Raw genomic sequence first — 72,089 nt, 5'->3', positions numbered from 1 at the left:
GAAAAGCCTTCGCCAAGCATCTTTGAAATTTGCTCTCGCAATAACCCGTTGTAGGCTCACACACACAATTTGTAACTTACGCTTTTATTACGCTAAAATACTTCATTTTATATTACATTTCGTAAAAATTGGTCACAGTATAAAAACACCTACATTTTGTCACAAGGAGGAAAGGCTTTTTATATCTTTATAGTGGAAAGTAACAATAGAATAAAACGGTTAGTACTTTATGAAGGTCCTGTATGTGTCATTTCGAAGATCCTGTACAAAAATCAAGCGGTCCTAAAGGAATAGACAAAGAAACAGGATTTTAGATTGCTGATCATCTGCCTGAATCGGATAGCTACAATATTTTAAACGGTACTCCTCTCGAGGGATCCATTTGCCAGCGAAGTTCAATCAAGTTCAGTGGAAGTTAAGCTGCTGCGATCGAGGCTACTCGTGGATCCCAACTAAGCTGTAGCAGTTTTAAACTATTTAATTACTGGCGTGAAATATTTTCAGCATGGATGGCACTATGAAACGTGTAGTTATTTTATTAAGTACTGCAATAAACTTGAAGTAAATTCCGTTGGTCCCTCATAAATTTTTATGTTTTTAGGGTTTACGAGTGTGTGTCACCAGCTTTTTGCCTACACTCATAATTAAATTTTCCATTTACTTAACTAACCAATTTCTTTACTTATTTTGTAAATGTAATCGCTTTGAAAGTGACGACCTTTAAATTAATGGAAGAACGAGCTGGAAACTGGAAAATTGAGTTACCGTCACAGCTACATTACTCATGAAAGCCTCGCCGGGACGGAGCACAGTTTACAGACTGGATTTAATTGCGACTGTAGGCCTAGTAGTTTCTGTCAGCAACAGCATTGTTGTCAGGATATTCGAACATCCAGCTGAAATACAAACGTGCCACATAATAATTACACCCTTGTTAAAGGGTTTCAATTCATTGTTTTGGTAACATCGTGGAGTCATAGTGGAGCGAATGAAGGGTTTCACTTCTAACTTGCCAGAGACAGGTCCCATTTTGATGATATTTTCTTTAGTAGATGTTGTTTTTTATATCATTTAAAATCAGAAACATCTTGAGTGGTGCAAATAAATATTCGAAACAGGCGCTTGCTTGTAGCTGACAACATCATTAACTGGTTATGAATAGTGAACACGCAATGAAAGAGTTAATCGAGAAACCGATAGGTAAGTCTACTTGCGTCAAGAAGCAATTAATAGAATATCTATCTTGCGACAAAAATAATACGAGATAATAGGTGTTTATAAGTATTTATTGATATTCGGACGAAACGGACGGGCCGTGACCAACGTTTTAATTCGGGCCGAAATGGCGCTCGTGATAAAAATAATTAATGGATATTTCATCGGAAAAAGCTTAAAAGGGAAACACATCGTCTGGAAATGGCACTGAAAAATGTTAAGTGGTCCCCGCGTGAAACCGTAGAAGACTATAAATTATAATAACTATAAATAAGTATATGAACCGGTTTAAAAAAGGTTTTTTTTGTGTTTCGTTGGTATAAAGCCGTGAGATTAGTAACATATATTACGTATATTACCTCTATACAATAATGGTAAAAAGACAATTTGGGTCTTTGCACTGCTAAGATGGCAGATTCGAATCCCATTGTGGGCTCTACACCTATGAATTTGTTTCTGGGCTCATGTACTATTTTATTGGGCTGGCAATCCATCCCTTTTGGTTGGAAGGTCAGATAAAAAACAGACCTGTAAATAACATCGGGTTAGGTAAGCAGATTCCGGAATAAAACGGAAGAAACTCTTTCCCTAGATTTTTTTTTGACGTGACTTATTGTAGATTTGCCGCAGATGGCATTAACTACTTGGCCGGACAAATGGGGAGCGCTGAAGGCTCTCACCCGGTACAACGTTTAAGATAACAGGCCTGAGGGTGCCCAGTTGGGCGCGAACCTCGGCTCAGGGCGTCGTCTGAGAGGAAAAATATTTGAAAGAATTAATCGACCCTAGCGGGTCGATAGCGATAAGTGCTGAATGAGGGAAATCGTCGACCACGCCGGCGGGGTCGGTATCGGGGACCTGACGTGTTTGGTGTCGCGAGCTGATTGGCTGTCTCTATGGCTAGAGTAATCGCGTCGTCGGGATCGTATATTACGTCCTTCGAACGCCGATACTTTTCAGTACCGTCCCTAAGCGGAATGTACTCGGAAGCCGCAACTACCAGGGGATTTGGGTGGTGCGGAGCAGAATCGAAAAAACGTTTGGAAGCTAATTTGAGCCATTGGGCAATGGTTGGCAGACCTAGGTCAATGTGCAGATTTTCATTGCGAAGGAACCACGGAGCTTCCGTGGCTTTCCGCATGAAACGATTTTGTATTACCTGTAGACGGTGAATTTGAGAGGGACTCGCATGAGCGAAAACTACCCCTGCATAGGTCATGATCGGACGGATGCAAGTCGTGTAGATTTTCACCTTATTCCTAAGGGACAATTTACTTCGCTTGTTAAGGAGACAATGAAGACGGCCCATAACAAACGCGGCGCGATCGCGCACTCGTTTGAGTCTTTCCCTAGAGAAATGATAGAAATATATAAATTCAAATGCTTTAACGACGACGAAAAATATCGAGATAAATCCTCAGGAAGATTTTGAATAGGATCTTCAACGGTAAGTGTACATTTTTCCACTAAACCGCCGCCGTGGAGCAGCGTGGTGGATTATGGCCCTGCGCGCGTTTGATTGAGGGGAAAGTTTGAGTGAGGTTTGACGGAGTTTCTACACATAAATTGTTAACATGTTCATTTGTTTATTGTTCTCATAGTGTGTTTTAAAGTAATGTAACACTTTTTATCTTATGTATTTTTCCTACACGCCTATGTACTTGTATGTTTCAAAAGGACATTATTCCTACTTTATATCTACTTATATCAATAAGTTTTCATTCGAATTCTCCAATCAGACCACACAAAACACAAATGAGTTGCAAATTTATTTACTGTCGGCCATATTAAATAAAAAACACACACTAATCAAATTTTCGTGTAACATATATGAAAAACAAAGTTACCGGAGTGGAGAAGCTGGCCGACGGGCGTGTGTAATTGAGTATTATCAATTTGCGGTGTGTAGCGGTGTAGGCTGGCGACGTTCGTCGGTACATTTGTCACCGTGATTAAACGACGTCACGACAATACACCGACACGGAAGTCCGGCCTCAACTTGCTGGCGGAATCATTTCACTGAGTTGCTCTCGTGCGCTACTTCGGAACTGTTCGTTTATACGTATGTGTAAATATATTTTGCTTATGTATTTTAAGGATCTAGTTGATACTAGAAAACTATATTACTTTTATACATAGTTTTAAGTTTACGCGGTTATCATCATAATTAAAACACATGGCACTTGCAACAGTGTCGAATTATCGGGAGTCTCATATCCCTGCTTTAAACGCGGTAAGAATCCGTTATTATGTGTTTTACTTTTATTTTTGAATAGAGAAATAAAAGATTTAACCATAAATTTTATTTTTCTAGCATTTGAAGATACAGTTTCAAACATATTTTTAATATGTTTTTTATAGGAATGCCTCGTATCTATTTGAGATCCTTGTTCACATTTGGTTAAGCTTATCGCGTATATATTATATACGGTCACGAGCATTAATATGTATACACTTTGGTACCATGTCACATTTGACACAACTTTTTTGACAAATTGAACTGTAAGTCTCACTAAATGTCAAATATGATAGTGCGACAGAGTCCTAAAGTGGGTACATTATATTGCGCATGACTGTACATAGAGATTTACATTATGTCTATTTAAGATATATATGAAGTTAAACATATATATATATAATGATTAAGCGACGTCAGTGACAATACACCGAGACGGAAGTCCGCGTCGAGTTGCTTCCAGCGGAATCATTTCACCGCGACTCACTGAGTCTCTGTTATTGTGCGCAACTTCGGAACTGGAAGAGTTTCGCTTATCTATATTAATGTAAGTTAGTGAAGATAATTTAAATCACTACATACATTAGGCATGCACCCATATGTGAAAAGAAAACAGCTTGAGGTTCGTGATGGAATGGAATTTTATAACGAAATTATTTAAATTAAGATCCGACAATGCCGTAAGCGTGGCCAATTATTGGTCAGCAAAAATTTAGTTTCGATCGCCATCGACTCGCAAAGAAGAAGAAATTAAGATTGTTTTAACACAGACTGTTTAAAGTATATTTAGAAGGAGGTAGGTAGTTAAAGGATTTAAGGTAATAAATAACCTTCCCTATATGTAACATCTCACTAATACCCTGTATATGACCTTTTTAAAAATGAATATTAGCTTCATAGCTTAGCACTCTACGTGTACCAATTTGAATCTAAAAATAATTGAGGGTGGTGTGGACAGTGAACGAGTTCGAAAGAGCTACAATAATATTAGGACAACGGATTCGCTCTGAGTAAAATGAGAGAAATGGATTCACACTCTCTTTTATTATTCACTCCCCGATAGGTACCTTCAACTTCGAAACACAATATACCATTTTCCCAATCACTCCATTTCTTACGCCTCCTTTTTCCTTCCTGACTTCAATTCTCTTTGAAATTTAGCTTGTTTTTATTCTGTTGAGGTTCGTCCCTGTAATAAACATTACAGGAAATGTCAATTTCTACTCTTAGTGGTTGTCATAAAATCCTCTGTTTCCAAGGAAAAGAGAATATTATCGCTAATTTTTCTACTTAACTGACCCTGATCCGAGCATATTATAAGACTAATGTGCTATGTGTGTGTGTGTGTAACTTACGCTTTGACACTAGCGTATGTGTGAGTAACATACAAGGGTCTACGCAAAATGTTTAACTAGATATCTAGCCAATTAATTCATATCTAAGACAGCAGAAATATGAAGAAATACGTCTGAAATCTCTATAATTTTCATATTTTGATACCCTAGTAACACCTACATTAATAACACGGTCAAAATTATTAACAACATACTTAACATTATCAAAACTTTTACTTAATTTAACGCATAAACACTGCCTCATAATTTCATAAACACGATAAATACAACTTACTCGAATATCACATAAGGCTAGAGCCCGTAGCAGCGGCACCCACAGCGTGCAGGGACTGTCGTAAGTTGCGGTCGTCGGCAAATAGTCTAATTCGTCTCATTAAAAACGGCGTCGTCAATGAGGGAGTTTCTAGACTACATTTCTAGATAGCGCTGTACAGTTTTTTTTTAATTTAACCTTCTAATTTCATAGATAACAGACATATGCATCTTGTATCATTTTCTGATAACTCTTTTTATTTAATATTTAATTTATTATCACGTTAAAGTTATGCAACGCCATCTATAAATATTGTTTTGGTCAACGTAGCCGGGTAAGTCCTTCATTTCTAAACGCTCGCTGGTTTGCGATTTGCTGAAGGCAAATTGTAGATGTGTTCAGCTTATCAACAAATGCGCCAAAACAGAGTTTGTTAATGTTGAAGGCTGACCATAGCTTGGAATGATATATTTTGTTTTACGTACTTAAAGTATTGAAAATATACTGAAATATCTACTACTTACAAATCCGGTATTTAGTTGGTATTAACATAGAGAATACTATAAGTCTTAATCGGTCTTTATGAATTTTATATTTAATAAAAAACACCTAGGCTCAATTGCAATCAATCTTATGCAGTCGTAGAATAAATGTACTTAATACAAAAAAATTTTGATTCATTTCTTAATTAAATCAGACTACTTAAATTCTTTATTTTAAAAAGAACATCTTAAATCCATTTTTTTCATATATAAAGTAACTAAATAAGAAAATAACAACATATTACTTACATAATTTATAATTTACTGAGTTAGGAGACTTGTGAGTATTAAGTATAGTATCAAGTAATTTAAAGTCAAAAGCAAAAATGAATTTATCAAACTTGCAGTAATTATTAGACAAAAAACGTAATTAATTAAAAAATAACAATATTTATTTGCGGAAGTTAAACTACGAGTATAGTGACACTTTTCTTTTAAAACATGCACATCTGTTGTTCGCCAATATGCAGATAACCGAAGATCACCAGCTTCCATGGACAACTTAGCATTTTTAATGTGCCGAATAACCTCAAAAACTTTCGGTTTCGTCCACGGTCGTTTCACTGTCCCTTGTTGAGCTTCATAAAAAAATGACAATTTGAATAATAATCGTCCTTAAAATCACTTAATTCACGCGTTAACTCCACTGTACTCGAAGAATTGCAATTGTTTGGTTATTTTTTTGCAGACACTTACACCGATAGCCACCATTGTTTTGGTTGTGACCGAACAAGCGGCAAGATTCGATACTAAGGAGACAAATTGCCGCGATATATTACAAACGCCGCTCCATTCGACTAAATAAAAAAATACGAGAAATTTGACAATTTGCCATCGGCATATTGCAAAACAGTGATCGTTTAGAAACTGACGACGCCTTTTGCAATGGACGAATTAGATAAAACCACACACACACAGACACACACACACACACACGAGACGACATGCTATTCGGTACGGGAAGGTGAGTATTCTTTCGGTACGTAGTAGTCCATATATATTCTATGACCATACGGTAAGTCATACATATTCTATCTTAGGTCTTCAATACTTAGGTTGGTTGTAATTTATATCACCGTGTGGCTACATCCACCTTAATAAATTATGGGCGTGAATAGTGTCTGTTTGTCTTTCAGAATCCTCAAATGTCTATCTTTGTAAATACAAAGAAAAAATATCTAAATCGGATTTTCAGACAGACTGAGCACAGGTTATTATATATGTCGCAGGGATATGATAAAAACGGGGATTTGATCAATTCCCTAAGGGATTTGATCAAATCACGGAGGATGTTAAAATAACAACACGATTTTATCTTTTCACTAAACAAATCTAGTGAATTGAACAAATCCCTAAATTGGTTCAGTGAAATGACAAAAATGATTTTGCTTTGGTATTTTAAAGGTTTTTTTGATTCTTCACAAAATTTTAAAAGATTTGCTGATAAAATGAAAGACATTCTTCTAAGAAACTCGAAGATATAGGTATTAGTTGGTTCCACCGTTTTGGTTGATGTACCAAAAGTAGACAGGGGTCCACTAGATGCAAATAATATTACAGGGATTGTATTAGACACGAATTTTTTTTGTAATTCACGATGCCACAAATCAGCTACATGTTTTAATAAGTGATTATTACAAATAGGCATATCATACGCAACTAAAATATGTTTTATTTTTTAAAGAAATTTTTGTTCTGTCTTTCAAAAAATAAAAAATTGTTCTAAGTAATGGTGATTTTTTATATCAATATTTCTTTGTATTACACACACCTGATTATCATAATTATGTAGATATATCTTACCAAATAAACCTATAAAATTCCAAAGCAAAATTATTTTGTCATTTCACTGAACCAATTTAGGGATTTGTTCAATTCACTAGATTTGTTTAGGGAAAAGATAAAATCGTGTTGTTATTTTAACATCTTCCGTGATTTGATCAAATCCCTTAGGGAATTGATCAAATCCCCGTTTTTATCATATCCCTGCGACATATATAATTATATGTATTAGGCAAACTCTGTCATTTGCCTTTGGCAAAGTCACATTGCCTGCGACGGCATAACTTTAGCGAAATTTACATTTTGCTGAGAGGTATGTTTTTTCGAACAACAAATGAACAAACGAAAAAAGCAATCCATTTTAAAGCTGCGAATGAAATTAAAGTCCAATTAAAGCGAGTAAACAAAATTAATAGGGATCTCAGGAAAATCCGTAACTGAATGTTGATGGACACGAAGAACAATTCCGCGTAGAATTTCAATTAAGAAGTTAGTAGACCTATTAAAATTCAAGACACCGCTGTGGGCAGAGTACAGTTAGAATGCGATTGTTCCCAAATAAAACGCTTGCATTGGATTAACGAAGTTACGAAGCCCAAATTTCGTGTCCGATTCCCAAAATATACCCGAGATTCGTAAGGATAACGATATCAAGCTCGATTTTAATTCAGACTCCGGTTTCATCTCTAGAGTCACCCTCGGGTTTCAAAGGCCGTTTTCCTAGACGCCCGCGGCAACGGGGGGTTTGTGTATACCCAGTTAGTTTTTGTTTCTTTCTAAATTCACGAATGTCCCAGATGCTCATGATAAATACATTTTTTTATTTGAAACTAGCTTTTGCCCGCGACTTCGTCCGCGTGGCGTCTTATATAAGAGAGAGATCTTTGTGTGTGTGGGAGTGCATACTTATGCAGTTTAGATTTTTTCATAATTTTTTTTTCCCAATAACTCCCATTTTTCAAAATACAGCCAAAAATAAACTTTATATTTAAGTACTAAGGTATGCATGCATGCTAGATTGAATCAATTGATTGAATTGATTTTTTTTTAATTGATTGTTCATTGAGTTTTAATTTTAATACACACTTTCTCTCTTCCCTTCAACGTTGCTGTGCCCTACAGGGTCCATGTTTTAGTTCCTATGCCCCTATGCCTATGTAACACCCCATTGTACTAATGGAATGCAATAAATAATTTAATTGAATTGAATTGAAAACATCTATCTTACGCGGTTTCGATTTTTTCATACAAATGTTTTTTTCCCGCTAACTCCCGTTTCCGTGGGAATTTTGCAATATCCTGTTGCAACTAAGCTTTAAGTTAACTAAGGTACCTGCATGCCAAATTTCAAGCGTCTAACTTAAGCGGTTTAGATTTTTCACACAAAAGGATTTTCCCGCTAATTTCCGTTCCCGTGGGAATTCCGGGAATTCCTTTCTTAGTGCACCTCTACGGTACCTAAGCTATGTCCCTTCCAAATTTCAAATGCCTACGTTTAGCCGTTCAGGCTATGCGTTGATATGTCAGTCACTGAGTCAGTCAGTTTCTCCTTTTATTTAGATTTGATTTTTTCATACAAATGTTTTTTCCCGCTAACTACCGTTCCCGTGGGAATTTTGTAATATCCTGTTGCAACTAAGCTTTAAGTTTACTAAAGTACCTGCATGCCAAATTTCAAACGTCTAACTTGAGTGGTTTAGATTTTTCATACAAAAGGATTTTCCGGCTAATTCCCGTTCCCGTGGGAATTTCGGGAATTCCTTTCTTAGTGCACCTCTACGGTATCTAAAGTACCTGCGAGCCAAATTTCAAACATCTAACTTGAATGGTTTAGATTTTTCATACAAAAGGATTTTCCCGTTAATTCCCGTTCCCGTGGGAATTTCGGGAATTCCTTTCTTAATGCACCTCTACGGTACCTAAGGTACCTGCATGACAAATTTCAAACGTCTAACTTGAGTGGTTTAGATTTTTCATACAAAAGGATTTTCCCGCTAATTCCCGTTCCCGTAGGAATTTCGGGAATTCCTTTCTTAGTGCACCTCTACGGTATCTAAGGTACCTGCATGCCAAATTTCAAACGTCTAACTTGAGTGGTTTAGATTTTTCATACAAAAGGATTTTCCCGCTAATTCCCGTTCTCGTGGGAATTTCGGGAATTCCTTTCTTAGTGCACCTCTACGGTACTTAAGGTATCTGCATGCCAAATTTCAAACGTCTAACTTGAGTGGTTTAGATTTTTCATACAAAAGGATTTTCCCGCTAATTCCCGTTCCCGTGAGAATTTTGGGAATTCCTTTCTTAGTGCACCTCTGCGGTACCTATGGTACCTGCATGCCAAATTTTAAACGTCTAACTTGAGTGGTTTAGATTTTTCATACAAAAGGATTTTCCCGCTAATTCCCGTTCCCGTGGGAATTTCGGAAATTCCTTTCTTAGTACACCTCTACAGTATTTAAGGTACCTGCATGACAAATTTCAAATATCTAACTTGAATGGTTTAGATTTTTCATACAAAAGGATTTTCCCGCTAATTCCCGTTCCCGTGAGAATTTTGGAAATTCCTTTCTTAGTGCACCTCTACAGTACCTATGGTACCTTCATGACAAATTTCAAACATCTAACTTGAATGGTTTAGATTTTTCATATAAAAGGATTTTCCCGCTAATTCCCGTTCTCGTGGTAATTTCGGGAATTCCTTTCTTAATGCACCTCTACGGTACCTAAGGCACCTGCATGACAAATTTCAAACATCAAACTTGAATGGTTTAGATTTTTCATACAAAAGGATTTTCCTGTTAATTCCCGTTCCCGTGGGAATTTCGGGAATTTCTTTCTTAGTGCACCTCCACGGTACCTAAGGTACCTGTATGACAAATTTCAAACGTCTAACTTGAGTGGTGTAAATTTTTCATACAAAAGGATTTTCCCGCTAATTCCCGTTCTCGTGGGAATTTCGGGAATTCCTTTCTTAATGCACCTCTACGGTACCTAAGGTACCTGCATGACAAATTTCAAACGTCTAACTTGAGTGGTTTAGATTTTTCATACAAAAGGATTTTCCCGCTAATTCCCGTTCTCGTGGGAATTTCGGGAATTCCTTTCTTAGTGCACCTCTACGGTACCTAAGGTACCTGCATGCCAAATTTCAAACGTCTAACTTGAGTGGTTTAGATTTTTCATACAAAAGGATTTTCCCGCTAATTCCCGTTCCCGTAGGAATTTCGGGAATTCCTTTCTTAGTGCACCTCTACGGTATCTAAGGTACCTGCATGCGAAATTTCAAACGTCTAACTTGAGTGGTTTAGATTTTTCATACAAAAGGATTTCCTTTCACTACTCTGCTCCTATTGATTGTAGCGTGATGAAATGTATACTATAACCTGTCCAGGAGTGTGAAGAATAATTGTACCAAGTTTCATTAAAATCCGTCCAGTAGTTTTTGTTTCTATAAGGAACATACAGACAGACAGACAGACAGACAGACAGACAGACAGACAGACAGACAGACAGACAGACAGACAGACAGACAGACAAAAATTTTACTGATTGCATTTTTGGCATCAGTATCGACCACTTATCACCCCCTGATAGTTATTTTGAAAAAATATTTAATGTACAGAATTGACCTCTCTACAGATTTATTATAAGTATAGATGATTTATTCAGTGATCAATGCTTTGATTTTATTCATAAAATATTTTGAAAGCACTTAAAAATAGCGATTTGAAAGTATTTTCTTAAATATCTTGCCTTTGTATCTCTTTGAACGCAACACGAAATGTCTAAAAATGATATGTTTTTGTTTATTTCTCGTAAGTAGGTATCGAAACATATCAGTGAGTATTGTAGAAAGGTTTATACATAAATATAGTATTAAGTAGATATGTTACTATGTAAATACGAAGTAAAGTGATAGAATAAAGCCCTGTTTACTTATATATCAGTACAAAACAAGGTTAAACCTTTACTACGTATGTCGCACCCATTAAGCCTGCGTATTAAGTTTATCTTTGTTCCAATTTTGAAAGTTTCAATCCTCTTATTCATCCCTCAAAGGTCGCAAAGCTTTGCTTACGGGAAAAGCTAAAGCCTTCAAGTTACATAAGCGTAGTAATAGTGCATATAAGCAAGACATCTTCTCTCCATCTTGTATGTCTCACGGCTACATGTACCTATCAAGGTATGTGGTTTGAATTACCTACGGCATCTATGTATTTCGGGTTGACCAGAATCATTAATCAAAGGTAATTTGCAGCGTAATGATATTGCCACAAGCTAAATCAATAGCCACTGATGGTTACTTTATAAGCGTGACAGTATTTCAGCACCGACTGATTTCATGACACTTTATTTACCAATGGTCGTAGTGTTGGAGTATTGAGTGATGTGGTTTAAGGTTATTTTTTATTGAATATAGAGTGGTCATGGTGATGGTAGAAGAAAATTATAGCCGAAATATAAAGTAACAGGAGTGAATGCCATCCGAGGCAAATCAACAGATTTGTCTCGTCAAAGTATAGAGTTATAGTGACATCGTAACGAATACTGAGGGGTTTCAGACTACGATTTTGAGTTAAAATCAATTAAAATTTTCCGGCAAAAAATTCATGTTTTGTTTTTGTTTTTTAAATAATTTTCAATTTTATACTTTTGTGACATAAGATTCCACTTGATATCAACTCAGACTCATGGACTCAGAATCATCCCTCAAAGTTTTCGTTACGATGTTATTAACACCCTGTATACAGATGTCGAATAGATTCTTCATTAGATTTTTTATGTTTTTGTTTTTGCACACTACTCGTATACTGCAGTTTTTTGTTTAGGTATATCCTCTGCGGAAGGTTGTCTGGAAGAGATCGATCTTAGAGATAACGCTGCTTTTGCCCATGTTAGAAAAGTTTTTTCTAAAAATGTGGGTGCAATAAAGTGTTTTATTATTATAGTGTGGCTGAGGTGTAAGTCGGAACCCGTGCAGAACTCGATGAGACTCAGTGAATAACGTGATAAAACGAGAATGTCGTAAGAAAGATTCATTCATTACGAAGACAATTTTCAGAAAGTTATTTAGAGAATTCCCTCACTGTTGGAGAAATTTCCATTTTCTGTTTCATTAGTAAAATTTAATCTTATTACGCGAGAGAAAAGAGAAGCAATAACTTGATGGAATACTTGTAACGAGTGCCGGGGAAATGTTACTTTTTTCGGCGTTGTAGAAGTGAAAATTAATATAGAACTTGGAAACTTTTTTGTACTTACTGCGATTACAACTTTTAAGTCTAAGGTATTAGGCATAATTTTCCTTTTGTTTTGTTTTCAATTATGATTTCTGAGAGGATAACATTTTGAAATAATGCCTAGGAGATGATTCAGTTTGTCAGAACCGGTGAGCACAATAACATACAGTGTCAGCCGGTGATTGTGCCGGGCTAGCTGCGCGTGAAAAATGGCGAGAGCTAGAGACGAGGATTTCGCTTAGCTTCCCTGAGAGATTGCTCGACTTCTTGACCGTCTTAACAGTTTCAAATATAAACTGAAAATTGAGCAGTAAGGGTCGTATTCAACTGAAAACTGTATTATCTCTAAATAAATAATAAACATGCGGTGGCATTGCGGTCTTTCGTTTCTACCATTTTCCTTATCGCGTCTCCTCATGAATAAATATGCTGTGTGTACGTTTATTCGCGTATGATTGATGAATTAGGCAAGCAATAGAGAGAAAAATAATAACGTTGACAAAAATGTTATTCGTTGTGTCTGTTCATAAGCATTCTTATGTTATTTTCCTGTTATACAATTTATTGTCGAGACGATTAGCGCCATTAGCTACTTTTTACAATTTGGCAATATATTGCTCATATTGTTCAGCTTAAGTTCGCTGATAAAACCTCTAATAGGTCCTCAATTATCTTTGATCTCTGAGATGCTTTTTACCTTTTGACCGGGCTCGTTCAAAGGTTCCCTTTCGCTGTCCAGCGACTTCAAAGCGAACTATCTCTAAGCTTTACCTTTGTATTTGGCTGTGAGCATTGCGTCGGCCGTTACTTTACTAGCTATTTTATATTAATTCATTCAAATTTTCAAAGAGAAATACTTAAGTGAAATAAAACGAAAACAGAATACGGTAAATGAGAAGGTGCCGCACTAACTACTTATTAGAAAATTCCTCGTCAGCATGCCCGGAAAATAGCGCTGCACTTTGAGTTGCTACGTTCAAATTAATTGGCTAATGGCATCGCTTTGACCTACTAATATCAATAATACACAGTTTCAGTGTCATTATGGAGTTAGAAGTCGTCTAAAACAAATAAAAAGGAGATAGTAGGTACATTTTATCTATGTTTACAACGAGAGATCACTTTGGTTAAATTGCCCAATCAACATATAAAGTGGCTACTAAGTAAATGGTGCTTGAATCCACTCAGCACAGATTAATGGATGTCATAGATTATACCTACTAAACGTTTTCGTACCTGCCGGCTATCTGAGCCAGTGTTCTGATGGAAGCTACTATGTAATACGTTATAATCCAGAACAAACTGCCCCGGCGCATTGGCTCTGAAATTTTAATTGCGAATGATCTCTGATTATAATAAAGTACGCACTCGTTTTGTTCAAATATTTTTTTGTTCATAATATGGCTTTTATATGTTCAAAGAAGCTGATTGAAAGTTGTAAGACGAAGTATTTTATATACTATCTTCTCCCTTGAGACAGGCTTTCTTTCATCACAGAGAGTTAAGGGAGTATTAGGAGGAAAATGAAACGAAACACACTTACTTATATTATATTTTCTTAAATAAAATAAAGGATACGAGTATTTCCGTAAATCTATCCTTGTCTTGACAAAATGAAATCGGTAAAGTTCTCTTTTATTTTTATATGAACTAGTGTCCCTTTTGTGACCAGTCGTTAGAACTGTGTTCAAATGAATTTTGCCTATTTTATGACCAGTGAACATTCTGACTCAACTTGTGGTATATTTAACAATTCAGTTGGGGATTAGTTCAAAAATATATATTATTATTAGTATAATAAGTATTCTGATCAATCACAAACATTTACGTGTTAATACTTATTTAGAGTTTTTTTTTGTTTCATAACACTAATTTCAGTATTCCCTTTGTATTTCAGAGTAATCGTAGTTTAAATAGACATATTTTATCAAGAGTTAGGGACAGTGAGAAGGATCGCCGGTTTGAAATACCGTCTCTGTCTGAATGTAATCCTTAAAATGTGTGTTAACGTAAAATAGGGTCGCACCCACGCTTTCTGAGCTTTTGACTTTTTACAGCAGCCATTGGGTCGTTCATCAAGCTATTGTAGGGTGGACACCGCCTTATCTTCGGCATACCATCCCTTTCACTGAGTTTTATTTGTTGATTTACAATATGTTTCAACATAATGCTATTGTTGTTTTGCAGCTTATATTACTTATATATATGAGCTAAATTTCTTTATCATGTGAACTAAAGAAGTCGCTTAGCATAACAACATAAGCTCACGAGTATATTCTCGAATGATGTATTCATCGTGATCTAAGTAGCTACATCTTACCTACGTAAAGAAGCTTTTGAGATGTGGTGCTACCGACGTATGCTAGCTACAGGGGCCTGTTTAATAAAACTTGCAATTGTAAATTACAACGAAAATTTGATGTTCATTGCGTAGCTAATATGAAACTCCAAAATATTCGTAATCACATACTCCGCAATGTACATCAAATTGTCATTGTAATTTACAAGTAAGTTTTATTAAACAGGCTCCAGGTTGGACTCAACGGTTTACCAATGAGGAAGTTCTACGGCAAGTTCAAGGAAAACGCGAAAAGTTGTATATTTAGGGCATGTGCTAAAACACGAAAGGTACGAGCTGCTGCAATTCATAATGATGGGCAAAGTCGCAGGAAAAAGAAAAGTGGGTCGGAGGAAGAAGTCCTGGTTGCGTAATATCAGGGAGTGGACTGGGATCACGAGTGCGGTCGAACTGTTCCGCCTCGCGGGTGATAAAGATAAATTTTCGGAGCTGATGGCCAACCTCCACTAGTTGGAGAGGCGCCTGACGAAGAAGACGTAGTTGTCGCTTAGGCACTTAAAGTGTATGTACTAAGAGACAAGCCACAATGTTTTGCATATAATATTAATATTATTATTAATTTGTCTAAATAAAACATGTAGGTATGTCTTCTTCTTATCGTGTGGGTTGTGAGGTGAATTACCAACCTCATCAACCCTGGTGTCAGGGTTACTATTGAGCCGCCAAAGGCCCAATAGTAACCCTGGCTGTAGGTATGTGATCAAGCAATTGCCAGAATGTCTGACGACAGTCTTGTTAAGCTGAAAGCACATCTGGATCCTTACGAATTTTACGCGTGGTCAAATTTTCAGTTTTATAGGAAATGATAATCTATTTAAAAAAAGGTAAGTAAGGTAAGTAGGTAGGTAAGGTAGGTAGGTTTGTTGCAATGGCAACTTTTGTTTTGCTTATTTAAAAAAAGGGAAGTCGCCCACTTTGTGGTATATGACTGACAGCGCGTAGGATTCGGAAGAATCTGTATCTGCTTTAAGCATTATACTTTTATGAGAATATGTGGCGGCAGCTCGTCGTAAGTAAGTAAATTGTTGTTTATTGCGTATCGGTCAACGCACGGCAAACCTTTTAGTATAGCGGCTTTAAGTATTATATTTGTATTATATTCTACTGATGTTTATTTAAATACCTGTGACATTATTTACTCCCAGCTTTTATTAAGTATATTTGTAATTTAAAGGACCTAACAGGCTATAAAGGGCACTAGACCGTAGAATTTCATTTCCGAGAATATTATTTACTTAAATATACGAAAATATTGATTCAAACTCTTTATATTATAGGTAATACAATGTATATTTGTGTATGTAAATACAAAGGTGTACCACTAACATTACGGACCTGCATTAATGTATTTATGTATAGGTTTACCATAACCGTCGTTATGAATGAAATATTCGAATAATTTTCTGGGCATAATTGATAAACATAAAAGCTCTTTGAAAGCACTAAACTGCCAATTCATTGGAATTAAATTATTATATGCGCACAGTGGGTATAAACAGCAGCGGGCGAGCCGACGCGGGCGGCGGCGGCGGCGCGGCGGCTTTCTGTCCTATCGCCGGATAACGCACACTAATTACCCCCGATATTATTTTCCACAGTTATCATCAACAAACTTCGCTAGGGAAACCAACGTACATTTTCCGTTATTATTACGGATTATGTTATAATAACTATCGCATTTTCATTCTTGTGTTAGCAACGGAGTTGCGCTTCAGTCTATTAATTAAATCCTTCAGCTACTAAACAATGGACAAAGTTTCTCCTATTTTGCCATTCTCCAGTGTACAGTATCAACTCATATGTAGGGTACATGACTACAACTATTCAGCACTAATATTTTGCCAAAGTAGTGCATGTTATAACCAAACGGACGTTAGCCGCCAGCACAGAGATCCGTAACTTTGCCGTTTACACTGCGCTGAGCTTGGATTTACACAAGTTTTAGCTCTTACTCGTTTAGCACAAAACATGGATATACATCCATCTTACACATACGTGTAAGACGTTTGGACACACAGGTAGTTATTTAAAACCCCAAAGAGCAGTATAAGGAACATATGTTTAATTTTAAAGAGAATTTATTCCGTCCACTAGTATTAGAATCGTGCGAGTCTGCCTGGTGAAGCGCGCGGCGCGCGGCGTGACTTGCTCGCAAACGGCAACGTTGCTCGCGCCCAACTAACAACTTTGTTTTCTCATTGGAAAGAGATATTAAAGTTGGAACAAACTTAACACTATTTTATGAGCCAAGAATACACAAAAGTTTATGAAGAGAAAACTTGCGGAAAATTTTCGCATGGAAATAAGAGACTTGAGAAGTGTAAGTAATTAGTGTGGTTACGTGGTTGTTACAAGAATAGTACGTCAAGTTAGGATTTCTTTAGATCTATTTTAAACCAGGACCGAACAAGTTTTATCGGTAAAACTATATGGGAAGGATTTGAACTTTTTTGGTGCTCCTCGCATGTTCAGTGAGTAGTGAGCCAGTGAAACGGGAACGTAGAGAAAAAGGCAAACAAAGCTTTCATCGGCTTTGGTCACCGCATCGAGCTTAGCTTTTTACGGCGTCAGCAAACACCGTCTCTGATGAACGAGTCGGGGGAGCCGCTGAAAAAGATTGCTCACATGTGAATGCATACTTTACACCAGCTTTAATTGTAGAAAATAGCAAAAAAAACGAAGTAGCTGTTAAGTCATTAAGTCCGTCTGTTTCAGTGTTTTCATTAACAACAAAATACCGAATCTAGAAGTTGAATACATCTTACCAGTTTTGCAATTAGCAACTTTTGTATAGAACTATTATATGTTATTCAAACAGGAACTTACGTTACTTTTACGAGTAACACTTACTTAACATTAATTATGAAGAAAACGAATTTAATAACGCGTCCGTTGATCGTGAAAACTCTATTCGATTATCCTAAAACCTTTACCCCAAAGATAACTATCCGTTTCATTGTGTTACCTGCCGGTTATTGTAATGGTTTGTTCGTTCATGCGTTAAATCCATGTAATATTCAAAATACGTTTGGGATGGATGTCGTTCGGTCCGGTAATTTTACACATCGGCTGCCTTCCGCAACCCATTCGATTCCCGGAAAACGTGCGGCCCCCCGTTTGCAGCGCGTTGTGGCCCCGGATTTGAGATAAGCTGAAAGTAAGTCGCCGGAATTGTCGCCGTCGGTTCAGGAATCGATCATATCGCTTTACACTTCTAAACTTGTGAATATGTTTAACGGCTTTATCTGAAAAAGATGGTCGAAAACTTTGTTGTAAAAGGAAAAGGAGCAGGCTCATTCTGTTTCTTATTTCAGTCAGTAGATATTAACTGAATGTTTGTTTACTTGACAGTGTTATGTTAGGAAATGTGGAGTGCGGGAGTACCCGGGTATTTAGTGCTCGGTGCTGTGGAGCCCGGTACGCAGAGGTAATGTTAACATTTAGCAAATTGCCAGCCTCCGCCGGCACGGGATGGGCGGGACCGGGACCGGGAATGCCGCGATATTTATTGTCTCCCACCTGTATGCAACATTCTCTTTTATTAATAATAAAACTGTTCACTGTTTGTTTTTAATACAGATTCTTGGTGTAGAAAAGATCAGGGCCCAGTAAAAAAATAACAGTTGAATTTCTAGTATCCCGTTTCAGTGAAGTTGTGGGCAACTGTTGTTACATAATTAACAGCATTTCTCATTTAAATCAAAACCGCATAGACTTTAAAAATATGTAAATTTTAATCGGATTTATAAAACATTATGTTGGGGCTACAGTAGAGTCTGTAGTTTAAAGCAAATACTTTATGCTATTTGCACGTCCAACTGGGACTTTTTTTGCATTTATTTAAATTGAAATTTAACTTAAAATTTATTTATTATGTAATAAAATATTGTTTGAGAATAATTGTAACAGAAGATTTTTTTAATACTTAGATTGCAAGTATTTTTGTATTTATTTTGTGTTTCGTTGTCCTTGTGATACTCGTCCTTTAGCGAATGGCAATGAATGACGTCATGGTTTTTTTTACCATGTGTTCGTACAAAATGTGGTGTTATAAAAATACAGAAGTACTTAGTATTGTAGTATCAAGATGGACCCGGTAAGGGCACTGCAAGTGGTAGAGAGGCCAACATACTTAATTATTAGTCAGTGATAAAATTTATATTAAGTAATCATATTTATTTCTAAACAGGACGTATCTCATGTAGGTATTTAGAGTGGCTAATAGGAATGTATACGATGATGCAATGACGGTGGCTCTTTCTCGTTTTGATAGCAAATTCGTATCTTTACCATAAGGATAACAAAATGCTCGTTAAATAAAAATGTTGAAACTTTTCTAAAGATACATAAATTCAAGCCTGCTAATAGTAGAGGTACGTAATTTTATAAATTGTATTTTTATAAAATAATAGATGATTAGGTACATGCTGACCGGTAAATTTACCTATCGCCGATAATTCAAATTCAAATTCAAAAATATCTTTATTCAGTAGGTAACATAGTTACACTTTGAATCGTCAATTTTCACATAACGAACGTCTCACCCGCCTAAAACTACTGCAGCTTCTCACAACCTGTATATCCGGGGAAAAGAAGCTGCAAGAAAAACCTTCTTCTTTAAAAAAATAAAATAAACATAAAATATTTTTATACAATTGAGTAATTTAGCTGCCTAATATCAGTTCCCAGACAGTTAATCCCATGCATTCATATTTTCTAAATAATCACGAACTTTATAATAACCTTTTTTGTAAAGTTATATTACGTCATAATCGTTGATCGGGACTTAAAATAATATTAGGACGTTTCTGCAGGAATCAGCCCTTTATCTACAAGCGGATTGTAGTGTGCCTATCCCGATAGATGTTACAAGCGTGACTACACATATGTACACGTATGTTTCCTGAGATGTGTTTTGAATAGCTGAGTTATGATGTCGTTTATATTGTGAGATGAATGGTGACGGTGGATCGGAATGCACTATGGAATGCGATTGTGATTTGTGGTCACAATATACTATTATTATGCTCATTGACTCTATGACTATTATACGATTTGTCCGTCGGTATTAATACCAAGTTTATTCTGCTGTTCATGATTGTACAAAGAATACTACCATAAAGAATATTTATATATTCTTTGAATAGAATTAAATATAATAAAATAACTTAGTTTTAATAAATTATTAAATAGCTCAGGATCTTTGTTTAGAAACCTTATTTAGATATGCTTACTTACTTATTTACATTTAAACTCATTAAACAACTGTTTGAACTTGCGTAAACTTGGAGTTATTTTTTATTCAGCTGCCCTTTCTAAATATAAAGTTAAACATAAAAATATGCTCCCTGTGGATACAGCAGCCTACCTACTTAATTTATTTAGATCTCGGAGCGCGCGGACGGCCGACAAAAGGATGAAGTTTGATACCACGAAACAATGTTAGACTTCTCTGTGGCCCGAAATTATGCCATCTACAGGTAGAAACATGTTTCTGGTATACTTCCCTGTTAGCTCCATTGTTATGTCTTCTCACTGTTGAATTTACTCTATAGACCTCCATTTTGCACCATCCTTGCCGGTTCAGTGCTAAATTCATTTACAGTTTTCCCGCTATTAGCAGGGAATCTATGTCTTTATGCCCGCCCATGCAAATCACGCCCGTACCCCAATCAAGGTGGGCAGAGCCACAAACCATCAATAATACGCAACCATTTTTGATATTCGCATACTATAACAGAGTATCATCTCATCGCCCAAACAGATAGTTCATACTGTCCTCTGAAATAAATCTGCGAAAATAGCGCTGTTGTTCTTAGTTTGTTAGAGATACCTAGATAAAACTTTGAAACAAGATGGCCAATCCGGTAAACGCTGGAGGTTATTTTTTGATTTTTTCAATTACGGTACGGTACGTATCGTGTTCCATGGATCAAAATTCTCCTTTAAAGCTTACTGCAGCGTTCTGGCCTGGGAACTTATTGTAACGTTCGAGATTCATGTTAATAAACGATATGTAAACGAATGAGACTATGACTACCTAGGGGATTGGGTTGCGGTAGGTGATGTACGTAATACTTAAATAAATTATTTAGGTCTTTGCTTTTCCGACAGAATCTTCAAATGTTTGTTACTGTAATAGCAAAGCATATCCTTTGTATCTGTAAAATCTCCCGGGCCAGCCCTTGAAGCCGCCTCTGGGGCAATTCTAAATACGTGAGCTCCTCCAAAACGTGCCTAATCCCTATTACCATGTCGAGATCGTCTAATTGTGGTGCATAAAAAATGTCGTGATAAATGTACCTCAACATGATTAGACAGACGCGACACTGATAAATGACATAGCGAGGACGTTGAACATCTGTTATTCACAAGAATAAGATAAATACAGGATGTTTTTACGACCAAAAGCTTCCTACACATTAGGGACTTAAGCGATATCTAGATAAAAACCAGTCCCTCGGATAAGCTTTAACATAAGTACCATTTTATGCTGTTATTATTTGCATATCATTATGAACTTGCTAAAAGTTTATCATACGTGTACCTGAAAAGTAGTTTGCATTTTAAATGAAAAATTTACATGACTTAATGGGATGTGTGGTGAATTGCGCTCTGGATTTTTAAGTAAAAGCCAGTTCGAAGAAATATGTTGTTATCGCAGCGAGACCGTAATATAAGTAGGGTAATTTGTGAAACAAATGGCATGATACGCTCCGACATGCTGAAACATCGATTAGGTACCACAGCGGGACCAGAGGACCGGCGAAGGAATTTTTCATTCTTTTCTATTGTTCTCGGGGGTAGGGAGAGTAATAGTTTTTCCATTACTGGAATGGTAAAGCTGATTGGCTGGAAACGTGGCCTACTGACGGTGTTCGTTCTACTGCTTCTATACTTACTAGTACTTTCTAAGTATTTCAAAGTAAAAAAGTATAATTTTACGGCGCGATCGTAAGACCGTATAATACTAGTGTATTTCCCGTGTTCCATTAAATGAAATTTGAGTATTCGTTATACTTGCCCAGGCTAATTATGCTTTGTTTGTTATATTCCTCGGATTAGATAGAAGCTAGTGAACTTTGTATGCATTTGATTAAAGTAGCAGTGGCGGGTAGTTTGCTAGTTTGTTTTAATGGCTTTTAATATTACTAATTGTTCCAACCCTCGATTCTACTAACTGATGTTAAATCTATTTATTTATCATGTACAAAGGCACAAAGTTAGACGCGAGGAAATATGAAGAAATATGAAGGTTTAATGGATCTGTAGAAAAAAAGAAGAATTATTTGAGAATGACACGCGTCTCTCCATTTCTTCTTCATTGTGAAGTCATTTCTCTCCAGAGAGGCGTTAAGGACGAAAAGCAGTACAACTCTACCGGTTTTAATAATTGCACACTTTTATCGTCTTTTTTCAAATTTTATTCTCTCCTTAAACGAGTTTCGCCATAACTCATGTTAGTGTGGTTCAGGAATTCGGAATGTAGTCACGATGTTATACAATAATCACTTATAAGGGCTTTTTTGCTCTTAGTGCAAAACGGTCTCAGACGATTGGTGATTAAGATTTTATTGGAAAAATACTGAGAAATATCGGAATCTGGAAAAATGTATGTGGGTAATGAAGGACGAAATGGAATAAAATTATTAATCTATAAATCACTTTTAAGTTACAAAACTTGAAAAAAATATCATTTAAATAAGCAGCTTTTAGGCTAAAGCGATTAATCCTAATAGCATTATATTATTATTACACGGGCCTCAATTTTACGACTCGGAAATCTCACAGGAGACGCTTACTTTTATTGTGTCTCATTAAAATTTTGAGCAAGATACACAATTCTTGGAATTACAAGAGCTCATCTCAGTAAAAATTCCCGTCGTTTGAACAAGCCTTATCTACTTGAACCAGGGACATTTGCGCACTGACCTTTTTGTAACGACCCGGTTTTCTTAGCTACAAAAAATAATCCTTATTGTTCCATTACAAACAAAACATTAAGACTACGATCCACAATGTTTACTTTTATTTATAGAACGCACCTTTTAATTACCTTGTTATTGTACGTCAATAAACTATGCTAATCAAAGAATTTAACCATTCCGTTTCCAGTATTATAATTGTTATTTATTTGCCAATTTGACGTTGTAAATGTACTCAGTTTTCTGCCCCATTAGGAAAATTATTCGGCCTGGCTGACGATATTCACGAAGATGGTCTTAAGTGGGCCAAATAATCTGATTAGTCTACCGGCAAACGGTAAATTTTGTCCGAATTGAATCACGTCGTTTATAAACACGTAAAACGTAACTATCCTTTCAGTTAACTCAACCTTTAATGTACCTATTTTATGTAGAAGTTTTCAAAGTAAAGGCCTAATTTAATGAAGCATTTAACTTCCAGGAGTTAAACTGAAAATAGACCATCTTAATGAAAATAAAACGTAAGTGGTTTAAGCTAAATTTGGTTCGTTTGTAAATAAAGTGTAAGGGTCAGTGCGGATCAAAGTGGCTTTGCTAAATTGATTTTACGTGTATTGCGGACAGCGCGCGGGCGCCGTGCTCGCCGCGTCTCCGCCGCCGCGGCCGACAACCGAGGATTACTAAATGCTGTTTTGTTTCTCAGATTTATGTTTGCTTTCCCTGTGACAACATCAATGGTTTCGGGCCTCGACTATAAAATACCTTAATTTCGTATATTTATCTGGCCTGCTCTCCATAAAATAAGCATTATGTCCGTATATTCGTAGCCATTGTGTTTATATCTTCGTAGCCAACTTTTGGAGGAACCGAGTCTTTGTTGTGTTACACTTTTTCTTTGAGAAAATATTGTATAAAACGACAATTTAAGAGAACAGAGGGCTCGGGAGACGACGAAGGCAAACCGAGGTCGCCCAGTTAATCTAGTTTGTTCGGCGAGCGGCCCGAGGGTACTCGACGCGAGAGCGGCCTAGCACAAATAGCCTCACATTTCTTCGTACAGCCACTCGAACCGACAGCCGATAGCGACCGAAACTCTCAACCTTTATGAGACAAGCACCAGAAAACCTGTGTTACATGTCCTCATATGACGCCATTACAGACTTTTATCACATTAACCTCAATTGAATATTGTTATTGGAAATTCATACTAATTAAATTAAAGGAAACAGCAAGGCATAATAATTGCCACGTTTCTATTCATGACCTTACGAGCTTATGATGTAGCATTATGTTGCTACGGCGTAGTGAATGCTACGACGGCACAACATTTAAGCCATCGTTAGTTAACCTTAATAATCTAGCAGTCAATCATTTTGGTAGGTATTCGTGTCAACGACGAACACTTCCCCTACAATACGTAAAACGTGTAGATAGAAGTGATCCTACCGTCATTTTTTATTATATGCCAGTGATAGTAGATTGTTCTCTTCGACTCAGATAATGCATGATACGTTTCGCACAAAATATGTTTTAAATTGCTTAATAGTCAAAGAAGTTTAGGTTTAGATGGAGTGACCTAGGGTACAGTTATGTGGTGCATTGCCATTCTAAGGCGGAGCATTTCGTGTAAAACAACAAGTTCGGACAGTTCCAAATGATTAATGTTTCCAAATATGTAGTCTACGTCACATAGTTGAGGAGTTGGTGTAAACGGTTCTGACATTTTGAGATTTGATTAATCGCCTGTCACTTCAATATAGCTATATCGATTCTCTGAATTTTAATATAACGTTCATCAATCGAAGGGTAGAGTAGACTATCAAGATGTAGTTACTCAACTTCGGTTCGGTCATGAAATTCCCTTTTCCCCCCGTTGTAAATGTTTCTCGTGGCTCGTGAGTACATCAATTTTAAACAGACTCAAATAATGAAATTATGAGTGTGTTGGAAAATGTTCACGTAAATGTGACGAAACGTACCCAGCGCAAGTAGAGGTACCGACCTCCAGTAATTAAATATTAATTAGGGTCAGACCCTAAAAACGACAATTTTGTTAATTAATTTGTTATGAAATGAAGCTTGAGAAGTAAGTAAAAATAACAATTCCGGAGTAGTTACAAGTACTTTATGAGCAACCGGCGTTATCGTATCTATTTGTAATTGACTTGATTCAATTCCAAAGGTCACTTTTGGGGAAATTGAACATAGCGAGACATTTTCTGTAAAGAGCAAGGTATTTGAGAAACGAACTCCGGTTCTAATGATCTTCTTAACAGGAGTTTTGTAGTGGCCAACATTCTACTTCAATTTTACGCGTCAATGGATGAATTAAATAGCTTATTTTGGTTGTACAAATAATAAAAGTTGATCTGTAAAAGAAGGAATGATTTACGAGCTGCCAATGACTGATCGTTTATTATTTTATGGGAAATTGGGGAACTTTCTTGTTTATGTTGCTTTATTTTGTAACCACAACTCTGTTGGATCCTGCCCGGAATCAAACTTTGTTTTGCCCAAGGAGTTATTTTCAAACAACACAGAAATAAAAGTTTTCTTCGTCTTCTCGAGAGAATAGAACCGTTTATGTTTGGTGCCGCATTTGCTTATTACTGTCTTATTAAACAGAGCAAGCGCGCTTAATCTATTTTCAATGATTGCGCTGTAATCGCGTGCTGTACCGAACGTTATTATCCGGAGAGATAAGCTAACGACAAGGAGTTACCAATTTGGATGTTGCGGGAAGGCGTAAGCCGCAGAGATTTAGCGCTTTGATGCCGGCAATGCCGGCCACACTCAAAGTAAAACAAGGAAAATGCCCCGAATTTTATTGCCATTTTCTATGCAAACGATTCTCGGAATCACCCTGGATTTTTGTGTTGATTACAGTGTCTGTTCAATTTTGTTTTAAGGATATTGTGTGAATCCAGGACGTATTTAGGAGAATACTGTACTAAAGTGTAACGCACATAGATAAGGTTTGCAATACCTGGACAGTGCACGGTTGTCCTGTGCTCGTTCTTTCGTTCGTTTGGACAGAGTAAACGCATAACATGTCAGTTGCTGTCGTTAAATATGGTAAGGAGCACTATGTTTAATATCTTATCACAGAACTTGTCTGTGAGAGAATTATATATTAATCTGGGAAAGGAATCGTCGAGGAATTAGAGTAAAAAATTCCAGATATATTTTTTCGTACGCTTTGTCTGCGCCTTAAGTGTGTGTAACAGTTACATCCGCATCTCATGTACGTGCCCCGTCGTTGCCTTTGTCTGTATTGCACCTAAATAAAAGTAGCTGGTCCACATAGGTGGTGTGAAGTGGATTTTTCTAGAGTTTAATCGGCGTGAAGTTGATGAGAGTGGACGCTGGGTGTTGGGGAGCTAGAAGACGAGCGTGTGTCCATTAGAGCTCTGCGGCGGACGACGGCCGGCAGCTGTGATTGATGACGGTAATTCGCCACTCGTCCGCCGCCAGCTCCTGCCGCAGCGCGCCGCACTCCGCCGCTTCGACATCGTTCACGACTTGGCACGTTCCATTCCATTAAATTGGATAATTTTTACTCTAACTTCCGACCAAAATTGGAGCCCAAATTTATTATACAAGCGCCATCTTATTTTATCGAATTAATTATGGAAGTTACTCACCATACCACTGCGTACCTACTATTATAAAATGAGAATATTCCATCTACGATCCTACCCCTTTAAATTTATGAAACAACCCACTCGGTTTTAATGTTTGAGTCATTAATTTAATTGATTACAGAGCGCTTCGTTCTTAATGAACATTCGTGACTCATTACAAGTAACAAGCATTGTGTCTTTTTGGTATTTGTCAATTAAACTTAACGTGACATAAGTATTACGCGTCTACTGTATGCAAAGTATATTAGGTTAGGGCGGTACACCTGCCTTGCACGTGGCGGCACAGATAACCCAAGTTCGCACATTCACAAGAGACGGAAACTTCGCTAAATAAATTGGGACAACATATTGCAGATGAGTGGATGTATTGTTGTTGAGCACTCGCAGGCAACAAGATAATATATTAGGGCACGGAGTGTCGCACGTAACTAACTACGTTTATGAAACTTGTGTATATGTGTAATACAGTGTGTAAAATTAGAACGATGGGAGGTGATCTAGAATTAATATGTAAAGCAATGCATGGCATAAATAGGTTGGCTGACATCCTTCAAAGCACGTGGTACATTACATTAATGTGTGACGCTATGAAAGCATTAGCGCTTACTTAACCCATTAATCGGTTATGTTGTGCATAAAATTCAAGAGGGTAGCATTCGCGTGGCGCGCTCGAGTGGTGTCGATCGATCACTGCAGACGGCTATCGGTGGGCGATCGCGCGAGTAACGCGACCTTGCCTAAAAAGATTAACATGCTAACCACACATCAACTTTGACACTTCGCCATTAATGTGACGAATATGGCCCGTGATCGCGTAACTCGGCTTAAAATGATAGTCTTTGAAGTTTTATTTGTGTTTTATTTTTTTCTTTCTTTACTTAACAGCAAAAGGAAACTAAAGTGTTGGCAACCTCCACTCTATTGAACTTACTTACTTTTCGACTAATGAAATCAACCACAAATTCCTTGATTTAAATTTAAATTCTGATTCAATTATATTAGATATAGTCTTGTAGTTCTGGTAAGTTTAGTTGTACAAATAAAAGTAACCTTTAAACGGTAGAGAAGAAATTAAAGAGAAGGCGAATTGGCCTTTGATAACAAGAATGGAGAATGCAACACCGGCAAGAGCGTGGACCTTAAATTATGATAATGTAACGGTAGAGACGACTTTTTGCCATGAAGTAGGAATAACTGGTATTAAAATAAACGTACAATAAAAATATAATCCGACGAAATATACCTGAAATATACCTATTTTCTTGTTTCATATCTTTTAGAGCGTCATTTTTCCGTAGTCGGGTTTTAGTTTTTAAACTTATACTTTTATTAATATTTTATATTGGGCTCTTTTATATTGAGATAACATGCTTTCGAAACGTGTTTTATGCAAGATTTGGAGATAGAATCTATCCGGAACATGTCTGAGCAATCATTATCGAGTGAACACAAGAGAGCTCGCAAATAAAGGCTAGTGATATGTAAATATTCAAAATGTGCAAATTAAGCTCTTTCATTTGATAAACAAAACACGAGGTACCATTCGAAAAAAAAAAATGTTTTCGTCCTTATTTTATGTCCTCTAGAGAGGGAACATTGAATTTAACATGACGTCACATTGCATATAGCCACCGGCCTATCGAGACGCTTCTAGTGACACCTCATTAGTAAAATTCTGACAGGTGGTTTAGAAGTTAGGTTATCTGTGGGTTGGAACCTCAGTTGGAACAGACGTGTATTCACACATACATACGTAGCGGTCAATCACATAACCCATCTTTTTGCTTCGCCGCAGTCGGGGAAAAATCCACTACGTTTGAAGATATACGAACTAACTCCGAGCTAGAAGAACATGTGCGGCTTAAACATAATTAACCAAAGTCATTCAAGTAAGTTTTCTTCTTAAAATTGGCTATTAAAGCAACGTACGGAGCAGAAAGCACCGGTCTAGTCGAAATCGTAAAAATAAATAGCGCAAGTGAGCTTAAACGTCCACATTGCAGCAACTAACTTAGAAAATATGACACAACGGCTTTATTCCTTTGAATGAGATTTCCTCTCGAAAATAATATTATGGTCGGTCGGATTAGAAAATAGATAACAAAGAGACTCGGAATTCACATTTACTTTGATTCTGGAAAATGTTGGAAAATACGTTTTCATTTAAATATCGTCGTCCGTTACAGAGCGAGCAAAAGCTCAATTTAGATTATTCGAGAATCCTCATATCCCGGCGTTAATTCTCCGCGGACGTCTGCGACAAAACCTGACCGTGCCTCGGCTGAATAATGGACGTAATTAAAAAGGTTTGCACTGAATTATTTTCCTCTATAGCAACACCTTACCATTATTAATTAGAGAACATTATATTTGGGCTTCATGTAATGACATTGTGGATGCTGGTTGTTATTTTAATGTGGTCTTAAATTAAAAGCAGTGGAACAGGCATGAATTATTAATGGCCATAATCTTTTGTAAATGACAATATTTGTAAACAAAGCCAAGTGTGTGCAATATTTTGGATGTTTGATCATTACACGAGTACCTGACTTGGAAAAAATAATGGCAAAAGGTCTTGCGTTTTTATTAACATTATGCCAGACCCAACTCATATTTATTTATGAGTAAAAATAAAAATTCATCCAGTAAAATGTGAGCCAATGACGCGACGATATCAGGGTCCGTGCTGCAAAATGCGGGCCACAAAGCTTGTGCGTGTCACCGGTCTGATTGATGGCCCGCCTTGCGCTTTGTGGGCCGCTTTCGCAACCAATGTGCCTGTAAATCCTGCCGCCACAAATACCTGACACCACGTCAAATTTTGCGTCAAGTAGAATTGGTGTTCATTTTTAACGAATGTTGATTACAAACATTGGAGTTATATTTAACCAAGCCGTTTTATATTTTCATGTACTCGTATGTTTTGTTTTGATATATCATGTTACGTTTTCTCGTCTCCATAAATAATATTATGTTTGTACATGTTTATTTTTCGCATGAAAGGTTTTTTCTGTTTAAATGATTGTGCGTAGCGTAATACTACAGCAACGTAGCATAATGCTACAGGAACGTAGCACAATGCTACGCAAGTGGTAGCCTTTTACTATCTAATTTATTTAAGTTTTAGCTTTAACATTTTATTATAAAGAAAAATAATAAAATCAGGTACATATCTACTTATCAATAAAACCAGTCATTCTGCTGTTTTTGTGCTATAAACTGTGTTGTATCATGATAAACGTATTTTAATTAGTAATTTGCAAACCTAGCCTACACATGCGTCAAAAGAGGCTGCGAATTATGTTTTGAAGACTTGTTGGAGAGATCTCTGCTCTCAATAGTGATCGACAAATCGATTTTGTATACCTGCAAGTAATTTCCCTATTTCGGCCTAAAGAAAGCGATAAGATAATCAATAGTTTGGTGCGGTAAGCACGGATAAACCTGTTGCGGTGATTTATTTCCATGCCGGGCGAACAAGTCACTCCGGCCCACGTGTCCCGGTAATTGCTTGTGTAATCCAAGACGCGGGGACTTGCCGAAACGACGCAACATATTCACATGAACCTAAAGAAAATGAGTTTCCTAATATAAATTACATTGAGGTGAATTTACGCCACCGAAATCACGTGTATTTTAAATTCACTACATTTATTCTCATAAGCAAAGATAACGATTTTCCACTTCTCCTATTCTGGTGCACATTCGCTTTCTCAATAGAATTGAAATTCTAAAGGTCAAAGTTAAGTAAACAAAAAAAAAAGAAGTAAGTAGTAAAGTATTTCAAAGTCATCATGCGTGTCCACTTAGAGTACTCGTGACCCATTCTTCTAAAACATCCTCAATTTGATCACGGTATGTTACTCTAACAGCCTCTGTGGTCTAGTGGTTAGAGCGTTAGGCTCACGATCTGGAGGTCCGGGTTCGATTCCCGATGGGGACATTGTCGAAATCACTTTGTGAGACTGTCCTTTGTTTGGTAAGGACTTTTCAGGCTTGAATCACCTGATTGTCCGAAAAACTAAGATGATTCCGTGCTTCGGAGGGCACGTTAAGCCGTTGGTCCCGGCTATTAGCCGTAAAAACACCTCCACCAACCCGCAGTGGAGGAGCGTGGTGGAGTATGCTCCATATCCCCTCCGGTTGATTGAGGGGAGGCCTGTGCCCAGCATTGGGACGTATATAGGCTGTTGATGATGATGTTACTCTAGGCACTCCTCTTCCGATTCTGTCTCTCTCTGTTAGTATACAGGGTGTTAGTGACATCGTAACGAATACTCAGGGGGATGATTCAGGCCATGATTTTCGTCGCAAAATTCATGATTTTTTGTAGTTTTTTTTTAAATTATTTTCAATTATATACTTTTGCGATGAAAAATTCCACTTGATATTAACTCAGAATAATCAGCTGAATCATCCCCCTCAGTATTCGTTACGATGTCACTTACACCCCACACAAGTACATACGGTAGCCATACAAGTAGGTATGGGTGTTAGTGACACCGTAACGAATACTGAGGGGGATGGTTCAAACCATGATTCTGAGTTGATATCAAGTGGAATTTTCAGTCTGAATATTCCTGAAAATTTTTGTGTTTTTTTTAATTTGTTTTCAATTCCATACTTTTGCGACGGGAAATTCCACTTGATATCAACTAAATCATGGCCTCAATCACCCCTCAAAGTTTTCGTTACGATGTCACTAACACCCTGTATATTACGTTCCTTATTACGCCTGAAAGGATATATTCCTTTCAAGTTATTTAAATAGATCCTTTGACAATAGTACAAACGTATGCTGCTGCAATTTATATACAGCTATGTACGTACACAGAGAAATATATTAAGTCTCAAGCAAGCACGTCTGCTTTCATGTCAGAATACTCGTATAGCAGAGATATTAAGATTCGGGTATTAAACGGATTGAATATATCTTGGCTACAGCCGGAGAGCGGGCATGAGCCCGCGAAGTCGCAGCGGCTTTGTCAAAGCTCGCTCCGTAAACGGCAAATTTCGTTTAGGACTGCGACGTTGTTGTCGTGTTTGTGTTCCATTAAATTATACCGGGCCGGGTTAGGTCTGTTAGGTAAACATTTCTCGTTACCTACCCCATTGTCCGCCAGCAGTCCTCTTCCATTCATATTTGATTAAAATGGTAATTTTATGAAAATCTGTGTCAATTATCCTAATAAAGCCCTAGAATAATAATGTTCCCATATTTGTATTGATGTCCAAAAACTGTTCAGAGAGCAATGTGTTTACTTTTGTCTTTTATTTGTTACAGGTTACAGGTAGAACAAATGACTGATTTGTTCCGAGAAAATTACATCGCCACGAGATAATGATTCGGGTGAGTTTTAGCTTTACTTTATTTATGTGGGTTGTGAGGTGGATTACCAACCCCATCAACCCTGGTGTCAGGGTTATTATTGAGCCGCCAAAGGCACCTGACATGGCTCACTTTATTTACTTAGTAAGTATTACTACTATTGACGGCATATGCACCTATTAAGAAAAAGATATTTATGGACTGGTCTTTCAACTATAGTCATGTCCACCATAGAAATAGGTACTGTAATTTGCCACTGACGCTGATTGCCTTTGGAGCAGACGTTTGATAGAGTAGTAACCGCAATTAGACATACGTAGCGTGGGCTGAGCAAGATGGATGTTAGGTAAGTGTGTGCAGAGAGGATCGTTTGGGCTCTGTTTCTTCGGCGAAATACAAAACTTGATTAGATATTGAGAAGTCAACGTTTTGCGTATCTAGTCGTTCAATGAGTATTTCGTATTGGTTGCGGAGAGTCAATATATTTCATGTATTTGACAACATCTCTATCTAAATGACAGTGGCGGCGAGCGCGCAAGAAGGGCGTATCGGGATGAGCTGGAGGCGCGTGGAGCGGCGGCCCGCGTGATGCGCCGGAGCGCGCGCGTCGGCGGCGCGTCGCCCGCGCCCGCGCCTGCGCGCCGCGCGTGATGCGCGCGGACCGCGCCGCGCTATACGCGTGGCTCGTCTGCTGCGCGGCCGCGCTCTCTGCGCACAAGTACAGCACGCGCGTCGTGCGCACCAAGTACGGCCCGCTTCGCGGCATCGTCGTGCATGCGCACCCTCAAGTTGAGGCCTACCTCGGCGTGCCCTATGCCACACCCCCTCTCGGCAGCCTTAGGTACCTATGAAACCTTTAGATTTTTTAAATTTACAATTTCTATTCATCCTACCATGCCTAATGTAGTAAAACAGATGTAAGTAGGCTGATTCTATATTTCACTCAAAAAATTATAAAACAATCATTTTTCCACTTCACTTTCAGCAAAATCATATTATTGTTAGTTCCAAATAATCCCAATATTCCCCTGAATTATTGGTTTTGTGTTACGTATTTGTGACCTTTAGAAATCCAATTGTCTCTTCCAATACCGGCTTCAATAGAACAAACGAAATACCTGTGAACAGTCTATGTACAAAGTGCTCGGTAGCATAATGCTGCATAAATACTGCATCGTCCCCGCAGGTATTGTTGCATCGACTAGATACGAGTAGAATTCCGCACTCTGTCGTGTCAACGAACTATTGCCGATTCAACCGATGTTGCCAAAGCGTGCTTCAATGTTACTACGGCAACAGTTTTTCGTTGATTTTAGAAAACAATAGACTGCAGCTTTGTAGTGCTGTTCAGTTGATTGTTGTTGATTTTTGCTAAACCAAATATTGAGCAGCTTTCTTTATTTTATTTCTCTTGAGCATCATACTTATTACCTTAACTTTCTAATGTAATAAACGATGTCAGTCCTGATGTGACCATTCTCTACGTTCGATGATGGACACCGCATACGGGTTGTGTTTACATTAGTGTTTCCTGGCTAGATAGCCTACATAGCTCCAAGTCTCAACACATCTACTATTTATGTGAGTCAATAGACGACCCGTATTTGAGAAATACAAAAAGCTTTTCCAAGTATCTCGGTGTTCACAGCAGTTATTTACTTTCTTGTATGCAGTCACCCCGCATGTGGTGCAGCCAGTGATGTGACCAGCGCCATGTTTCTGTCCTGTTACTTAACTAGATAGTACTTTATAAATGTTCGCATCATACATATTATTACAAATGTTTATATAAAGTAAAGCTATTGGACTTTATGTATGACAGCCAGTGTACCCGACCCGTAGCCAAGAAAATATGTCCAAGTGAGTATGGTCACGAGCATTAATATGTATACACTTTGGTACCATGTCACATTAACTTTTTTGACAAATTGAACTGTAAGTCTCACTAAATGTCAAATATGTTAGAGCGACAGAGTCCGAAAGTGGTACATATTGCTCGTGACTATACTTACCTACTTATACGATACAACATAAACTATAAAAACTATTTGAATTAATTAGAGGTTACGTTTGCTATCTGTGTAAAAGACTTGGCTCCCAGAAATGTTCTGCATTTAACGGCGGAAAGTAAAGATCGGAGCGTTTAAAGATGGCACCATATCCTTACGCGACTGGCGCTGTTGGATATAAATAATATACGAATAGTGAATACAATATAGATACATGTAGAATATATTTTCGCATAAGGGCTATGGTAATTAAAGCATATTATAATGCGATTCGTAATTTATACTTCACCCTAATTATTCCTAAACCACAGCAACTCATTTATGTTTTGTAAAATTGACAAGCATTTCCAATTACAATTTTCCCGAGTTTGTTGAACATAAACATTCTAAAATTAGAATTAGGATTCTGAAATTCTGGACTAAATCTGAGTTAAATCCGTTTACTTCTTTTCGTCCTTTAATTCATTATAAATGTAACAAAAGATTTAAATAAGTCAATAATTATATAAGATATAAGAAGAAGTATTACATTTTGCCTTTGTCTGAACTTTATTGTACAGAGACTGAAAACTTCATCAGGTGGAATGAATTTAAGCCGGTTAATTATTTCACTTCCGGGTGACACTGTTTCTAAATGCCTGACCACTCTAACAGTATCCCATACAAATTAATTGTTACTTATTAATTAATTAATAAGTTAGATATTAGACATTCATCAGGATAGAGACCCAATATTAGAGTATTACATCCTGCAGTATATCAGGCGCGTGTGGGTTGTCTTGCTGATTTGCGTTCCTGAGGTGGTAAGCCTCCCCAGATACGTGACTTTCTGTGATGTTTTAGATACATGCCGCCGGTGACGCCGTCGCAGTGGCGCACGACGCGGCTGGCGGACGCGGCGGGGCCGGCGTGCCCGCAGGCGCCGCCCGCCGCCACGCCGCGCGACGACGCGCTGCTGCTGCACCCACGCGCGCGCATCCGCCAGCTCGAGCGCCTGCTGCCCGTGCTCGCCAACCAGAGCGAGGACTGCCTCTATGTCAACCTCTATGTGCCTGTCAACGGTGAGTTGAGTACCTCTTAAATAACGTCACAGCGTTATTATTACTTTGTATTGTATTTTGACTGACACAAACTTGATGAGATCGGTCATTGACCTTATTGGGACCCAATTGTGCACATAAACTGTTAATATGTATGATTATTCTATACGCTGCATGAGTTTTTTAACGAATCTCTCAGATAACTACTGATTATTGTAAATATACGTATCTTTTATTTTTACTTTTTAACATAATCTTTATTATTTTTATTCTTGGTCTTCTGTTTTCATTATGTACATTTTAAGTTGTTGTAGTGCCCTTACAGGGTTCCTCTATGTGCTTTCCTCTACTTTTAAGACCTCTGTAAAAACATAAGGAATGCAATAAATATTTTATCTTATCTTACCAATATACCAAAATAGATAAATATGAAATCAATGTCTGTGTGGGCGTAGAAGGCTTTAGGTGGACCTCTAAGTAAGTTTTTGTCAAAGGTCAGAAGTCTTCCATAATTTTCAATACCAAATATAGACAAACAATACAGACAAAAATACCAAATATCATCAAACAATAAATACACGACATATGATTACATACATATGTACATTACTTTATAAATAGCTAATTAACCTACCAAGATGAGTTTGGCCTGTTTACGCAAATATTAAATGTACTTATTGATAATAAATAATACGTAACATAACATGAGCTCAAGACTATACAGGGTGTTAGTGACAGAGTAACAAAAACTTTGGGGGATGATTCAGACCATGTTTCTGAGCTGATAATAAGTGGAATTTTCCATCGCAAAAGTGTAGAATAAAAAATAAGTAATTTAAAAACACAAAAATAATCATTTTCTGACAGGAAATTCCTCTTTATCAACTCAGAATCATGGTCTGAATCATCGCCGTCGTTACGGTGTTCCTTTTTTTTGTTTTTTTTTTTTGACGTGATTATTGTAGATTTGCCGCAGATGGCATTAACTACTTGGCTCCGGATATTACGGTGTCATTAACACCCATACGGGTTGGAAGTGACACCGTAACGAATACTGAGGGAGGTGATTCACCTCAATATTTTGAGTTAATAATATCAACATAAAAAACATAAAAAAATATGAATTTTGCTACGAAGTTCCACTTGATATTAACTCAGAATCATGGTCTGACTCATTCCCCTCAGTATTCGTTACGATGTCACTAACATCCCATATTCCCAATTGGCGTAGTAAATACATCTATCGGAAAAAGAACTATGTACTAACCCACACTTTACAGAGCTTTCTGTTAGACCAACATTGAGCCATATCGTCGTAATCGTCTCAACTGTGTTTATGAAAAATTTGATTAACTCACAATTAATCAGTAAAATAAAATAGTTGTACATCCGGTTCTTATTTTTTTTGTTCAGCTGTATCAACTATGTCGTCTCGGGGTACCTAACATAATTATATTTCTGTGTAATTATATATTTTTGGAAGAAATGGCACGTAGATATATGAAGCGGCGGCTAGCAAGAATAAAGGTTCGTTGCCTCTGTTAGTCCTAAGTGATATGATAAACCTTACACTGACAGGCGATTAGTCCATCGCCCCTTATAGTCCATCATGTTATGAGGGGCACAAGTTCGGGAAGATAAGCAGCTGAACGATGAATTAAGGCACCTTAAAATGTATGAATATCAAACTTTCAAAAAGTAGTCTAATTTTGGCAAGTTTTCAGAAGCCAATAGTCAAGTAGCCGTCTGTATTTACCTGGTAAAATGTTTGGCAGTAGGTTAGGTATTACTTATGACCCGAAACTTTGACCCTCTTATGGTGCCGTAGGGATTAAATTTATCTAATACACTGTTTTAATGATCGCTTAAAGCAGCTACTGCATGATAACATAATACGGCTAAAACTAGACAGAAAATATTCAGAAATTGCTCAAAGCTGTTCGTGTATTACCATTTCTTAACGGATTTTTTTTCTTCATTCATCACAATTCAATAATATATTATATCCTTAATTATAAATGCGAAAGTATGTCTGGATGTATACCAAAAATAATATCATTTCATACTTAAACCGCTGAAACGATTTAGATGAAATTTGATATGGAGATTGTTTGAGATCTAGGAAAGAACATAGGATGACTTTTATCCCGAAAATTACACCCTAAGGGGATGAAAAAGGAATCAAAAAAGTGCTCACGACAACCGTAGGTCGCGGGCGGAAAGCTATTTGATTATAAAGATATTGTGAATCGTGGTGTGACGAAATTTAGCATTTTCCTGCCATTTTGGTTGTAAAGTATATTTGATTTGATTTGATTTGAAATGTCAAGGGCTTATCGCAATACCACAAACAATAAACTTTAAGTAAATCTGTTTCGCAGACAATAAGATCACTTGGCAGCTTATTCGACGATAATGCAAATTGATAAATTGGCAGGATTACAACGAAACCTGAACAAAACACAGTTTGTAAATTTTTGTTTTGGTAATTTTGTTAAATCGCAATATACTTATCGGGTACCTACGATCTTTGTTGGTAACATGTTAATCACTTATACCAGTTGAACAACATCTAAGTTGTGATTACTAAAAACGAATTAAATTAATCTAATAATACTAATGAGTAATAAATTAATAAAAAATGTCGGCGTAATAGATAGAGCAGCTGCTACTTCTTTACATAAAGCTTCGTTGTATTAGGAGTATTCTTTTGTTTGAAAATATACGACTGACAAATTAGTGCTGAATGTCGAAGCAGTGATTCCGTCGTAATTGGTAGTCTAATTAGGATTATCTGACGTCTGAAATAGAACAATAACATCAACATAATGGAGCTGGAGCCGCGGTTCGGCGCTCGTTAATCCTTGCCAGCAACTTATTCATAATTTATTCACGTCATTTCACCGCTAATTCACTGTCCGTTAAATAAACCGCTCCTCTAATATGCACCGCTCGCTAACCGACGCTAACTTCGTTTAAAAATAGATTGGGATTTTAGACATTTTTAAGAAGTTAGTTCGAGGGCGAGCGTTTAATCGCAGCGAACATTATCTTCTTACCCAGAGAATATTAAACAGCGAGACGCAAGGAAGACAAATAACTAACCTTGCTGTAATACCTAAATATTGCTTCATTACTTTCTATACCAATTTAGTAAAATACGTAAATTGTGTTTCTTCTTATTCTTAAAAGTGGGTTATGAAAATACTATAATTAGGTACGCCTCACAGGTTCCTCATTATGGAGCTCTTAATCTAAAACATAATTAATCAGCAAACTCCAACTCTTCTGAAGTTCACAATCAAACTAAGTACAATATCGTTGTACTTCTAACTCGGATGATGAAATTGTATGTGAGTAATCAACGAAACTAATAAAACTTTCTTCGACATTTTGTTATAAGCTAAGCCTTCAAGACGTTGAGTATCGTTATAATCGCAGAGTGTCGTTCATTGTTTGTTTCTCTGACGTACAATTTTGTTAGAAACAATTGCAAAACAGACGATATTATCTGTTTAGCTAGGAAATCGCGCTTTACGTTCAACAAAAGAAAATGAATCCGATCGGGTGTTATTGAAGGGTGACTAAACTCACTTAAACTCTGGCGACCCGTCTCGAAGTCACAATGAAAGTGATACGACAGACAGGCATCGCGATCAGGTATCCCCAAGATAACATTTAAAGAAAGGGTTGTAAAAATGGTAACATGAAACTTCACATACAAGTTGTAATTTATGTTCTCGTTTCTGTAACATAAAATTTGTTACTTATTAGCATGAGAGTAAGCGAAGATTCATTACCTAAAAGGTTTTTTTATTCGACCATAAAAGCAAACTACGAGCCTGTGTTGTGTACGCATGTTAGTTTTTACGAGAGAACGGAAGCGGGCACTTAGCGAGCGGACACATAAGAAGCGAATGGAAGAGATTGCGGAGAAGCGTGCGGAGAGGCGAGAGGATGTCGAGGCCTCAATTCCGTAGTGCATTGCAGTGCATCCTGCCCCCTGCAAGCAGTGCGGAAGTGAGGCTGAGACACCCTATGGCAACATTGTCACATCTGCAGCGGGGGATAATCCACGACATTCTACGTACTCTACGTGAGCGTTTATCTGTGTTGATTCTGTTATATATATATAATATAATATAAATAGATATGTTTTCACTGTAAGTATATTATCTGTTTATGTATCACATAATATAAGACATCGATTCAGTTCTAATCAAAAAGTAATGTTTATTAAGATTTATATTAAGAAAATACTTACAGAAAACCTATAACTCAAAAATCACAGTATTGAAAAGTTTAGTATAACTTTGAGTACTCATCATCATCATGTATGATTTTTTATATATATACTTATCAAGTTTTAATCTATTATAGGTTTAAAGTTAAATAAATAAATCTTTACGAAATGAAATTAGAATGTAATGTATATCTACGTACGGTTTATTTTTCCTTATTTGCTAATGTAAAGTCTTATTGAATTGAACCTACTGAAAGTGTAAGCCTTGGACCTAAAAATGTATTGTAGAGTCTGCGATTCCGTAATTAAATTAGGATCGTTCAATTAGTTTTTTATGGTTATGTCATTGCTACGTGTCATTCCATATCATGTGTTATTCCTTTGTTGATATAGAGTTAGTAAGTTTGATCCTATTTGATTAAAATAGAAACTTGACTAGATCCAATGTGTGTGTTGGTAGCACTGTTGAGTTTGAAAGATATGCAAGCTATGAAGTGAGGATATTCAAGAGTCGATCTTATATTAGAATATGGATAAAATCTTAAATTATTCCAGCAATAACAATTTAATGGTATAGCAGTAAAATACATTTTTCCTCCTTGGCAAGTGTATTGCCATAAATTGCAGACTACTCTGGGACCCGGAAACAGGAATATGAAATTGGCAATTGGAACTGTATTCGCCGAGGAAATGTTACCGAAGTCACAAATATGTGAGAATGTCTCGTACAATATTGATTTGTATTCAATATAATTAGAATTCAATCTGGGGCTGTCACCAGCACTCGTGACAAACGAACGGTTCTCTGCTCTTGACACCTCCATGTATCTTCTTATTTCTTACACATTGTTTTCTCTCCGTATATTTCTTTTCGCAAAAAAATGTTATTCATCGAATCGCGAATAAATTCACCAAAAATCTGTGTAGGTATAATGTGCTTCAAAGAGTAAGGTTGTCTTTGATGGTTGTTTTTTGGGAAATAAATTATTGGTTTATCTTGATCGGGTTTCGTGGGTGTCATTTTTGCGGAAATTTAATATTTGATGATGGTGTGTTTAGGGGGCGAGGAGGGCGAGGGTGGAGGCCGGGGGCTGCCGTGCCTGGTGTTCGTGCACGGGGAGTCCTACGAGTGGAGCTCCGGGAACGCCTACGACGGTACCGCGCTCGCCGCGCACGGCGGCATCATCGTAGTCACTATCAACTTTAGGTTAGGTGTATTGGGTAAGTCAATGTTAATTACTAATACGACTCACTCACGGTGTCCATAAGGAATACCCACGTCGCTCACAAATCCTATATCGCTTAAGCAAAGCGGAGTATACATGCTTGTAAGTTTTACAAGGTACTTCCTCATGATATTTTGTTCATTAAAAAAAATGCTAGGGGACGTTGCTTGATGCTATGTGGACCTCCGAACGTCTTTATATCTAACATCACATCATGTTGATGTTAACGAACTGCGTCTCTATATTCCGGAAATCCATCTTTTGAATATCAATACGTACTGCTTCACTTCAAAGAATTGACACATATTTGTAGGGACGTATGTCTACTTTAGACGAATTTTACGAGAATGTGCTTCCTTTAAAACCTTTACAGTCATTCGTACTCGAAAATATAACGGCGTTTCTTGTGAAACTTCTCATGTTTTTGGATTTCCTTTAATAATTTGTTCCTTTGAGATGGCTTTATTGATTAGCTATAATTACATGTAAAAGGATTTTCAAGCAAAGGAAGGAATTTTTCACGCCCTTTTCTTGTTCGTTCCGTTTTCCTTGATTGAATTGTTTTCATTTTTGAAATAAATATATATTTCTATTATGCTCGAAGATTTGAACTTTTTTATTAAGTATTTATATCTTTCTTAATCACCGTCACAAATTGAACGACAAAATTTATTATGGTTTTTTGCTTTCTATTTTATGAGAGAAACAATTCAATATTTTTACCCGACAACGGCAAGGCAAATCGAACTTCTGAACCACTTATCAGAATTTAACAAATGGTATGTTACTAGAAGCGTCTTGATTGTCAGCTGGTTTTACATGACATAGCAATAAGTTTAATGTAGCCCCCTCTAGAGTACATATTATTGGTTTTTACGAGTTAGCCAAATCAAAAACGTTGACAAAAAGAACAGTTTTCTTGTATAGAGATTCCTTTATTTATAATTTTGTGAACTTTTAATTTCTTGGTGGGATATCTGCTACACTCATTTTGTGTTTACAACTAGATAGATACTATAATTACGGGGTACAGCCCTACAAAGATTGTCAAGCAAGAAACGAAAGAAGAAGAAGAAACAAGAAACAAGATACGTTTGATGTGTTTGAACATATACGAATAATATAAACTTCCAGCAACATTACATACATACAGGTCAAATTTATAACCTCCTTCTTTTTGAAGGAAAAGGGATCTTATCACTTGAAACATATAAAGGAACACGTTATAAAAGCACTTTACAGATTTCTAAAATAGTTTTAATATTAGACAGTCAGCATTCACTGGTTTTAGCGCCATTTATTGTATGTCAACAGAGTATTTATGATCCGTTGAGATGACTCGCATTTTGTAGATTTCTTTGTTCGTCACGGAATTATGGGGTGATATTTCTTGCTTACTGCGGGAATTTTTAATTTTAAAAATTTATGGCTGTGCAAGGTACAATGACAAAGGCATTTTCTTGATATCATAATTCTCAATATAACCACTTATGAAGGTTATATTTTATCAAGGAAAGAAACGTGAGTAGGTACTTGCAGAAGTATTCTTATAATTCTCTTTTATGGTGTACACTTTAGTGAACCTTAGCATATTCTACAGTGTAGTGTATTAAATAATGTGTTATATACTTTGTAAAGTGTTTTTGGGTAGAACAGTATTGACCCTGATTTCAGCAGATAAAATGACAGGTACTTACTTAAAATAAAATTACGTGCTCAAAATAAAATTAGATGGTGTGTACTGGAGTCGACACCAACGACAGGTATAACTCAAACTAAAACTAGGTGGTGTCTGCAGCAGAATCAGCACCAATATAATATAATTCTTAACAAAATCGACAAGGGTCAAAATTGAGAATCGGCCGCGATGCTACAATTTTTCTTTCACTTCGCTCATATCCATCATTTTCATCGTATTACGTGGTATTACATTTGCAGGGCGGAGAACTCTGCGCATTCAACTGTTTCTGAATCATTTAACATAATAGCTTTTAGGCTTTTCTTGATCTTTTGTATGAAGCATTTTGACGTGAGTATTTTTTTGTAGGTTTTTTAAAGACTGGTGCTAAGGGGTCGGCGCAGGGTAACTTTGGCTTGATGGATTTGGTGGCGGGTCTACATTGGTTGCGGGAAAACCTGCCGGCGTTCGGGGGGGACCCTGAGCGGGTCACCATCATGGGCCACGGGACCGGTGCCGCACTCGCCAACTTCCTCGCGGTCTCTCCTGTTGCAAGAGGTACTCCAATCACATCTACTGTCTGCGTAACACATGTTACACCTATGAGAAGTTCTATAATATTTATGAAAATAAGATGTCTGAACCCAACTCGTGGATATGTTTGACCACTGCCAACATACAGATCTAATTAAAACCAAGCTATGGAAATAACTAGACAGCGATAAAAGCCGTCACATCAAACACATGAGAGAAAGCGGCACCCGCTCCGAATATGACGTATGGCCAGTCATTGTGTGTAATTAGGCCGGCCCACGGCAGATTTCATTACTCGCGTCATCCCGTTTAGATCCTCTGTCACTTAATGCGATTAAAAGGGTCGCATCGGACAAGAGGACGCTTTCTCAAAGGTAATTTAGAATAAGGTCAACAACGCGCTCCGAAATGTTAAACCATTAAAAATAGGGAGAGATGGTAATGTTTTTCTTGCTGGAGATTTTTTAACTAATTCGTGAATGACAGAACTAAATTGGGTTATCTGTTTCAGAACTACTGAGGCGTGTCATCTTGTTAAGCGGCTCGGGGCTCAGTTCATGGGCGCTGCAGAGAGAGCCGCTTACGATAAAGAGAAAGGTAAAGACGTGTACATGTATACCATAGTGCGTATATTTATCTTGATCAAGTTCGGAAATCGGATTGCACAGTAATAACTGATACGAAATAACTGCTAAAGTTGATTAAGTTCGTAAACAATGTAATTGATAACCGAAACTACTAAATATTAATTGGAATACGTTATAAGTAAATCATTATTACTAGGATGAATAGACACCTATGCGTAATTACGTATATAACATGTATCAAATCAAATCAAATCAAATATACTTTATTGCACACAACATACAAAACAAATGAACACAGATGATGATAGATACAGTACAATCTGGCGGCCTTATTGCTAAGCAGCAATTTCTTCCAGGCAACCAGTGGATAGGAAACATTATTACAATTTGGTGCGGGACAGTGCAACATCTAGTATAAAATAATAAATACTATAAATAAAAAAAAAAAACAAATAAAAGTAAAATACATAAATAAAAATAAAATAGAAATATATAAAATGTATCATCTCTTTTCAGGGTAAAGTTAATTATAATGTAATGTGATGCTGGACATAATTTATGAAAAAGAATAAAAATATTCGCGTGAAATAAGATAACGGGTCCAAAACGGGTATCACTTTTTAGGGAAAAAGCCCGCCAAATTGATGTGAGAATGAGCCGGACACGACCGGATGCATCCGGAGCGATGGGCACGGGTCGTTACTCTCTGGATACTTCAGGGCGGGTATAGAAGTGAAGAAGACCGCGTAAAAGATGGCGTGACGGCCTCAATGCTCATCGGAAGGATTGGCCGGAGATCGCGCAAAGTCGAGAGGAGTGGAAAAATCAAGGGCCTTTGCCCAGCAGTGGGATCGAATAGGCTAAATAAGATAAGAAGATAAGATAAGAAATAAGATAACGGGTACAATCGGAAAATATTTCTTTCGATCAGAAACGTTATACGTTTCGGTTGTACGTATAATACTTAGAGAGTATGTACCAGTGAATTTGCGAAGAGTGTGTTCCTTAAATAGGCGATAAATATTTTAGTACCCTTAAAAAATCTACGTTACCTGAACACCGGTTGCCTGTTAAATATATGCTTAGTCAGCCTGTCAGCCAACATAAAATGTTGTTCTCCGTGTTTGGTTTGAATAAAGGTATAAGTATTATGTTCGTTACATTAGCTTCTTTTACTTTTTTATCGTGTGTGTCATTATCGAAACAAAACTGATATTTGTTTCATGTTATTAATTTCATATCGGTAACGCCTATGTTTGTGTTTTGTATTTATAAAACATACAATACTGTTGTTACTAACATAAATATTGGAGTATGACGAAGCATAAAATTATATCAAATACCAGGAAAACATAATTATGGAACGATACAATTGGTTGATGAGGGTGGAGATCCGCGCCGGGGCTTAATAGAACTGCTTTAGTATTTATAACTTATTACCGCGAACTTGATAAGTTGCTGTAAAATAGAAAAGTATACAATCGGGCGTGTCGTATTAGGCTAAAACTTACTTTCACTTTAGGTCTTGTTCGAGGTTTGAAAAGTTAATCGCGTACAGATCACGTAAAACTATTCAAGTGCTTCTCCCCCTAAAAGTAAAGTAAAATAAAGTAAAGCAGTTAGTAGTAGTGAGCAAAGTAAGTATATTTTGCCGCAATTTATTTATTTATTAAGATTCTATTGTTCCTGTAGTACTGAAGCTCAGTGTAAAGTAAATGTGAAGTATTACCACTTAGAAGTCTCATCAATTCATATAATTTTATTTTTGATTTAAAACCTAATACACACAGAAAGGGGGTACAACAACCGCTGCGGGCTGGAGTGTGGCAATTTGTTTAAAATTTGGCAAGGTACCGCAGCAGATTTCGTGAACTGCGTGCACAGTATATCCCTATAGGAAGTGTAGGAAATGGTCTTTGATAGACAAGAATGGAGAATGCTACACCGACAAGAGCGTGGCTCTTAAATTAGTGATGATTTTAGTGAAACTGCACTTAAGATATATTAATAACTTATTGGTGCGAGTCCGGTACGGGGTTTTGAACCGGCGTTCTCCGTTTGAGCAGCAAGCGAGTCAACAATAGGACCACAGTGACTATCGTACATACAAAGTGAATAATTATGCCAAAATGCCGGACCGTGTCGCTCCAGTTCACATACAATCCCTGACTTTACACTTGAGACTTTACACCTGATCACATCCAACGCTATAATCCTTGTATTCAGACACGTCAAGAAGTTTACCGCGACTTGTAGGTTAAAGGCAAACATTTGAGGCTAAGTTGGTTTACTTGTCCATTACCTGATTAGTTTGCATCATCCATCAGGTGGTGCGCTTGTAGATCAGTTGAGAGTAGACAGGGTTGAATACTTGAAAGGTCGTGACCCTTACACATCCTTCACAACTATTACGGAACCTTGCAGAAGTTTAGTTCAAAGTTAGGTTAGGTTAAGTTAGGAATTAGTTTTGAATAGACATGTTTAAAGGTCTTTCTATGAGGCTTATTCAAGATAAAACACAACATGAGCTCACGATTACATTGGGGTAGTCAGAGGTACATCCATCACAAAATAAACCAAGTACCCACTAAGATAATGCTAACTTAAATAAATAAACCGCAGGGCATGTTAATTTGGAAAAAAACGCATTCTTAACTTTTCCTACAACTATACAAAATTGATGCTTTTTTAATCCCTGATAAACCAATATCTCTTTTTCCAGGCTCATTCCCATTGGGTATTTAGGGTCTGCCCTTTTATTTGTGGGTCGCCAGGCCTGCCGATTCTGTGTCGTCTCTGGTTGTACTTTTGCGTTTTTCAGATCTTTCTTCCCCAGGACCGATTCCGGTAATTTCTAGGACCATTTTTCATCATCATCTCCCTAGCATTATCCCGTTTTTCACAGGGTCCGCTTATCTAACCTGAAGATTTGACAGGTCCGGTTTTTTACAGAAGCGACTGCCTGTCTGACCTTAAAACCTGCGAAGGGAAAACCAGCCCAATACAGGTTAGGTCACATACCTCTGAAAGTGCATTTCTCGGGAATGTGGGTTTCCTCACGATGTTTTCCTTCACCGCTGAGCACGTGATAATCATTTATGGTCCAAACATGAATTCGAAAAAAAATTCGACAATCATTGGTTTAGGCCTATGCTGGATTTGAACCTGCGACCTCAAAGTGAGAGGCAAGCGTTCTACCAACTGGGCTACTACGCACAATTCGAGGAACATTTTTAACCCATTGATAAATATAGTTAAGTATAATTGTCCACCAGGTAGCAGAACAGACAGGGTGTCACGGCGATCTGTTAGAGGACGACCTGGCCCCGTGCCTGCGCAACAAGCCGCTCGCCGAGCTGCTCGCCGTGCGGCTCGAGCCGCCGCGGTTCCTGCCCGGGTTCGCGCCCTTCGTCGACGGCACCGTCATCGTCAATCCGTCCTCTGTAAGTGATAGTTTAATGCACAAACATGTTTTTTTTTCTACTTAACAGTATCAGCGGGATTAAAAAGGCCACATAAGGAATATTGCAATTTGACATTTGTTTGCATTGAGAACTTACTTTTATATGCGAAAATGACAAATTTCATGTCATTTTTAGATGAATTGCTTCAATGTGGCCTTTAAAACCCAGGCGACTTGGCGAAAAACTGTCACAACTAAAGGTTATGACCGCAAAGCAATGACTGGTTATCCAAATCAAACCAAATAACTTTTATTGCACAGAACTTAATTTTAACAATCAGACATAACACATGAGTACAGTTCAACTTGGGCGGCCTTATTGTACTAGAGCAATTTCTTCCAGGCAACCACTACCAGGAAACAAACATTTACTAGACTTGGATGCGGGTTGGATCAACAAGAAATAAATAATAGTAAACTAAAGTTAAATACTCTACGTATAGTTAGGTGTAACACCCTCCCGCTATACAAGCAAGCGCAAGCAATTCTACTTTCATACCGATTGTAGTAAACATCCAGATCTTACCACGGTTTATTAATGAGAAGTACCTACCGACGAGACTAAACTATTTAGTATTAAGGTTTCATTTAATACCATTGAGTTACTCGTAACAAGCCCTACTTCTAACAAGCTTGTTTAGGCTGGATTTAATTTCAAAACTCAATTATTCTTAGGTAATCTAACCCAACCTCTTTTAATAAGGACCTTTATTATTATAACAAATCACTTTAACCTTTAACTTAAATAAGTATATACCTACTTCTTTCACATTATTTAGTGCAAATTTAAATGGCTTTAATAAATAAATAACTACGAGTATTTACCTGTGATATATATAATGAGGAAAATATATCAAAATTCCATTTTACCATCTACAAGTTTATCTACGGCCCTATAAAGCTGTTCTCTCTTATAACTTTCACGAGAAAGTACCGTATAAACTTCATGTTAAAAAAGAATCTCCACTAAACTTTACCTCTGATATTGGATTAGGTTTAAAGGCTCGCACGATGTTAGATTTTACGACAATATTTACAGTGTAGCGGAGAGAGTGTGCTTTTATCCTAAAATCAGTAGACATTGAAAGGCTGAAAGGGTCGACAAGGCACCAGACAAGATATTGATGACGCAAGCACTGGATTGACAACCACTGTCGTAAATACGCGACAAAGCTTTACAAAAATGAGGACATCGCGATAATGCCGTAAAAGGGTTTAGGACATCGATGAATTTCGGGTAATAAACTTTGACAGTGAAATGATGCTGATTTGTTTGTGTACGAACTTTTATCTATTTAGCATTCACATCCATTAATTGTGACAGATAACTTAGCATATTACTCGAACGAAATAAATTACAAAGGTATAATTATTTATCAGGGAATGTGTAATAAATCATCTAAGACCTACAACACATGTGTTATCGCATCATTGCCCTCATTATTCTTGGTAGATTGTAGTCACAGGTTTACCTAACATCAATTTCAGTTGTATCTAACGCATTACGCACTAAATCCTGATTGTTTCGTGCAGTATAATCCATTAGATTAATTATCCATACATCTCGGATATCGCATGTTATGATTGATAAAGCATTTGCATTGATCCCTATATTAAGGGTGGAGACAACAAAAGCGGCTACCTGTGGATCCCACCTGTCAACCGTCGTCTATGTAACCAGTGCGCGTAACAAATCAAATCATAATAATTTATTGACCGCAATGCGATTTAGTACCCGTTGTTTCGCGCCGCCGCCGCATCAAATATTGATAAAAGCCACAGAATAACCGCTCTATCATCCAAGATAGATTGAGAATTCCAACAATCGAATCTCCCTGGAACGAAGTTTATAATTAGTTCTCAAAACACATTAGTCGCATTAGTACTTTGGAAAGTAGACAAATCGGTCAGGTCTAATTGTGTTGAAGCAAGGTGATTGATCGGTTTAGTTTTAACGTTAGATAGAGGAGACGATGACGACGACGATTGACGATTTCTTTTCATCGTAGGTAGTTAGGGTAAAAAAGTATGTCTATTTTTCTTCTACTATATGAATTGTTTGTGTTAATCATCAGGCTCCACCCCCAACGGACAGCTCTCGGCTCGGTGCGGGCGCAGCCGCGGTGGCCACCGCAGCCGGACACGAGCTGGCGGACTTCCCCCATAGAGAACTACTGTTTGGACTCACTACTACAGGTTAGTTATTAAGACTAGTATTTCCACTAAAAATGATAAACTAAAACAGCTTTTGGAGAAGTGTGTTTGAATAGGTAGACAATACTTACTTTTATATGATTTGTTTAAAAATTAAGTAACTTATGCCCATTTAGCTGCTGGTTCTTTGTACAAAATTAAGACTGAGAACAAAGCACCCCGTAAAATTTTCGACGTCGACTACTTGGTTTGCTTCGCATTTTATGTAAATGAGATATTCTGCAGAATCGTATCTGGAATTCAACGCTCAAGATCTTGAGTTTGGTTTCAACGAGAGTCGGCGGGACCGAATTCTGCGCACTTTTGTCCGCAACGCGTACTACTATCATCTGAACGAGATCTACTCCACACTGAAGAACGAGTACACGGACTGGGACAAGCCGGTCCAAAATCCGCTCAGTGTACGCGACGCTACGCTCGAGGTAACTGCAATTTGAATATTCGTTCAATGTGTACAAGCCCCAGTTTACACTAGCTCCACTCTAGTTGACAGCTTCCAATGTTGCGCATGTACTACACGACTGACTCGCCGTATTGTGCTGTTCCTGTAACTACTACTGACTGTTACTCATAATACAATGAAACGCGGGTATTCTAGTCTGAACGGTCGATTTATCGGGCGCAGAATTGCTCAGCGATGTTTTAAAGTTTTAGTAGCTATTCTGCGGTAATCTACCTACTATAAATGGCAGTGACACGGTTAGGTATATTTGTAGTGTTCAGGATCGATCGTAAGTCATTTGTGGCATGTTGATAACTGATAGCATAATTTGATCTCGAATGCCGCCGTCGCTTTGGGTATCACAGACGATCTTAATTTAAACCTCGAGTGGTTTTCGCAACTCACCGACGTTCCGTCGACGTACAAAGGAAGTTAATGACTCTCGCGCACGCTGAATACAAGATGGGCGCACTGAAAGGCTTTATTGGAAAAGACTTGCATCTCTCAGTAAGAAATTAGAACGTCATCAATGTTATCGTTCGACGTCAATCGTTCAAAGACGACGTGCTGGGAATACTTCAGTGCGTAGTATTTCCTTTTGGTTTGTAAGACTAATTGTTCGGTAAATTATTAATTGTAAGGTACGCTCTACGACGACAGACGTAGATTAAAACGTTAATTACTACGTCGGAATTTTCAATAATTTAATTTGTGAATTTGTGTTGGAAACTTTCGGTTATACTGAAATTGTAGGGGTTTTGTTGCAAGGGTAGACTTTTTATATATGAATCAAGCGATGTGTGTGACAGGTCCTGAGTGATGGGCGGACGGCTGCCCCTCTCATCAGACTGGGCTATCTACATGCTCTGCGTGGCGGAGTCACTTACTTCACACACTTTCATCATCTTTCACAAGATAAAGATTATCCCCAGGTATGTATCATATTATTATTGGAATTAAGTATCTGTTATTTTTCAATATAGTACATATTCTGCTATACAACTATGTAAATGCCACTGCAATGCCAATGTAGTCGTTACATGAGCCATGTCAGGGGCCTTTGGCGGATCAGTAATAACCCTGACACCAGCCTTGATGAGGTTGGTATTCCACCTCACAACCCACACGATAAGAAGAAGAAGAACCACTGGACGCCAAATACAATAGATCATTTGCAAAAAAGAATATAAGGGAAGAAGTACCGTGAGGAGCTCCACAACGATGCGTATTTCTCTAAATAATAAATAACCTTCCTAGAAGCATTTCCTTAATAATTTGAAGCTATCCCGACTATATTTCCTCTCGCTTTCAACATATATACAATCAATACTTGTCAGAAGTAAATGAGTTACGGGGGTTGTGTGCAAGAAGCCTGAAAATGAAATGGAGATAACTGCGATTACTAGTTACGGAGAGCCATTAACGACATTCACTACATAGCGCGACCGAGCGAGAGAAATGGCGCCGCCCATCTACTAATATATTTCGATTATTTATTTGTTTATCCACGATATATTGAGGCAAAACTTAATCGGCACTAAATAACTGTACTTTTATTTTGATAGCCCGTTTTTATAGGTTGTTCAATTACTACTTTAAAATATTTTTAGGATTAACTGCCAGTTGAAAGTTACCCATTCAAAATTGGATATCAACTCAGAACCATGGTCTGAATCGTCCCTCAAAGTTTCGTTACGATGTTACTAACACCATGTATACATAATACGAATTAACACATGTAAACTATCGGGCTTCGCTTGGAGTTAACTCTTTTAAATGACGTGGACCTGTTGTTAAAAATCAGGTTTGTTTTTTATGTTATAAATCACTCAGAAAAACAAATTAGGTACTTTACTTTCGCCTGTGAAACACACATTACGTAGCGTCCAAAATGTATTATTGTTTATTTAATAAAATCGCTTACGGCGGCCTACGGAGGCAGTGTGATAGATCTCAAACCCCTGTAGCACGCTATGGACTGCTTGTTTAAGCAGAGCTATCCACTGAAATATTTAAAATGTTTTATGTTAATACAACCATATACAGAAGATCACGTCTATGTCCCGTTGGGTAGGCAGACACAACGGAATTCTATTCCATTCCATTTGTTTAGGTTAAGGTTTATGTTGTATGTATTTCTTTATATTAATTTCTTGTTCGGTGTATCCAGCGGCCGGGATCCGTCCACGGTGAAGAGTTGCCGTACTACTTGGGCGTGCCGCTCGCGCAGACGCATCACCAGCAGAATTTCTCACTACAGGAACAGAGGGTGTCCAAACTCTGTATGCACTACATATCCAATTTCGTCAGATACGGGTAAGTATTATATGCAGGCTGTAAGGACGTGCGAGAATTTCGTATACGCAGGAACAATCAATGCTTCCGAGTCGCCCCATTGGGTGCGAATTGATCGTCGTCGTAGACAATAATTCGAACGAAAACACGTCCAAAGTCCGAATGGTCTTTCGGCAGAATTTACAAACCGTTTAATATTGAAAATGTTCTTACACAGATGGCACGAAATGTAGAAAATAATTCAATTAAATACTTGAAAGCTGTTTATTATCTACACTCAGTAATTTTTGATAAAGTGAAAAGTGGTTTATTACTCCTGTCGTAGAAATAAAAATAAAATTTAAAAGGGGTATTACCCGTCATTTGCGGTTTTGATCGTTAGGAATGTTTAAACTTTTTTATTATGATTAGGAATCCCAACGATCCGTCCGCCACGCCGCCACCTAGCCCACTGTTAGGAGAGGCGCCCAGACTAGGTCCAGACCAAACTCCTTATTGGGATACCTATGACACCATCAACCAGCTCTATATGGAAATCAGTAAGTATAAGATTTTTTCTAGCAAAGATATGTTTTTTTAATATTATTATCACTAGGAAGTTTTAACAATATAGGTATGTCTGCTGTACAAAAGAATTATAATATCTCACTTTCCACCAATATGTGTGAAGAGTTGCAAAATCTATCGCGGCGCTGCACAACTTTTAGACGCTTTGAATTTATTCCCAAGCACATTGAGGTTTCACGATAGTCTTTTTCCATTTTTGAAAGTATTTTATTCTCTTTCGTTGAATTTTTAACTTCCGACTCGGGTATATTGGGATTCAAACTTTGTATCCCCTACTTCCCGACTAGTCGACTCATACCGCATTCGAGCATTACCCCCGATTGAGCTGCCATTCTTCAACCCACATTCATCTCTAGTTAATTACGCACAAACTACAAATTAGCCTAGTACGAGCTCATTTAAACTTTTGGGTCGGTCGGAACTTTTGCGTTTTCATTGGAATCATTTGTTTCAATTTGTGTGTGTCTGCGAGCAGGCAACAAGCCGGAGATGCGCAGCCACTACCGCGGCCACAAGATGTCGCTGTGGCTCTCGCTGATCCCGCAGCTGCACCGCCCCGGGGCTGACCTGCCCGACCCTGCCATGAGGCACCACCACTTCCAGGATGACAATGTTAATTACTACGAAGGTATACGATTTATTACTTTGGTATAATTGCTAACGTTGCTGATGAATGAATGATTTTTTTAGTTGGTTACTTATTTGACTATTTTGTTCTAGGTGCGGTGAGACCTCAGTCGATGACGCGGCCGCACGTCCCACACGTGGTGAACGTGGAGGGCAGCGGGCGCGGGCCGGACGGGGGGCGCAGCACCCCGCCGCCCCGAACCGCCGCGCCGCGCCCCTCGCCCGCGCCGCCCACGCCCTCCACCGAGTGTCCGCCGAACGCCACCGCAACCCCTATGCAACCAGACGACGCTCTCCTGCGCCGGCTCGCCTCATCACATTACCAGTCCTACACTGCTGCCCTCACCGTCACCATCGCCGTCGGCTGCTTCCTGCTGCTCTTGAACGTCCTCATTTTCGCCGGAATCTATCACCAAAGGGGCTCCCGTCCTCGGCGTTCGAAGGACGACTTGGCCGAGGCCGGGAGCTCCTCATCTTCGGACAATTACGATGGTAAATTAGATTATGAAGTGCGTGCGTTCGACGGGAAGGGATTCGGTTTCGAGTGCAAATCGGCCCATGTGCCGCGCGGCTCCGGGTCCAAGTTCGATTTGCGGACGTTATCCGATTGCGGAGAACCGACTTTCGGCGAGTATAGTTGTTATGATGAGAAGCATCGAGCGGCGCGGAGCTCGCTGCCGGACGTGAGTGTCGGGAGCGCGATAGAAGCGGGCAGCGTAGTGTGTATAGATACGCAAAAGCCGGACATTCAGAAAGTGGACGGGCGGCCGCAGGACCCGGTAGGACGAACTAGTACTTTTGAGCCTCGAGTGGTGGATAGCTCGACGCAGGTGAAATTCGGTCCAGGCCCGGACACGGACGCGGCGGACGGTGCGCTGGAGTCGAACGGGGAGGTGGAGGGCGGCGCCGGCGGGTCGGGCATCTTGCGCGCGCCACCTGCTGCCGCCGCGCCGCCGCCGCCCGGCATCATGAAGAAGCGCGTGCAGATACAAGAAATATCAGTATGAGGGTTCCTAGAACCCGCCGCTGAGGTAGTTGTGAACAAAAGGACGAAGTTGTGATTTTAATCTAAAATATGTATATACAGCAAGAGTAATAAAATTACGGGTTCATGTGTACATAATATACGAACACTACTAAATATAATGTTCTTTCATACAGCGAAACAAGGCTGATGGGAGTATTGGTTGACGTTTACCTCTGCCCTGCAAATTGTAGGTGTAAATATGAAGAAAGTAAGGAAATCTTGCATCTTTCAAACAGCCATGTGCGAGCAAGCGCGATGTGTTGATATTCAGGTAACACCAAATATTTGAAGCGTTGTTGATGAACGTGAGGCCAAAGTGACGTTTTATTCCCACCTTCGTGTATAGTATGAAGGAATTGTAGGTTCTTGCGAACATATTCGTATGTAATAAATGTGAATATAACAATAAATTAGTGAAAAAAGACTTACTACAGTTTCGTATAGTTGTACATAATGTCATAAACCATGTGTTTCAGGTACGTAGGCTACTATATAAACGTAAACATCGTGTACGAGTATGTTGTAATCTTTTGTAAAGTTAATTAAAGTGCGTTGAAATATTAATTTTGAGTAGTTTTTGATAAGTAAATATTGAAAACTAATTACTAAATGGACGAGTACCGGACTACTAACGTTACTATTTCTTACGTCTGTCAACGTGTATCAGTCATCGATTGCACACTTTCACTTCCGTATTAACTTTAAAGGTGATCAGGGTAATTATAGTTATTTATGGACCCATTATCATTACTTTCAGTGTTCAAATATATCTAACATAAAATAGAGGCTTAAAACTGGTATGTTTATATAGATTGTTTGAGGTTTACGCGGTTATTATCATAACTAAAACACGTAATATCGGGTTCTTACCACGTTATAATCAGAGATATGAGACTCTCGATATTTCAACACTGTTCCCACATCAAATGTAGAAACAAACAGCAAAGAAGAAGGGTAGACAGATATGTTTGCCCTTAGAAAATTATAGATCTACCTACTCCACTCCAATTTCATCAGTCATTCTGTGAACAGTGTTGATATATCGGGAGTGTTATATCCGTGATTTTAACGCTGTAAGAACCCGGTATTATGTGTTTTAATTACCGGTGTGTTTGTTCGTATTGCGTCGGTGTCGGTGTGTTAGATAAGTTAATGATTGTGTTTACCCGTTACTTAACCAGACAATGGGCAAATTTGGCCAACTACCTACTGATAATTACACCTCGGGGACGGTTCAGGTATGCAGTGCAATGTAATATGCATCCTCTGGCGCAACAGGTGGCCAGGCTGCCTACCACGACCACCTACCACCCGGATATATACGTCCTAACAATATCTAGCTCAAAGTTATCGTACTCGTCCATATTTTATCTTCACAGGAATTGATGATGAATAAAACTTATGGTGAGTGATTAATATTTAATAATTACGTCTCTATCCACATTGTGACAAAATGTGAATTGCGTAATTAGGTAATAACAGAATATTATGATTTTCAAAATCAAGCTAAATCAATAGATTATAATAAATATAAAGAAGCACACGACATGTGGAATTGATGAACATAATTGTACCTTACCATAATAGTAAAATATGTACTTTAGAAATAACTTCACTACTTTGTTGGATAAACTTTTCGTAAAATGTAATAATGCAAAGATTCTCCAAACATTATATAAAACATCCTATATAACTGTGAAGGAGTTAAAAGTACCGAACTAATACTCTTAAGACAAATAATATTGAATATTATGATTCTTCTTATTAAGTACATTTACTTCCTTTAAGGAATTGCAGAGAGTATTATAATTGATATCTTATTTGTTGTTATGTTTCATTTGTTATTCTATACAAAATAGAATGGTATTAGATAAAATAAGTTACTTATACAAAAATTGTTACTACTATCTGAAGTTATGATTTATAACATGTTAAAGTCTCAACATCAACATTTTGTTACAATTTGGTGTATAAATGGATTGCATAAAATATGGTGTCGAATAAAGATTTGAAATTGAAAATGTTGACTTTTTAACTTCTGAATATTACATTTTTTATTTTAAGCTGATAATGGACATAAAAGAGAAAATGTGCCACTTGATAAGAGCAATTTCATTAAGACTCATAACTTGACCCAGTTTTCTAATCTAATTTCACTTTATATTTAATACCAGACGAACTAGGCCTGTTACTGATGAAGTCTGTCTGTAATGAAAATTACATAATGTTATATATAGTCTGCGTAATAGTATATTCTCTTGAAGTTGAAGTTCGACTATTCCATTCGAATATTTCCGACCCATACATAATGTAATTTCATAAAATATATTGTCCTTCAATAGCACTGATCCCTTAAAACTCACTCACTTTACTGATTCAAAATAAATAATTAATGCAAATAACGTATTATGTAAACCTAACAACACTCGACAAGAAATATTGTTGGTCAAAGTTACTCGCACATAAATAAACCAGAACCATTATTTAAATTTTCACAAGAAAAATATATAAACAAAGTAATAATATAATGCAATGTTTGTTAAACGGGACTTATTAAATTTACGTTTATGAAATTGTTAAATTATATTTTAACGGTTTCAACACTATAATAACATATTATTACGCCAATGGTTTCAAGTCACGGAATTCTATGCATTCTTTTAAGATAATTTATTTTAAGATGAATGTTATAAGGGCGCGTGTAATGGATTAAGAAGCACGTAACTTATTTTATATTATGAAATTTCCTTTACTGAAAATCCTTTAGGTGAAGCTTAAATCTCGCGATACATGCGCGCCGCGGTAAGTGACGCCGATGTGAGCCGTCTCGGGAATAATTAACATACTCAATCGTGAAAAAGTTAAAGTTACAGTTACATCTCTCAGATGACGCAATTCAATGCAACCGTTTCTAGCAATAATCTCAAGTCGCTGAGAATGCTGACGGAGACTAAGTTTTGTGACATTGATTGTGTTCGCCAAAGATAGAGAATAACTCCCACGATTTGTTAACTGTGGTGGTTTGAATGCATTTAGCTTGGCGACAAAGCGACGGAGTGACGGCTCGTGCTGAAATTGCAGTGAGTAAAGCCTGGGCCCGAATACATGGCCGCCGATTAATTCAAGCACGGAACTAACTAAATCCAATTCAGTGATTGAAAGGGATGTCCACCATGTAGATGCGAATAACGTTAACCGATGGATTTTGCAGACTATTCCCCAAAGCTTTGAAGATCAAATCGCGGTGCTGTTGATAAAAAACGTTGGTTTTTTAGAAACTCTAAAACTCTTACTGCCTACTTACAAATTTTAAATGAATGTATCTAATCTGACTCAAAATAGGTTAGTATTAAATAAATTAACAAACGTTATAAAAGTGAACACAGGGCGAAGGTGGTCGGATGTTACCGGATTAGGAGCGCATGTAAGCTTGTTATGTTCGCTATATTGGAAAAGTTTACCGAAGAATAGAGGATTAGAAAACTTCCAGACAGTACAGAGACGATGGAATGGAACATCAAGTTATCTTGCTTTGTATATAGCGCTAGACGTGGATTGCTTTCATTTTGTCTGTTTTCCTCATAGCTCAGGTTATTTTGAATCAGTCTACGCTTGTGAACCGACGCGGGGTAAGAGGGTATTAATTAGTGTTGTAGCGCAATCCCATCAATACTATTCGAAAATGCTCATCAATTTTCAGCTCGAAGAAACTTTAATTTATTCGTGGAGCTCTACTAGTTGAAGGCTCGAGGGAAAACTTTGGTCAGTAGTTATTTCAACTTTAAATTCTTGTTCATAAAACAGCACCACAATCTCTGCTTATTTTAAGAGCTCGTCTAGGTTTGTTCAGGAAGTTTCCCCAACTATGCGGAGGCTTTTGTTTGGATTATGAATATTATTTACCTACTTGTTTTACATTTTTAAATATTTGTCGACGTTTTACTGCATAGTTTACTTATTATGTTTGAGCATGAAAATTGTTTCATTAAGCAAAAAAAAAAACTCTTTTTTTATTTCAAAAAAGGTGTTTGCTTTTTTTGTATAAAATGAAACATTTACAAATAATATTTTTGAACGTGCTCAAGTTACGGCAAAATATAATTGCGATTCCATTTGGATATGTGAGCGAGTCCAGCTTGTAACGAACGAGGCGAACGAATGAAGCGGACCGCGAAACCTTCAAATTGAATTTTAAGCATCCAATTTGTTTGCGCGGTGACGCTGGGCGCGCCGCCGCCCGCGCTGTCGCGCCATCGCCGCGCGAGCCTCGCGCCGCCGCCGCTGCCGACTGTACACCCGTAAAACGATTTTTGCCAGCCGCGCTACCGGCGGGATTTTGATGAATTATTTATACATATGCACAGCACCTACGTAAACATAAATGTTCACAAAATGCGAGGATTTAACAAATTCTAGAGCTCTCCATCACATCGTCGGATAGTCGGCTCAGTGTTTATTAAAAAAAAAAGGTTTTAGAGTGGCCTGTAAGCTTCTAGAGATTTTAGTCTGAAAATACCATTTTTATATTAAATGATGTACTTAAATATTTTGTGGATCTTGGGAAATTGGATTTTGCACTATAACCAGCGGGTGGTATCCTGTATTTCGCAAAACTATTTCACGCCCCCTCGGCATTGCCTGCAATATTCGATATAAAGTCGTCTTCTTGATTATATCTGAACACGAAATCCAATTTTAGCATTCCCGTGGTTGTTATGCCTTAGCGTGTCGCGATGATAGCACTTTACGGGTTGGATTTATACCGGTGGTCTAAATCTCGCCTTCAGCGCTCCCCATTTGTCCGACCAAGTAGTTAATGCCATCTGCGGCAAATCTACAATAAGTCACGTCAAAAAAAAATCTAAACCTTAGAACTAAAACGGTCATATTTGACCTATAAATAAAAAACAATAGAATTTAAAATACACTTCTCATCAAAAAAATCGAAACACCTTGCAAGTTTACGTTTTGTCAGGATTATCAGAAAAATGTGTACATTTAGGAATAAATGTTAAATGTCGTTTAATAGTGAGTAATATGAGCTTATCAAATCTTAATGTTAATGTTCTAAATTTAAATGAATTTTTCATAGGTTTCGTATTTTGTTAAATGAGTCATTTTTATTCCGTATGGAGTATAAAGGAAATGGATAAAACAACACACGTAAATGAAAAAAAAAGCTAAAAAACGTTTATTTAATAACTTGTATTCCCTCCCCGAGCTCTAATTACTGCTTCCATACGGTTCTTCATCGATCGGATGAGAGTCACGATCACATGCTGTGGTATATTGTCTCATTCCTCTTGGATTGCATCTTGCAGCTGGCTAAGTGTTTCTGGGGCAGGATCTCTTGCTCGAATTCGTCTCTTTAATTCATCCCACAGATGTTCAATGGGATTCATGTCCGGGCTTCTTGCTGGCCATTCCATATTAGAGATATCGACTTCGTTAAGATAATCTCGTACGACGCCCGCGGTGTGAGCCCTAGCATTGTTGTGCATGAATATGAAGCCGTTGCCAATAAAATGTGCATAGGGCATCACATGAGGCTCGAGACACTCTTCGACGTACCGATGACAGTTTAGTGCAGGCAGACGTGGCCCAGACACGAAAGCAAGCTCTGTCTTACCGTCGGCGCTGATTCCTCCCCAAACCGTCCACGAACCGCCACCATAGCTGACCTTTTCTTCAATGCAGCATTGTGCATAGCGTTCTCCGTCTCTTCTGTAGACCTTGTTCCTTCCGTCGTTACCATATACAGCATAATTTTACACTCATCAGAAAAGAGAACTTTGCTCCACTGTAGGTATGACCAATTTAGGTGCTCACGTGCAAAGTTAAGGCGCGCTCTTCGATGGTCTGCAGTTAATTTCGGCCCATTTGCTGGCTTATGCGGTACCAGTCCACGATCCTTCAACCTTCTTCTAATTGTAGACTCACTTACAGCCACCCTTCGTACAACACGAAGCCGCTGCTGCAGTTGAAAAGCGTTAAGGCGTCGATTTCTTAAAGAAGTTGTTACAATAAATCGATCATCTCGCTCAGAAGTGACCCGATTCCTGCCAGATCCTGAACGGCGCGTAAACAAACCAGTCTCCCGATAACGTTTATAGACTCTATGAACAGATGACAGGCTTAGATGCAGTCTTGCAGCCACAACACGCTGACTAAGGCCAGAATCCAGCAATGCCACAACTTGGGCGGCTTCTGTGGGCGAAGTATCCATACGTTTTAGAAAAAAAACCTTTTTTCAGACGTCCCAAAGTCACAGTATTGAAATAAAAAACAAAAAGTTTAAGGATAGGCGCCAATTTTTAGTTTTTAAACGCTAAATGTACTCCAACCCTAAACACACATTTGTCTCAAAACAGTGATTCATTTCATTTATAAGATAAACAAATGAAATTCTAATTTTGAATTTAGAATTTTCGCTTATTACTGTAATGGCCAAACTGCCAGCTATACATTTATGTATTTTTTTTCATCGTATGAATTCTTTTTTGTGTTAAATTCGGACAGAAACAATGAAAACGGAAGTGTTTCGATTTTTTTGATGAGAAGTGTATATTCGAAAGGTTTTCACAGGTATTTATACGAGTATGCTACATAACACCTTGGTAACGATTTTCAGCAACAGTATGGGATAAATTCCAAGCTGAAATACAACTCAGTATCGAGATAAAACTGTCCTTAAGGCGCTTTTGAGAACTGTTTAAGTCTGTCTTGAAAGCAAAGTTAGAAACTATGAGTACAAGACAAGACATCAGAATTTCAAAGAATCTGTAGGTATCAAAAGTCTTATAAATCAGATTACAAATTTTTGTAGAATAATTTTCTTACAAACTTAATACAAAAACAGGCTTTTAATTTCTTAATATAAATTAAGTATAATAAATTTTTCGATGTAAAGTTTGATTATAATATCATATTTATTAGACGGAAAACACTATTACAGAAAAATAATAAGAAGTATTTTAGGCGGTATGGGTAAGTCACCATCATCATCACTAATTTAAGAGCAACGCTCTTGTCGGTGTAGTATTCGTCTCCGTGCTACTTTTAGGGCAGTGGTTTTCCTCTTGCCTTCTACCCAAAAGTCACCATAGCTAATTCATTTTCATTCTAGACTGAATGGTGTAAGTGTCATAAAGGGGCCTTGTGGAAACGTGTGAGTAGGATGAAAGCCTCGCCGGGTGTATTCGTGTTACATAATTTACGGGCCTTCAAACGTTCGTCTTTACAGCTTACATGCGCCGCTTTTGATGTGCTCGGCGCGACTAAATCTATTCACTAGGCTCTCTCGACGACAAGTTGTTTCTTTTATTACTTAAGTAAGTACCTATTTTAAATGCACAATATTAGAAAAAAAAACAAAAATGAATTAATCCAAATTGTATATTTAAGATTTTAGTTTCATACGGGAGTATTATAGGCGCCGGCCTCTGATAAGCCTATTTTATGTTGGTGGTATCTGTTGATAGAATAGATTCAAATAAGTTTTTAGGCAGGCAGATAGTTCGGCAGCTTATCATACTATTCTTAAAGCACAACGAATCGCGGATCAAGTACAGCTTATTAAAAAAAAAAATGTTACGGAAAGGTAAGCAAGGGTGTACTTTACTTGGTATATCTCGCGCTGAAAAATACTGTTTGTGGAGGTTTAGTCCATCATAGCGTAGACGATTATGAGGTCTTATAAATTTTATCAGATCGGACAGTTTTTATACGTGAAGCGGTAAATACGTAATTATTTGTATCTATTGTTACAAAGTGTTAATACATGTTCTCTTAGGTACTTTTGTAGCCAAATATATTTTTTATTATAACTCGAATAAGATTGGTAATTCTTCAGGTTATACCTAATTACCCATATTTTATTTTCCAGACGACTTGTGAGCTACGGTGGTAGCTGATGAATATGAAATGGACTGTATAACTAAATGAAATGAAGGAACAACAGATACTTAGCTTTGAGAATTATTTAATATATTTTCACCAGTCACCAAAAAAGCAAACGACAAGAAGTAAAACAAAATCAACATACAAAACGTCAAAAAAGAATAAATATAAAAAACATAATAATATAAAAAGATTACAAAACCTACGAAGAGTTCGCAACATCCTCCCCCTCGTGCAGCATTGCACCAATTTCCACAATCTTTCTGAGGGGGCGGCGCAGCGTGCCCGCAGCTGTGTCCACGTCCACCACCCTGCAGACTCCGTCTCGCCCGGGGTGAAGCTGGCTGATCCGACCAAGTGGCCACAATCCTCTGGGCAGTGTCCCGTCGCAGATTATGACTGTATCGCCAACTCGAACCGTTGCGTGACTCCGGGTAGACTGTCTGGGCTGTAATGTCGGGAGCACCTCGCGCACCCAGCGTTTCCAGTACAGGTCGGCGAGGCGTAAGGCTTTTCTCCACTCTGCTCGGCCAAAAAGGTTGCAGTCTGCAGTTTCCGGCGTAGATACTTGAGCTGGCAACCCTCCAAGTAAAAAATGAAATGGCGTGATGGTCGTCGGGTCATCAGGCTCCACGGAGACGTGCGTGAGAGGTCGCGAATTGGCGATCGCCTCAGCCTCCGCCAAAAGCGTCGCTAAAGTTTCCTCTTTGGGCGACCTTTCCTTCAGAGTCGCTCCCAGGGCCACCTTCACGGTTTTCACCATCCTCTCCCACGCACCTCCAAAAGTGGGAGCTGCCGGGGGTATAAACTTCCAGCGGATCGCCTTGGTAGCCACGAAGTCTCGTACATTTTCGTTAAAAAATTCTCGAAGAATCCGATTTGCTCCCACAAACGCCGTGCCATTATCGGAGAAAATGGTATCTGGTTGTCCTCTTCTGGCTATGAAGCGGCGAAGACTCATAATCGCCGAATCAGCGGACAGGCTATGCACCAATTCCAGATGTAGAGCCCTCGTCGTGAGACATGTGTAGAGCGCTACGTATCGTTTCTCGTGGCGGCGGCCGACAGTCACGTTTACGGGGCCAAAATAATCGAGGCCAGTGAAAGTGAACGGCCGCTGATGGTGAGCCAGTCTTTGTGGCGGCAGATCTCCTGTCGGTGGATTCAACGGTGCGGCTTTTCGTATTCTGCATTGTAGGCATCGGTTCGCTACGGTTCTGACGGTGTTTCTGAGTCTGAGAAGCCAAAACCTTTGTCTAATTTCATTGATGACTGCTTCATGGTTGGCATGGCCGGCTCGCCGATGGTAATGTTCGACCAATAATCGGGCAGCTGGGTGACGTCCATCGAGTAAGATCGGAGAGCGTACGTTGGGGTCCACGTTTTCGACTGCTTTAATTCGCCCAGCCAAGTGCAGGAGCTTGTCCTCTCCCAGTGAGGGCGACAGTTTGGAAATGCGGCTGCTCGAGGGGATTGGCTTCGAGTTGACGATAAGGTGGATTTCGTTCTGGAATGACTCGAGTTGGATCCGTCGTAAAACATGCCTTTCTGCGGCTTTCATGAGATCGGCATCGAGAGGCGGCAGCGTGGCGGGCGTGGACAAGCGGCGGAGACGTGGATGAGCGGTAGCCAAACAGTTTTTAAACAAAGCCGCGGCTTGATGCGTTCGTGCTGTGGCACGCAACAAACGCACCCAGTCACTAAAACGGTCCAAAGGAGGTGTGATTGGGTCGGGAATGACCGCGCCTATCGTGAGTAATCCCACCAATTCGTTCCGCGGACATTTCAACTCGTCTCGAACTGGTGGGACATTCAATGGCTCTGAGGGCCAGTCCTCCGAAGATTTCAAAAGAAATGAGGGACCGCTAAACCACCTATGGGTAGCGTCCAAATTTATAGGGCGCAACCTCGTTGCATCATCGGCCACGTTCAAATCTGTCGGTACCCATCGCCAATTTTCGACTGACGAATTTTCTAATATCTCTCCAAGCCGATGGGCAACGAAAGGTTTAAAGGCTCATGCGTCGTTACGTAACCACTGAAGGACAGTCATCGAGTCAGTCCAAAAATAAGTACGGATAGATTTTTTGCGATGACTGTCCTTGATGGTGACCCCAAGCCGTGAGGCTATCAAAGCGGCCTGCAGTTCCAAGCGTGGAATCGAAATCGGTCTTAATGGGGAAACTCTGGCTTTGCTCGCTATGAGAGCGACCTTGATGCTTCCGTCGGGGTAAAGTAAACGCCAGTAAGCAACACAGGCATAAGCGAGCTCGCTCGCGTCGGAAAAAACATGCAGCTCTCTAAAAGAGGGTTCAGATCCCTTTGCGCCCGAGTACCAACGCGGAATCTTTAACGCCGTGACTTTAGACAGGTCTCGAAACCAATCAGACCACTTTGATGCCTCAGTTTGGGGAAGGTCGGTGTCCCAGCCGACGTTAGTCCGCCAAGTTTGTTGAAAAAGTATTCGCCCTTGTACAACAATGGGCCCTAACAAACCCAAAGGGTCATAAACGCGCATTATGTGCGACAAAACCTTCCTCTTAGTCAATTTGACTGGCGCCGTTTCAGTCAAACCCGTGCGAAACCCTATAAAATCTGTGCTGGGGTACCACGCTATGCCTAAAGCTCGTATGAAACTAGCTGGCTCACCAAGATCAACCTCCACTTGTTGGACAGCTCTCAAGTCCTCGGGGACAAGCTTAAGTGCCTCTGACTTATTGGAGATCCATCCTCGCATCTCGAAACAGGCTGCACCATGCACCTTGACTATGTCCGCAGCTAAATGGGCGGCCTCGTTTACGTCATCTTGAGAATCGATGTAGTCGTCCATATAATGACTGAACAAGATGGCGTCTACGGCTTTAGGGAACTGGTGAGCATGTTCGCGAGCATTTTTGTTTTTTATAAACTGTGCTACAAAGGGGCTACAGCACGCACCGAATATGACCGATGTCATCCTAAACTCTTTAAGGGGTTGTGATTTGTCTGACCTCCACAAGTATCGAAGAGCGTCTCTGTCCTGTTCCCTTATACGAACTTGAGGAAACATTTCCTTAATGTCGGCTGTCATCGCGACGAGGCCTTCCCGAAACCGAAATAAAATTTTGAGAAGAGGTTGTAGTAGATCAGGACCAGGGATCAGCAGGGAATTTAAACTTATACCCTCGTTTCTAGCTGCTGCGTCGTGCACAACCCTAACCTTTTGTTTTTGAGGATGGTATACGCCAAAATGTGGGAGATAAAGCCGCAAGTTGTCACAGTCTTTTTTATGAAAAACGTGGTAAGACTCTGGAGAACACTCCTCTGCGTAACCCTTGTCAATCATGTTATTCATGAACTCGGTGTATGCCTTAGCGAACTCAGGCTCTTTGGACATACGACGCTCCAAACTTAAAAAACGAGACAACGCTTGGGGGTGACTGTCAGGGACGCGTATAACGTCGTCGCGCCAAGGCATACCTACTTCAAAACGACCAGAGGGTAGCCGCCTAGCAGTCGCCTCTAAAATGACGACTGCGCGTTGATCCTGTTTGTTGAGCGATGTGTCTGTATATTTTATACCTATGGAGTCAAGTTTATATTGTTCCTTTAATAGAGTTTCAATACTGTCGTCATCGTACCTCACAAAGGTGTGGTTTACAAATTCAATGAGTTTTGTTCGGGAGGAAGCAACACCATACAGTGTCCAGCCAAGCGCTGTCAAGCAAGCGACGGGATCATTTTTCCCTCCGGTCCGAACCTCTCGGTTTATCGAGAGATGCCAGTGTTCCGCTCCAATGAGTACGCTTGGAGTGGCATTCTCGTACGTGACAAAGTCAATTAAATCACTTAAATGCGAGTATGAATTTATCTTATCGCGACTTATAGATTGTGGCCGTAGACCTAAGTCATCCATTGCGCGGGCGTTCTTAATTTTGAAAGTCTCTTGCGAGTACCTACCCTTGATGCTGAACTCTACGTGGGAGACGGTAGTTTTTCTTACGAGACCGCCTACCCCGTTGACCGTTATCGTCTGTCGCGGTCCCGTCGCTCCAATACGCGTGGCGATGCTAGAATCTATAAGTGTAGCGGTACTTCCGTCGTCGAGGAGTGCGTACACGTTACAGGTTCCAGTAGGGCCGGAGACTGTAACAGGAACGATTTTAAGATAAGCACGAGGTCGACTGGCAAGGGTGGTGCTCTGTGTGTCTGTGGCGGTAGTAGTAGATACTATCAACTTTTCGGGATCTACGTGTTCACTTGGGATCGACTGAGTGTTATCTGTGTTTGTAAGCTCTGTGTGGATTGCGTTAACGAGAGGAGATGGTTGTTGTTGATGTAAAAGCGAGCTATGACGAAAAGGGCAGCCGTCCACCCCGCACGGGTTGACTCTGCATGTTTTCCATTGATGAGAACCTGCCTTTAAGCATCGATAACAGACTTTCGCCTCACGCAGCCACCGCCAACGTTCTTCAATTGATAACGCTTTAAATTCAGTGCAATCTCGGATGTTGTGGTTATTTTTGCAAAATACACACTTAGGCTCTGTATTTTCTGTTTTAATTGAACACCCTGTATTTTGCGATTTAGGTTTGTGTGTAACAACGTGTACATTTTCGCGTTTAAAAGGTTTTAATGTAGAGACCGGAATGTTGTTTGATTGAAACGAGCCCATCTCGGGCGATAGACCGAAACGAATATGTTGGTCTAACTCGCGTTTCAAAAAATCGGACAAAATCTCAAGTTTAGGACGGCCGGTATTATCCTGGACCGCGAAATCCGTCCATCTGGTTTTAGTGGTAGGATTAAGTTTGCCTAACACTGTGTGAAAAAGCTCAGGCGAACTTATATATTCACGTTGGTTTAATAATTTCATAGTAGAAATGGAGTTGCGTACCTTGTTAGTGAGGATTCCTAGCTCACGTAATTCATTACCTAGTTTGGGCAATGTTTTCAGGTTGTTCACCTCCCTGAATACGATGAGTTCGGGGCGCGCAAAGTTCTCCTCAAGAGCGCGCATGACCTCGTCGGGGTCCTCCGTCGACATCAACAGCGCCGCTACGGCCTCACGTGCAGGCCCACGAAGTGCGTTGTCTAGTCGTGTTATGTTGTCTAAAGCTGAAAAATGTATCTTTGTATAATCGAAAATACGTTTAAATTGCAACCATTGCATCGCGTTGCCGAAAAATTGTGGCAACTCTAGCTTTTTAACGCCGGCGGCAGAGGCCAGAGCCTTTGCGGCTGCCGCTGTGTCGGCTACAGCTTGAAGAAGAACGGTTGGTGGGTCAGGTTCCGTTGAGACGAGCGGGGCCATATGACCAACCGCCTCGGACGCGTTGACCTTTAATTGTTGCTCTTTGAGACTCGTTGGTGGAAATAAAGTTGCCCTCGTGGCTGCCGGTGGCGGTACCGAACAGCCGGGTTCTCTAAGCTTTTGGTTTTCAACCCATTGCCTTGTTCGTTCTACGCTTTCTTTACCACTTGCAAAGCTGCCCGCACGGCTACTAGCTGCCTCGGCATCGATAGCTGCAAGTTCCGCCTGCAGTTCGCGGTCCTCGACCTGCTGTTGTAAAGTAGCAAGCTCGCGCTGACGCGCCAGCTCACGTGAGGCAAGCTCTTGTTCACGCTCGAGTCGGCGCCGGAGAGCGAGCGCCTCAGCTGCAGCCTTTTGTGCCTTGATGGTGGCAGACGACCGTGACGACCCACTACGAGCGCTACGAGCGCGGTCATCGTCGGCTGCCGATGAAGATTCGGCGTGCTGCGGAGCTGGGGCGGGGGCGTGCTCAACCGCCTGCGTGAGTTTGCTCTTGCTACGGGTAAACATGGGTGAAAAAAAATCGAAGAAGTAAAGAAAATGCGTTAAAATGAGTGTAGATAGTGTGTTTCCTTTACGAACAAATAATCGAAATGAGAGAAAACGGAAATGTCAAAAAAATGAAATTGAGAAAATAGGGATGATTACTACCGATGAAGGACCAAAATGTGAGCTACGGTGGTAGCTGATGAATATGAAATGGACTGTATAACTAAATGAAATGAAGGAACAACAGATACTTAGCTTTGAGAATTATTTAATATATTTTCACCAGTCACCAAAAAAGCAAACGACAAGAAGTAAAACAAAATCAACATACAAAACGTCAAAAAAGAATAAATATAAAAAACATAATAATATAAAAAGATTACAAAACCTACGAAGAGTTCGCAACACGACTAATAAAAAAATATACCTAATAACTTACCTATTTTTATGTAAGCTAATTTTTCAAACATAAACTAATCAACCTTATATAATATATATATATATAGTCTAGGTCACCTACACTCCCCAGAGCGCCATTACTCTTGTAAGAGGTATTACCAGTTGTTATTCGCGAGAGTAGACACTGAATAAAAGACCTTTTCAGAAAATCCGACAATGTCGTTCCTTGAAAATTTAAATCAGCTTGGCAGGTTAAACCGGTCATACAGTTGTAATGGTATAATTTATACTTGTGACAAGGAATTTGATTATAATTTGTTTTAGTTATGAACAAGAAAAATAAAGAGGTTTATCTGGGATTGGACATGTTTATACGTTCGAATCTATACATGTTTGTTATATGTTTTTGGAACTGGGGTCAACACTTGTGTACTACAGTCATATATATTTTTAGGACTTACATCCTAAATCGATGCTTATAACCATAGACTTAGATTTTTTTCGAGATCTATGCGTATAACATAAAAATATATTTGATAGTAGAGCTTGAATTTTTTTCACCTAACACAATTTCAAGCGGAACTCCAATAAAATGCGGGTTCAAATACAGACTATAAAAAAATGTTTTGAAATTTTTAGTAACACCAACGCAGTTACTATCTAAAAAGTTTTTATCAGTGAAGGCTATAAAAGCATGAATCATAGTTTTTGTTTTTATTTGACGTCGTCCGGGTTAACAGCGGCAACAAACGTCAAGTTTAGAATTGTGGGAAATATACGAGTCGGTACACGCCGCAGTGATGGATAGATACACCGTACATTAATTAAATCTGTCTCGCTCCACATTTGGATTTAGATCCTGCCGGTATGATACACTGGGGGAAATTACCCTTCTAATTTGAATTTTAGGAACTTTATTGGATGGAAACTATTTTCCCAGGACGTAATAATTTCTTGAAAATGTTTCATGAAACCGTACGTAATTGTACGAGTACATTGTTAAAGTCGAGTGATAGGCCTGACAAAGAGATAATGGATTGATTGGTAAATATTTTTTGCTGTAATTGTATTTTCAATTGTAACTGATATCGAGCACGCGGCACATAAGTTGCAGTAATAACCGGTTAACACATTACGTTCTCCGATGAGAGTCGCTGATGCGTCGATAACTACCATTGAATTGTTATTATTAATACAATTAACTTTGGAATAAATTGTGCTGTCGGAAGGGACGGTTGACGGAATAAATTATGGGGCCGATTGGGGGGTTTAATTGAAACAGGATTTGCTCCGACGCAAATTTTTCATTGTATTTTTTCGGAATAAGATTTTGCTAACAATAATAATATTAGAATAGGCATAGGTCGAGCTAAATAATCCGCTCGTAAAGGATTTTGGCCGGAAAACCATCACTTTGAGTTGGTTTTAGATGGATATTATTTTATTTTCGTTATTTTAATACATACCTACTTACCTACGCACTACGCGCTTACTTGCTTACGTGCGTGTATGAAGCGATTGATGAATGTGGAGGAAGCAAGAGAACTGTGTCAGGATCAAAGCAAATGGAATTCTATAGTCTCTGCTTACCCCAGTGGGAAATAGGAGTGAGTTTATGTATGTATGTATGTACCTACTTACCTCTGAGTTCGTCATGAAAACATAACACAAAATCGTTTCATGCGGAAAGCCACGGGAGCTCCGTGGTTCCTTCGCAATGAAAATCTGCACATTGACCTAGGTCTGCCAACCATGCGGGATGTATTCGGAAGCTGGTAGTTGCGGCTTCCGAATACATCCCGCTCAGGGACGATACTGAAAGGTATTGGCGTCCGAAGGACGTAATATACGATCCCGACAACCAGATTACTCTAGACTCTAGCCATAGAGACGGCCAATCAGCTCGCGACACCAAACACTTCAGAACCCCGATACCGACCCCGCTAGCGTGGTTGACGATTTCCCTCATTCAGCGCTTATCGCTATCGACCCATTAGGGTCGATTAATTCTTTCAAATATTCTTCCTCTCAGACGACGCCCTGAGCCGAGGTTCGCGCCCAACTGGGCACTCTCAGGCCTGTCTGTTGTCTTAAATTTTTACCGGGTGAGAGCCCTCAGCGTTCCCCATTTGTCCGGCCATGTAGTTAATGCCGTGCCGAAAACAAAACGAAAACATGTTTGAGAAGTTCATAAGATAGTTACTTTAAACTTTTTTAGGTTTTTTTAGGTTTTGAATTAGTTTAATTTCAAATTCAGAGAAGTTAAAAATTGTAAACACAGATAAACGCTAGTATATTTTACGTTTAGAATGGCTCTGACCATCAATTCCATTAGTATAGCCTTAACGCATTGGTCATAAAGTTGAGTTTCCTGTGACACTCCGGAGCACCACTCTCAGTGCACATCCATAAATTGTCTCTTGGTAGAGTTCTTGTTATAATGTGGAGCTTTTATTACGAGCTTATATCTTATTTATGTAACTGCAATCAAAAAGAAAAGCAAGCACCGTTGAAGAACTAATTACACAACCCTTGATGTATACGTAATATGTCATTAAAGAACAATCTTTAAAGTCATGTACCTACCGATAAATTATGTTAATTGGTCAGAAAATAAAATATTATTTGAAGCAAAATGCAACCTTAAGTTAGTTTGTATTTAGGATAACGTAAATCATGCCGCGACGGCATCGCAATCAAAGTAAGATGTTCTGCCCCCTCGCAGATGCTAGAACATTTTTTATCACATTTTATTTTTTCCCTTCTCACTGAACCCTAAAAAAGGAAAGTTTAGCAGAGAAACGCGAACTCTGAACCCTCATGATTAATGACGGACACGACACCATTCAATTTAATTCCAGAAATTCTTATCCAATAAGATAAAAAGAGGAAAGTTATAGACGCTATTTTGTTTTACAATTCAAGTGCTTTGACGAATATCTCAAGTATCCTTCGGGATTGACTAGCAATTATTCTTTTTCGACCTGGTTACAAAGTATATTGAAATTCACCCTAATTGATGTTGAGTACCGACGGGATGTTCTTCTCGATCAAGCATTCTTGAATTTATATCCAAACAAAATAATGTAAAGCGAATCGGGCCTATTTGTTATTAATTTATGCGTTTAATTTGTTTACTAAAATGGTTGAAGGTAAGGATTAAAATGAATTACAAATGGTCGCGGGTAGTTTCATTACCCAAGTCATTGGAATGTTTCTAATTAAGTACTAAATATTGAATGATATTGTTTGTACAAATCAGTGATATGATTACCCATGTACAATAAAGAAAGTTGTTAATGGTGTCTCATACCTCAATTTAGCTTTTTGGTTTATGGAACAGTGAAACTCTGTTAATAGTCCGGTCAATAAAGGGGTTGCATAGTTGGGAAAAATTAAGTTGCGGAAATGAAATCCCCCTTATTGCCTTATACAATGACAATACCAAATTTGATACAGTTGCTAGACGTAGAAGATATCAAGGACAGCGTGAGGCACTAAAAATCAAATTTCTCCCCCTCCCGCAACCGCAACCGGATTAAATCAATTCCAAGCGGTTGGCTTTGTTTCAAAAATACAAGATGGTGGACCTCCCACCTTTAGGGGTCATTTTTTATTGTTACTTTTCCGAAGCCCGTAGCTGGAAAACGGATGGGAATTCAGAAATGTATATGAACTTGGCTTGACACGCTACCGCGTGTCTAGATAATGACAATGTTATAGAAAATTTTATGATCTTTCATTTAATGACAGAACTTTTTCTCTAGGACGCACCGTTTTTGAGATATATTAAGCGAAAAACTCAAAAATGAGATCTTTCCCCCCGCCTCTACTCCGGCTCGCCCCCTAGACGCGGGGACTTTTAGTATGTGAACTCCCTAAATACCCTGAATATATTCCTGAAGAAAAACCATAGGATCCCTCTCACGCACTCTACAACCCGTTTTGAGGCGTTTGTTGACAGAACTATAAATACGTACTGTGCATGTTTGTTCAATTTAGGGTAAATAATGTATATCATAACTATTTTACTGTGAGCTAGTTTTCACGAACTAATAAATTACTTTACATGACAGAGAGCTGGAAATTAATAAAACTGTATACGTTGAAAGGTCCATTCGTTTCAATTTTAAAAGTACTCGTAACATTTGTTTACAGGGTGTATAAGCATTTGTAT

General features: G+C 38.5%; 3 protein-coding genes across 3 annotated transcripts; 1 reads left to right on the top strand and 2 right to left on the bottom strand.

Annotated features, from left to right (window-relative positions):
* The first annotated feature begins 32,530 nt into the window (after positions 1-32,530).
* LOC126382056 (neuroligin-1-like) lies at positions 32,531-53,812 on the top strand. Its single transcript, XM_050031749.1, has 13 exons — positions 32,531-32,721; positions 34,733-34,950; positions 40,232-40,393; positions 42,446-42,634; positions 43,122-43,207; positions 46,473-46,640; positions 48,736-48,856; positions 49,100-49,296; positions 50,126-50,248; positions 51,487-51,632; positions 52,023-52,150; positions 52,654-52,806; positions 52,899-53,812. Exons 1-13 carry the CDS (start codon positions 32,531-32,533, stop codon positions 53,810-53,812), a joined length of 2,796 nt encoding a protein of 931 aa, XP_049887706.1.
* Positions 53,813-61,933: 8,121 nt separating this feature from the next.
* Positions 61,934-65,626, bottom strand: LOC126367197 (uncharacterized). The gene is made up of 2 exons (XM_050010619.1): positions 63,808-65,626; positions 61,934-63,666 (listed from the first exon to the last, which is right to left on the bottom strand). Exons 1-2 carry the CDS (start codon positions 65,624-65,626, stop codon positions 61,934-61,936), a joined length of 3,552 nt encoding a protein of 1,183 aa, XP_049866576.1.
* Positions 65,627-65,776: 150 nt separating this feature from the next.
* LOC126382411 (uncharacterized) lies at positions 65,777-67,778 on the bottom strand. The gene is made up of 2 exons (XM_050032282.1): positions 66,608-67,778; positions 65,777-65,856 (listed from the first exon to the last, which is right to left on the bottom strand). Exons 1-2 carry the CDS (start codon positions 67,532-67,534, stop codon positions 65,788-65,790), a joined length of 996 nt encoding a protein of 331 aa, XP_049888239.1. The 5' UTR covers positions 67,535-67,778; the 3' UTR covers positions 65,777-65,787.
* Between the last annotated feature and the right edge of the window lie 4,311 nt (positions 67,779-72,089).

The sequence above is a fragment of the Pectinophora gossypiella genome, chromosome 1 (assembly GCF_024362695.1).
Source record: "Pectinophora gossypiella chromosome 1, ilPecGoss1.1, whole genome shotgun sequence".
Classification (NCBI taxonomy): Eukaryota; Metazoa; Arthropoda; class Insecta; order Lepidoptera; family Gelechiidae; genus Pectinophora; species Pectinophora gossypiella.
This window is presented reverse-complemented; position numbering and strand designations above follow the sequence as displayed.

Bases quoted from the DNA above. Each gene is read 5' to 3' on its own strand.
- LOC126382411 (XM_050032282.1), bottom strand. From the start codon at position 67,534: ATGTTTACCCGTAGCAAGAGCAAACTCACGCAGGCGGTTGAGCACGCC. The intron at 65,857-66,607 runs GTACGCAACTCC...TTCCTGTTACAG, and splicing joins TAGGAATCCTCACTAACAAG to TCTCCGGCCCTACTGGAACC.
- LOC126367197 (XM_050010619.1), bottom strand. From the start codon at position 65,626: ATGGATGACTTAGGTCTACGGCCACAATCTATAAGTCGCGATAAGATA. The intron at 63,667-63,807 runs GTACTTATTTTT...GGGTACCGACAG, and splicing joins TCATCGCAAAAAATCTATCC to ATTTGAACGTGGCCGATGAT.
- LOC126382056 (XM_050031749.1), top strand. From the start codon at position 32,531: ATGCGCGCGGACCGCGCCGCGCTATACGCGTGGCTCGTCTGCTGCGCG. The intron at 50,249-51,486 runs GTATGTATCATA...CGGTGTATCCAG, and splicing joins AAGATAAAGATTATCCCCAG to CGGCCGGGATCCGTCCACGG. The intron at 52,807-52,898 runs GTATACGATTTA...ATTTTGTTCTAG, and splicing joins CAATGTTAATTACTACGAAG to GTGCGGTGAGACCTCAGTCG.